We start from the raw sequence: 72,089 nt of genomic DNA on the forward strand, positions 1-72,089 counted from the left end.
TGAAGCTCTTCCCTGGAAAACTGTGATAAAAGACCAGGACTTCTCAGAAGAGAGAAGGCAAGAGGCCCACACACCAAGTTCACAGTGCTGAGGAAGCTCCCTGAGAGTTTTTAGCAAACGTTCTTCTCCAAGTTATGGGCATGGGGGACATCCCAGGCCATCTGCCCTGCTTGTCAGTGCCTGTGAGTTGAGCCAGAGGGTGGAGGTTGAAGAGCAAGAGGGACTGAGCGGGTACCCAAGTGGTTCCTGATTACTGCCTGCTCTGCAGAGGGCACCCCTCCCTACCAGGGAAGAGGGCACCACTGCACTGAGTGAAAAGCCTCAGGGAGGGCCCACCCTGGGGTCAGTGCACCCTCGTAGAGAGTGGGGGAGACGCAGAGCTGCAGGAGAGCAGGCAGAGGGAGACCCAGGGCGTCTTGATGGACAGGCTGGAGAGCCCGGGAGACTCAGCTGGTGCAACTGTGCTCCCAGGAGGTCCAGAAAGGTTATATTCCTAGGAGACAATGGGCAGCCCCTGGGCTGTCTCATGCTCAACCCCCTGCTCCATTCAGCAGGAACAGAACAATTCTGCCATCTTGGATTTCGATTTCAATGACTCCACTAGGGCCATCCAGAAAGGCTTCTCTGAGGCCAATAAAATCTCATGGAATACCTCCGAGACTGAATAACAGCAGGATGAAAGACCCTAACACAGAAGATTGGCCAGTTTTCAAGACATGGCTTTCATATCTCACTACGACGGCAAATAAGGCCAACTCCGCTAATTTTGTTTTTATACCCGTGGCCCTGAGTAGCAAGCTGTGATAATTTAGGGCCAAAAGATTCCAGCATAAAGAAAGAGTCTCATATACTAGGCAAAGTCTCTAATCCAAGAAAAAAAAATGTCAGAATACAAACCGACCTCTTCAAAAGGAATCCATCCCCAGGCCTTGTGGATGGGAGGACTAACACATGAGGTCCTCAGGAAGAGACCGATGAGTCAAGAAACCCAGCCCACATATGAAGCAAGGGGGTCCCCAGACCCCAGTTGTCCTCCAGGAAGAGCAGTCCCCTGCCACGGGAACCCAGAAGCTGCCATGTTGTCTTAGGATAAATTACTCCTTCACCACCTTGGCTTCCTGAGGCCAGGCCTCTGTGTCCTGATGTGACAGCATTTAAGAGAGGGGGAAACACAGCCCGGCTTAGGTCACTCTGTCCCCAGGGAGAACTGGAGCCTTCTGTACAGAGAGGGTAAGATGGGGCAGGGATAGGGTTTCGCTGGATACCAGGGTCTCAATGACATCTGGCCAGGTTCCCTCGGTGGGCCAGGTCCACGCATTCAATTGACCAGATGTGGGAATGATATAAAACAGGACAGGAAGAAATGGCGACCATCTGCCCAGGCTGTTCCGAACAGGGTGTGAGAACAGGGCCCCCCTGTTCTCACACCCCCCGATTTAGAGTCAGTGTTGATGTTCTATGTGTTTGAACCCTGATGCAGTCTGAGAGTGAGATTTCTGGGCAACAGATGCCACTTGCAGAGAAATCATGGAAGGTCAAAAGCATACCAGACCACTAGCTAGGCTTCCATGTCCCTCCCACTGGCCTTCAGAAGAGGAGCCGAAGATCGCAACCTGATTAGCACCTTAAAGAAAGCAGCGACATGGAGCAGTGCCGAGTCCCACTCCAGTGGCCCCGGTGGCCAGAGAAAAGGCTCACACAGCCGAGGACCCTGGTGGATTTTTACCAGTGGAACCAAGCTGTTGCTCCTGTACCCCAGCTCTTCTAGACACTGTGACTGTACTCCATATGAAACCTTGAATATTACTGGTGACTTCTTCTTGGACAACTGAAATCAAGACCTTTACTCAATTCGACTCCAATACATTTTTACAGTGCTGCTGTGATGCCGCTGAATTCTATTATTTCCCACCAATGAATGACAGACATGGGGCAGTTTCCTGTCCCTTTGGGACATCCAGTCCTGCCATGGTGAAGATATCGTGTTGATAGGTCCAAATAAGGAAAAACAGCACCAGCTTTGGAGCAGATAAAGACTCACGTGAACGTCTACGGGTGGCTCGTGATTCCTGACACACTACTCACCCCTGTGTCAAATTCTCAGAAGGAATGGGGTCTAAGTTCAAAGACTGATCCCTGAGGCAATGGAGGAAAATTCATTCCTGTCTTGGTTTAGATCAACAACTAAGTTGAAAAGCCAAGTAGTCTTTGTTTATTAAGTGAAATTATATATTCAAGCAAAAGGGGCACCTGGTCCCTTGGGTAAGTCCTTAGATAAAAGTTTTCTGCTCCCCTGAGCTCTCCCTTGGGAGCCAAAGCCACCTGAGGTCCTCATAGTAAGATGTGCCTGAGAATGCTTGGGTTTGGCCTAATGGTGATTTGTCCAGTGGGCAGTGACCCCCAATGGCCCACTGGACAAGTCACCATTCTGGATAGTAAGAGCCAATACCTGCAACGGGCCAAATTAAAAGCCATTACCTTTGCCCTGGACAGTACTCTTAAGGATTTTATATTCTCACAGATCCATGGGCTGTGGCTAATGGCCTGGCTGTCTATTTGGGTACCCGGGGGATGGCAGACTAGAATGTTAAGACATCTTTCTGCACGACATTGGAGCCATACAATGAGACACTCATGTAACCCATGGGAACATCCCTTACCATCATGGGAAGGACCAATACCAAATGATACTGAATGGGACCACGAGGCTGTCAGAACTGCAGAGCCCAGGCACCCGGCTTCATCCCCTGGATTCAACCTCGGAATGGCCTCTCTCAATCCTGCCATGATAACCTACTGGGCTTTAAAGATGAACCTCCATCTCTAGCCCAAGGACGCTGAAATGGTCTACCTGGCCTGGCAGCCACTGAAACAGGGACATGTAGCTCAAAAAGGTGCCTGATCATACGTGCCAAATAGACTACGTGGTCATCTGCCACCACCTGGTGGCCACAAGTGTCAGGCCATAACAGACACTTATTTCTTGTGTGAATGGCAGGTTCTGGCTACACAATTATAGCACATAAGACTGAAGTGGCCCACGTTTGTCATTGTCCAGACCAGCTGTAATCAAGTGATGAACACCATCATGGCAGGAAGGACTCCACCATGAACCCTGGCCGTGACATTTGATGGAAATCCTCCTGTCACCATCAACATGCTGAATGGACTTTTCAAGGACTCAGCTGATGAAGATTTCTAGACAGACTTCATTATCAGCACATAAAGGACACATCTCCATCAGGGAAGGCGGGCATTAAGTGCAGTTGTTCCCTGCAAGAGAACGGCCCTTTGGAAAGACAGAAAGAGAGAGGGACAGGCTCTCCATATCTGTGATTCACCATGTCAACCTCACCTGCTCCTCTGTTTGTCATGACAGTAACATGGGCACCGGGAAACCCTGACACGTGTTACCTTGGCGTCACACCAATGGGTCGCTTCTCCCACCACCTGGTTTCAGTCAGAAGAGACAATAGAACACAAGGACCCATGCGTCATGGACTCTAGAACGTCCCCAGAGTGGCTCACTCAGGCAACCACGGGCCCTTGCAAGTTCTGTCATCGTGGCCCAATCTCCATGGCCTCTTTTCCATGAGGACACCTGCTGTGAGGTCTCAGCAAAGAGAAATCGTGGCTCTGATTAGACAAGAGATCATCTGGCTGTGGAGGGAGGGCAGCCCCAGCACTGAAAGAGGCTCACCTGGGATGCTGGGGAGTCAGAGAGGAGGCTCTTCCCATCCTGCATCCAGCAGCGCACACTGCACACAATCAGGAGCCCCTCTGGGCAAAGCAAGGTGTCTACGAACCTGACCCTCTGGGGGGCCCACGATTCTTGTCCACTAGTGATGAATCAGAAAAGCTTGTGTGAACATGGTCAGGGCCGAGTTATTCTGACCTCCCCTCCTGTGTGAACACCAGAGCAGCACACCCTCGAACTCTCCTGATACAAGCTCGTGTGCATCTCCGGATGCCCAGCTGGTCAGGAGTTTCACCATACGTGGCTAGTGAGGCCGCAATCTCCTTCTGTCCATGTCCCTGTGGCATAACAAAGTAATATTAAAGAAATCCAAATAAATACATCAGCAAATGCCAACTGGGGGTACTTTGGCCCTGTGGGTATGACTGGATATAGGGGAGAATGAACCATCCCCAGTGGAGAGTACCCTGGGCCCATCTATCACTCCCTGTAATTACTTGCAATGACATCATGTCCCCCTGTTGGGTCCCCATGCAAAGAGGTCCGCACCAGCTGGGAAATGCAGAACTCCCAGGCCCACACAGCACTGTGCGTACTGTTCCCTGTCCTCAGAGTGCAATCCTGGAGACAATGGTCAGCTTCTCGTCCTTAAATTTATCCACCCCAACCGATGAGACGGCACAGCCCTGAAGATCATTCTCCACTCACCGTGGGTAGTTGGCCATATAGATGATAAACCAGCCTTAGGCCAAGTGTGCCTGCTCAAGGAGGCATGTACACTGTCACCAACTCTTCCATAGGTGTAACAGGTCATACACACTGGAACAGATGCTGCCCAGTTTTCTAAATTAGACCTAATAGTCATTCCCTCAGAGACTTGTTCAGATGGTTATCTCCAGGGTCTAGGAATACCTGAAATTCATATTTCTAATTGACCTCACCCCAGCGACCAGATTCCGACGATATTATCTCAATCAAGTGTTGTATGAGGCAAAGTTAATAAATCTCGTTCCAGCCCATCACTGTGACAAGGTGGCATACTTGTGTAAAACTTGAGTTCGGGCAAGAACTTGAGGGACCAAGAAGCAAGTTACTGAGACATCCCTGCACATCCCTGCAGACTGAGCCAATCCCCATGGCTAACCATCCTCAGATCTGAGGCATCTCTGGTCAAGCAAGCATAAAGTAGACCAAGGCACGAGAGCCTGGGGCGAAGGACGGGGACTGGCTTGCTGAGTGCTTCATTGGCACAACCTTCCGTGTGCATAGCACAATCAGCTCCATCATGTCCTCCCATGGAACCAAGAGACAGGAGGATCCGGGGCCCTGTCTTGCTGGGCTGTGAGTATAAGCTGTCTTGCAAGGGTCACCTGAGTCTCGCTGCCCACTTTTTGCAGCAAAGGAACTGTCTCAAGCTGACCTGATTGCTGGAAGCATCATCTCATTTGCCGTCTGGTCACCTCTGCAGGCTTCCTCCCTGATATTGAACACAGGATGAGAACAAGGATTTCCCACGGAGCCCAAACCTGGGTGGCATCTGACTCCAGAGCCAGCATGTCTCAAAGAGAATTTGTGATGAGATTTCGAGAGAGAGGGTGGTGTTGGGGCCCAAAGGCCTTCATCCCTGCAGCAGCGAAGCCTTCATCGGAGGGGAAGAGACATGGGGGGGAGGCATCTGGACGAGGATGGGGTAGAAGAATGGACCAGGCTAAAGGAGTACTTTGTATTCCTCTGATCCTCGGCTGTTTTGCACAAGATGAGCTCTCCAGCGAGACGAGCACTCTCGACGTGGCTGTGGGTCAGACGCGCCCTACCCCTGGGAGCAGAGGCGGGAGGGACACTGAGGCTGAGCTGCTGCCTGGTGACACTTCACTTCAGAAAGCACGCATTGTCTCATTTGCATAGCTCCACACTTGAGATTTGAGCATAAGTTTGTGGAGATGGAAAAGAACAGGCTTTCCCTGTAGTAACAGCTAAAACAGATGGCCAAGGGTCCAATTTGTTTAGAATAAATTACTGCTGCCATAAGTGGAATAATTTACATATACGATTTTTGTAAATCCTTCAACTAAATTGGCTAGTCTTCAATAACATTACTTGGATAATGACTCTCCTTAGAGAATATAATTTATTGGGAACCAGGTAAACTTAAATTTACAAACACAACTGAGTAAAAATTTTAAGTTTGTAGGTGATGATGTAAGAAACACATAAACTATATATAATATGTAGCACTTCACAAACAAAAATCTTGTTTCATTTATCATATTTTCTAATGTTCCAAATATTGTAAGGCACATTATTATTTTATGATCACTTGAAAAGGAAACAATTACTACTAATTAGATTTACCTAATTACAATTCAGAACCCTTCCATACAAAAGCAGTATGGAGATTCCTCAGAAAACTGGGAATGGAACCACCATTTGACCCAGTTATCCCACTCCTCAGTATATGCCTAAAGGAAGTAAAAGAAGCATACCATAGTGAAAATATTTGTAGCAGCTCAATTCACAATAGCTAAGCTATAAAATTCACCTAGATCCCCTTGAACAGATGAATGGATAAAGAAAATGTGGTACATATACACAGTGGAATATTACTCAGCCATAAAGAAGAATGAAATTATGGCATTTGCCAGTAAATTGATGGAATTGGAGACTACCATGCAAAGTGAAATAAGCCAATCAAAAAAAAAAAAAAACAACAAAGGCCAATGTCCTCTCTGATATGTGGATGCTTGTCTCGACCCCTTGCCCGCAAGGAAGACGCAACTCGGGAATCTTCTTTCAGCAGTTTATTCAGGCCCTTGATATTTCTTCTTCTTCCTCTCGGATGCCCCTCCCAGCCTTAATAAAGCATCCCAAGCCCCAATGCAAAGCTGCCGCGTGGAGCTTTCTCACAGGGTGGTGAAAAATCATGTGCCAACTTTCCTAGATAAGGAGTTGTTTGTCACAGACCACAGCGGAGCCAGCGTCATCTTGTAATGGCGACCATAGTCTGCAGAAACGGCAGAAGTGGCTCACCACAGATGCTAACTCATATTAAGGGGGGCTGGGCAGGGGGAGAATAGAAGTTCATTGGATTTGACAAAGTGAAATGAAGGGAGGGAAGGGAATGGGAATAAGAAAGCAGAATGAATTGGACATAACTTCCCCATGTTCATATATGAACACACCACCAATATAATTCCACATCATACACAACACAGAGTGGGAAGCTATACTCCATATATGTGTGATATGTCAAAATATATACTACTGTCACGTAAAACTGAAAAGAACAAATAAAAAATTAAAAAAGAACCCTTCCATACAATAAACAGAGTTCCATCAAAAACCTTCTTTTTGTAAGAGAAGTGCAATTTCTGTCTCCTAATCTACTGACAACTTCTTCAGATTCCGAGGTTCACACTTTTTACACATTCCTAGAATATGCCTTTCTCTCTACAGTCCCCCTCTCCCAGGAAGATCATGCACTCTCTTGCCTTTAAGGACCGCTGATCCCCACTTCTAACCTGCACATCTCTCCTGCACTCCAGAATCACACATTGCTGCTTCCCGGAGATCTCTGGTTGTCTGATAGTATCTCACTCAAAACTGAACTCCCAGCTCCTCTCAAAATCCATTCCATTACCTTCACCACCTGAGCGGAGAAAACTGCATTCCTGCTTGCCCTGGGAATCCCCCAGACACACCTAATGCCCTACACTCTTCATCCAGCCCATCAGGGAACCTGGTTACTCCCCTCTTCTAGACAATATCGCGAATCTTACCACTTCTCCCATCCCCATTGCCCACCTGGGCCTGAGCCACCACCGTCTCTCACCTGGTTACTGCCCTCACCTCCCAGCCTCCTCACGGGTCTCCTTGCTCCGAACCTTGCACACCTGCAGGCCATTCTCAACACTGTCGCCAGGTAGACTGAATCCTATCACAGTCCTGCTCACAGGCTGGCACCAGACCCAGAGTGTCCTCTCGAGGTGTCTGAGGAGACTCCTTATCTGCTTCAGACTTCTAACTGGAGTCAGGTTCTCCGAGAGATGTGCTGGGCCACCCCACTGACACCACCACGCCCTCCCCCACCCCAGCCACTCCCCTTCCCTGCTCTCCCTCACCCCTTGGCACCCATCCCCGGCTGCCCACTGTGTGATCCACGTTTTATCAGGCTTGCTGTTTCTTATCTGTAGAGTGTGAACTCCAGCATCTTGTGCACTTTTTCACTGATGTGGAGAGTGTTTGGGAGAGAGCAGGGATGCACATTGTCGAGGGAAGGAAGGAAGGAAGGGGGGAGCACACACAGGGATGGATTCTGCGCAACGCCAAGCTGCAAGGTATTAGAAGGCAGGAGACGGAGCCACAGGTTGCAGAAGCAGAGAGGTTATGGTGACAGATCCACAGGGACACTAGGAACAATGAGAAGGAAGGCCTGGGACAGACGGAGACACTTGGTGTGGAGTTAGTGTGGCGCACTCCAGGAACCCCTTGGAGACTCGCCAGCGGCCCGTCCCTACACGTGGCCCGAGCTGGTTCCGTGTAGAGCAGGAAGCCCAGAACGGGGCTTTACCTTCATAGGCCAAAAGCTAAGGAAGAGCACATGGCTCCAAGTTTGTCATGTCAAGTCCACAGAGCCACCATTTGAGGTGGTATAAAGCCATCCCAGCCATTTGTTTTTGAAGTTATTCAGAATCATTGCGTGTGGAATGATGGCACTTACCTTTACCTGGGAAATTCTCATGAAATACCTGTATTCGTGTAAGTGTTCTTCATAAAAGGAAAGGAATGGGACCATATGCTCCATGTTCAGGTGACTAGTTTTGGAAGAAGAATATCTCAGATGAGCATATTAGGGGATTTCCCTAATACCAAAGGTAACATTGTGAATTGCAAATGTGATCACTATACGTGACTCAGTATCACAGCAAAGCAAATTGCCTGTGAAAGGTGATTTCATCACCAGCAGAACCATTCCAAAGAAAATAACTCAAACATCTCAGATCCTAATGTAGCTGAAGGTGCTTAAATAACTACATTTGGATGTGTGTGTATATGTGTATGTGTGTGTTGGTGCTGGGTTTTGCAAACAGAAAAATCCAAGAATCCCATGGAAGGTCCCTGTAATGCTTCACCAAAAGCATCAACCAAACAGGTCCTTGAGCTTTCGTGTACTGTGAGGTGGCAGAAGCAGGTGCCAAACCCAGGTCTGGCTTCCTTGCCCTTCCTCCTCGGAGACGTAGCCACTTCCTTTAAGAGGACCTGACTTGGCGACTGTGTTATAGTGTATGTGCATTGAGATTTGTGATATGATTTAAAAGATTTGGGGGAGCACATAAAACGTAATCTATATTGATCAAAACTATTATATTCCGCTAAAATTTATCTTGGGTAAAATGGAAGAAGAGGGCAATACTACTTTTGTGGAATGTCTTTATTTTCAATTTTATGGTCTTTGTTGAATGGATTCTGCATTTGATCATACCGTAATGGCCTCCCTGGAGAACCAACTATCTTGCAAGTGAAATTTAAGGACCTTTTCAAACATAACTCATTCTTGTCCCGTGCTCCAAGCATGTGTTTTTGAAAATGTGTTCTAAGAACTCTATGACTCTCCCCTCCAAACCAAGATTTTGTGGTAAAATAAATTGAGAAACGCTGCATGTGATAATCCCTCCTTTGAAAATGTCTAATTATCTTAGCATATGAAGAGCTCTGTTTATTGAACTAACAAGTATGGAAAATATGGAAATACATCGAACAAATTTTGAAATTTTTCCGAATCTATTAGCTATTAATAATTCTATTGGACCTTTCCTAAAATGAAAATATGGTAAGTAGGAGGATTAATAGAATTATAGAACTGTTAAAGTTGATGACAACGCCAGAGAAGTTTCAGCAAAGGGATGAAACCACAGTGAACTTGAAGCCCCATCAGGAGTACTCAGTGGGGCACATGGCATGCAGCTAACACCTGGGCATGAGGAGCACCTGGGAGCAGTTAAAGCAGACTCTACTGTATGTGTGTCAAGTCTGCAGCATGGTACTTGGAACCTGTCTGCCTACTGGTGGTGAGCTAACACTTAGTATAGGAGTCAAAAAGTTGAAGAGCTCAGTAGCTACAGTGACAGTTACATATTGTGATTCACCTACATTTACTTTGCATTTCAGAAGAATTCAATAGTGTTGTCCTGGGTCTCTAAGGAAGAGCAGCTGGCATCCTGACAGTGCACTTTAATGGGGAAGAAGAAAATGAATGCTTCCGCTTGAGAGAACGGGTGTGGGATAATCATGGCCACCAGAAATCACCAGTCATGGTGAAAGTCTATCAATGTGTGGCTCATCCAGATAATTTCCTCAAACCACATAAGCACAGAGATTCTTGATTCTGCTGTTTCTGGGAAAGCACATTTCCATGATGTGTGTCACATACTGAGGGTCACCTGCCTCGGCTGACCTTGGACACAAAGCTACTTAACTACACAGATGTGCAGCGAAGTATCACTTAGTAAGAACGCAGAGAGGGTGCTCATGCTGAATCGCAGTCTGATGAATGTTCAGACCAAGGCGGCACAAGTTATTAGTGATGATAATATAACAACATGATATCAGCCACTTCTAGCCCATGCCAGAGGTTTGCAGGGATGCACCCCTCCTGCACAAAGCTCCAGTTGGGCCAGCTGGGGAATGTTAGCCCAGCGCTGGGAAGAGCCCTGAGGAGCTCAGACAAAAGGCCACCGTCCCATCCCCACCATTGAGCACTCTGGAATCCTGCGACTTTGTGTCCAGTAAGGTGCTTCTTGCTTTTTGCAGCTCTTTGGGGCGTTCTGTAGACTTTGCGATAGAGGGTCAGCTTTTCTACGGGGCTGAACTGTGGGGCTGCCTGGGGCTGATGGCATGGGGAGAAAGGCGAAGCAGACACTGGGACATCTGTGAGAGAGGTGGAGTCCTGAGGGCGAGCACCAACACTGGGACCTAATTCCACCCGTGAGAGACAGAGTAGAGACCAGGCACGTCTCCCCTGCGGCACCCAGAAGTCCTGGACTCCCCCAGTCACTGGGCCAGAGGCTCCCCATCCTGATTGGTCCTGCAGCTCCCCATCCTGATTGGTCCTGCAGCTCCCCCATCCTGATTGGTCCTGCAGCTCCCTAATCCTGATTGGTCCTGCAGCTCCCCCATCCTGATTGGTCCAGGGAGCTCTTGTTCCTCCTTCCACTATTGCCCTTTATGTCTCTTCGGGGAGGGAAGCTGCTGTTCACCTTGCTCCCAACAATCCACAGCCCCAGTCTAGACCACTGTAGTGTTCCTGTCTCTGCCTCCTACTTTGTTCAGACTCTTTTACAAGCTTTCCATCCCCCTAGAATAAGATCCAGAGTCAGCCCCCCTCAAGGACACTCATCATCTGGCCCTCCCCACCTTGGTCCCGCCAGCCTCCTGGCTCTTCCTGCAGCCAGGTAACCTCTGGGTGCTTGTCCCTGGTCCTCTGGTTGTTCTGATACTGGCTCCAGACGTCCACGGGCTCTTCTGCCCCCGTTCAGTTCTCTGCTTCAAGGCACTTTGTGGAGAAGCCCTCACTGACCACTCCACCCCTCCCCACCACCTCCCTGGTGTACTGGCACTGAGCTTCTTTTCCCTCTTGAAAGCACTTAGCACCACTGCCACATTGCATATTTTATGTGTTCCTCTCTGTGTGTCTGCATGAATTTCACTCCATAGAACAGGGTTTCACTTTGTTTTGTCCACCACTGAATCCACACTTCCTGGCACATAGTAGGCACTAAATGCATATCTGCTAATCCTGAACATGGTCACTCCCTGCATCCTGTAGTGTGGGTCACTTTATGGAGCCCTGGAGCTATAATTTGCAGCTTCATGTGACTGTAGTCTGTGGGTCTTACTTCACTAATTAATTACAGATCCTTTTATGGATATGTGGTAATAATGGTGGTTTTTTTATCATCTAAGATAAGAACTAGTTATGTTGTGATTGAATTGTAACTTTGCATTAGTACTTTATTCCACAGAGATAAATGGATGGTTGTAATTAGGAGTGACTAAGATAAGATTTAATAAGCATCTTGATCTTTCTCAAGAATCTAATTGCTCAGATTAGTCTGTCATCTCTGAAAGCCATAAGTAATACAAACAATTTATGTATCACCCTCAGCAACTTACAACACAGGGATGCACTGGGACTGCTGAAGAGCCTGACACCTCTCATTATCATATTTGCCTGTTATAGATTTATGGGCATGGTGGGTTTTTAAACAAAAGGTCATTGTAATTTTTCCAGTTATCTTTATAAAATTATACCAATTAACTTGTAAAGTTTATTTTTATTATTCCAAAAAAGAAGTTTTAGCAACATCAGTGTGCTCTATGGGAAGAAAAAAAAGAAAGAAAGCTTTCAGATTGTCTACTCATTCTGTCCTGGCTGAGTAACAAGCATAGAGTCCTCTCCTATTTCCTTATTCTGCTCCTCTGGAGAGGTCTATGTGATGCTTGCCAAATTGCCTGAAAGCAGTGTCTCTCACTACTGGGCATGGGTTTCAAGTGACACACATGATGGTAGAGAGGGCCAGATGATTGAAGAGAATACCCCCATGAGCTGTGTGCAGTGCAGAGGAGGCATACAGAACATGCAAAAACTTTGACCACTCAATTAACTCTTCACTCATCTATGAACGCTAACTGTTCATGAGCCAGACATTTGAAGTAAAAGAACATCTAAAAGCTATCTTGTTAGGCCTGGGTATGAGATGTCCCCCAAAAGTTCCTGTTAATGCAGGAATAGTCAGAGATGAAATAATTAGATTATGAGAGCTATGACCTAATCAGTCCATCCTAGCTTGAATGGCTGGGTGGTAACTGCAGGCTGGTGGGGCCTGGTTGGAAGAGGTGGATTGTTCTTCCTAAGGTCACTTTATGTGTGCATTTTCTCTCCCCCCCCCCCCCGCCGCTCTCCCACCTACCCTCCCTCCCTCTCTGAATTTCCCACCACGTCCTTACTGCCCTGAAGGGAGCAGAGTTTCTGTACTGGGCCCTTCCTCCATGATGTTCTGCTTCATCAGACCCAGAGCAATGGAGCCAGCCATCTATGGACTGAGACCTCTGAAACCGTGAGCCCCAAAAAAACTTTTCCTGCTCTAAGTTTTCTTACCAGGTTTGTTGGTCAAGCAACACAAAAGACACAGACTATTAGTTCAATAGATTGGCCTGTGCTGAAAGAAAATTCTCATTTGGAGTGAGCAAACACTTGTAGAAACACTTCTTCTAATGTCCATACAGTCACATGTTTTTGTAAACTGCAAAATTAAGATTAAAAGAGAGTCATTTCTCTCCATCTTATTCTCTTCCATCTCACTCTCAACCAGTTCTTGAAGTGCTGGATTCCCTGTGAGCGTTGCTGGCACCAAAACAACTGGAAGTTGACTTGGGTATATGTTACTTTGGATGGAGTGGAATATATTTAAGTAGTTGTTAGTTATTTAAAGTAATTAGATCATGGCCAGTTGTTATGGTAAAAGTTGGATGGCTTCTAGGAATACATCTATTTCTCACTGTGCCAAGTCTCCCAACACTGAGATACACCAGCCAGGGCCAGAGAGCACATGGATAATATTTATGTGAAACATACGTTATGGATTTCCAATGTGCCTGTCACAGGAGCATGTGAATGATGGAGACTCAGCTAAGTTCAAAATGTACAGAGCCAAATCTCATCTGTGAGAAATGCTTTTCATCACAAATATGTGAAATGATACATAGAAAATATATGTCCAGTCATAATGGAAGCTGTCTTGTTTCAGAGGTAGCACATGCAGTTATAAATGCTCTATATAGTTCTGCTTCTTTTGGATGAGATTTACAAAAAATAAAATTATGCAAACTCTGTGTTGACACAGCACAAGCTCTGTTAGTGACGCTCTATACAAACACATCTGCATGTTAAGTTTCACATCTGAGACTGCAATGCCTCGAGTGTCATCCAAGGCACCCTGCATGGGGGACATCTGCATGTTCCAGGTAGGGAGGCAACTGACATTTGCCACCAGCAGCAATGAGACAGCCTGTTTGGGCAAGTGTTTCAGTGACAACTCTTGGACATATTTGAAATGATCTTGAGTATACTGTGGTCAATTTGTATAACTTTTATATTTCAGATAATTAATTTTATGTAATGTTTCATAAATGACTATCTTCGATCTGAAAAAGAATTTAAGATTTCTCAAATTTGAAATGCTTAGGCATGTTAAAAACTCAAGCAGAAGAGAAAATTGGTAAAGATTTCCCCAAATTTGACAAATTCCCTAAACTTTCATAACTACAAACTATGAAGCTGGAAGAAACTTACCCTAAACAATCAAAAATAATATTAAAGTTTTTTATTAAGCATGATAGACCAAAAAAAAATCTCTATTCCCCCTATAAAAACACTTACAAAATCATTATTATATAAAGGGCCAATCAAAATATGAGCCATAAATTATAGGGAAAAAATACAATAGAGATGTAGATGGTTAATAAAAACACCGTGTTAATGTTCTGTTGGGCAATGGCCGTGTATTTGTCAGCCTCTAGTCATTTGAAGCTTGTTTTTACTCCTTTTTGCATTGTGAATAATCCTTCAGTGTCGCCTTGGTTTGGGTTGAATTCCTGTGTTCTCCTCCTGAGCCTTCTCTCGGTGATGAAGAGCTCAGGCCCACCAAGCGTGCTCAGCCTGGAAGCCCAGCGACAGCGCACAGCAGGCGAGAGGTCGCTGCAGCGATTCCTTCTGAACACTCCTCTGCGCCTCCTCTGCCAAACCCCGAGAATTCCGTGGCCATCAGGAATGCCCGTCCACACGGAGCCCCCGTTTTAGTTGGAGAGAGACCAACAATACAGTAAAGGAGAAGCCGTTCAGAAGGTGAGCTGTTGGTCAGCGCTCGGAGGGAGCTCAGCGGGCGCAGGAGGGGCGCTCCAGGGGGACCTGGGGGTGGGCGCGGGACAGCACCCCGCCAGAGCCCAGGGCTGGGCCGGCGCGCCGGGTGGCCGCTCGGAGCCACAGAGGCGCCCAGGGAGGAGCCGGAGCCGCAGAGGGCGCGGAGGCGGGCCTGCACCTGCTGTAATAGTACATCGTAATACAATAGGGCGAAGCTACCAGGGGGCAGTGCTAATGGGCATCAGGCCGAATGCCCAAGATGTGCAGGCCCTTTACGTGTTTCCAGTTTTCTGTAAGTTTGAAATATTTCATAAGTAAAGAGATGTTTGGGTCTCCCCATGAATTTATTAGAAAATGAGAAAGGTTGAAAACATCGCATCAGCCTCGGATGAAGACCGCAAAGGCCTCAGAGAGGAAGGTCAGCCTCGCAAGTGGGAAACTGAGGCCGAGATAAATGACGTCACATGCTCCGAGTCACCAGCCAGCGCAGGCCAGTGGCAGAGCTGGCCTTCAGAACCTGGAAACGATCATTTCTTAGTTTTCTTAGAAATACGTTTTCTTTCTATCCATTTTTATGATTTCCACATAAACATTCTGAAAATCATCTATTTTCCTATTTCAACTGTAGGATGTAGAATCACCTGCAATACATATGATTACACTATCAGATTTTAATAATCCTATTTTTAAAATTTAAAAAATCACTAAGATTTACAGTTTATAAGCCGTTTATTTCTGTGTAGGATCAATTACATCATATGGTTCTCACACTGTAGGAGTATGAATTTTTGTTGTTAATTACATTGGAGAATGTTGGAAATGAGTTTTCTGTACATACTTAATGTGTTACCCCCACTTCTTTTTGCAGCACTAAGTGAACCCTGTAAATTCAATCTAATTATTCATATCCCAGAGCTATAAGTAAATACACATTTAAAATTAAATACAAGCATGCTCATGCTGAGAGGGAAAAAACTCTAATAAAATAGCACAGATGTACTTAAAACAAATTTCTGAGTTAACTCAAAAGTAATTAAAAACATTGCCAAAAAGGTTCATTGTCATTTAACAAAATTCAGCTTCATCTCTAGAAAATGTAATCAAATTTTACTTTTTCATGAAGGCATGACAAAGTTGAGGATTGATGAAAGCTAATTTTGAGTATGATATAATATTACAGCAAAAAATGTAAAAGCATAAAATATCCATCTTAATAAAATGCTATCATAAGAGCTTAAGCTTCTGTAATGAATAGCATTGCAATATTAATTAATTTTAATGACTTTCAAGTGCATAACAGAAGGTAATGCATTATCAGAAAAATACTTAATTCTACCCTGATATTTGGTCCAGGAACAGCTTCATGACCCAGCACAAAGTAAATTTCCTTAGGAATTTGTGAACAAGAAGCCCCTGAGCCTCCTTGACAAACCAACTCTCTCCATGTTCTCTCCAAATAGGAGGTCAAATATGAGTTACTACATTTTCCCAGCCACTGTTCGATGCCTGTATTAAAAAGTTCATCATCAACTTATGTATTCTAAGATATTGTACATACTAAATAAAAAAAAAAAAACTTAATTGACTCATTCTGCAGCAAAATTCTAAAGTCAAAACTACCTTTATCCCATTAAGGTGAAAATGTACTTATATAAGAGATTAACGAAGCACATTTAAGTTTAAAATACTAACATTTGATTGATACCCTTATCCCAATAATTAAGCTAATTCTCAAGACTTGGAGTGAGATCCTATAAAATCCTTAAGCTAACTTTATCAATGGAAATTAAAATAACATTTACAATGACTCCAAAAGAAAAGATGAAATGTCTCAATCAAGTTATTTTTCCCATTTTCAACAATACATACAATGTATCATTCTAATAGCCAACTTGGCCTAAGTGTTTATAATTCATAAGCACCCTCACATCTCAATGTAGTACTTTTTAGAATTTTATTGTATGAGAGTATTTAACCTGAGCTCTCCCATGCCAGTGAATACTCAGTGTCTGAGGCTGTGTTAACACCAGGCACAATGCTGCTCTACAGATTTCTAAGACTCAGGCACCTTGCATAACCGCCACTGTACACCCACAGAATATCAACTCCTCCTCTCCCTGCTCCTCTTCAAAACCAGTACCAAAATCCACACACGACAAATGAGAAAAGTGTGCCCAGGGGCTTGTATGAGTTTTTAAGTTCTCATAAAAAGTGCCCAGCGGTGCCAGGTCACATGTTCAGTTCTTCTGCTCCAATCATGTGCAGTCTACCACTCCTCACCAACAAATAACACAGGCTCGGTGAGGGCCGTCATCCTGGGAGCAGCTTTGGAATCAGTACCTTTACCTCCATTGATAAAAATTGTTTGGAAACACATCACAAATTATCCCAAAACACCAGATTACATAAGTAACCAGGCTGCAGGTGGCATCTGTAAGACTTCATTACATCTAAAAGGCCCAGAGGTTCCGCGATTGTCTGCAGACACATGATCCAGGCTCATGGTGGAGGTGGTATTAACATCTGGGGATCCAAATTCTGTTCTTTCAAGCATTCTGTTGTCACTTCAGCTGCTCTGGAAGTGGCACATGTGAAATGCCAGATTTGGGCTCAGGAACATAAGAAATTAGAGGAGAGCATATTTTAGTATCTGTCTTCTCTTGTTTCATACACCACTGAACAATGACATTTTAAAGTAGTTCCTGTTAGAGAGTAATGGTTAACTATGGATCTGAGGATGGAGGGCAATCAGAAGAAAGAATAGCACAAAAAGCTCCTGGGAGAAGTGATTGAAGAAGAAAGTTAACCAGATGGGACCATGAAATGCAGGACTCAGCCTCTAGCTGATTCTCCCCCACCCTCAATAAAACAGTGAATTACTGACTCAGACATCTATGGACTGTCTAGTACGAATCATGCTCTATACTTGCTACTAGAGGAAACACACTCATTTATTCTTCTTTTAGAGCACTTTAGTCACTTAAAAAACTAGAGTCCTATATATAAAGGAATTCATGAATAACCCTAGAAATTAAGAATTAGTGACAAATGTCAGCACTCAATACATATCTGTTGTTGTGTCTATATAGGTACTACTGGGTTTTGGTTTGGGTCTTTTTTGTTTGTTTGTTTTGTTTTGTTTTGTTTTTTGGTACCAGGGATTGAACCCAGGGGCACTTAACCACTGAGCCACATCCAGCCCATTTTATTTTTTTATTTTAAGACAGGGTCTCACCAAGTTGCTTAGTGCCTCACTAAGTTGCTAAGGCTGGCTTTGAACTTGTGGTCCTCCTGCCTAAGCCTCCCAAGCTGCTCAGATTACATGTGTACACCACCACACCCAGCTCCACCGCTGTTTAAAATCAGATGTATTGAAATTTTGTTTTATATCTACTTAAAAATAAATGTTGGCTTTTACAAGAAAAAGCAATATCTCTATCGCAACACATATAAAACACACATACAAAAATTTCTTTTGAACTAAAAATTATTATTGGGGGCTCAAATTACTTAATACAATCACCATAATGATTAAGATAAGAGAAGAATTACCAACATGGGGGACAACTGCTTCCAGCCATAGAAGAGTCAGGCCTTGAATTTTACAGAATGAAGGTCTTAGAGAAGGTTTTACAGTTATCTTCTGTGGTAATATGGAAAAGAAGCTATGCATACCTAATTGATTCAAAAACTTAATAAACTACAGATTTTGGTAAATACCGAACAAGAGCATTCTTTGTAATTTTAATAATTTATCAAAAGAATTAATGATAAAAGTAAAGAATAATAAAAGAATGATAAAAGTAAATGTGTAGTCTTGAACCTAAAGTGAGAGACTTTAAACACCATGATAGAGGTTTGATTTTCACTTCTGTAAACAGATAATGGATTTTGACAATACAATGCCACTTTCCTTGAACTTTCTGAAATACATGTAAATATTTTCTTTGGGTGATAGAATATGACAGTACAATACTATCCAAAGGTGAATGGGAAATTTACAATGTTGCAGCCCTGAAATTTCAGTAACTGATGGGTCGTGGTTTTTATGAGCAGTGTTGATTTGTTTTCAGTGCTTTACAGAATACGGTAGGCCGTCCAAGAACAGAACAGAACTTGTTACTCAGAGTGCCCTCTCCCACCTGACCTTCAAACATCTGCACATATGAACTATTATCTTCATTTATATGTGGGAACACAGGACTAGCTAGAGAGCCCATAGTTACCAATTCTGAATGTCCCTAACAGGCAGAATATGATGGAAATGTCTAGATGTCCCCACAGAAAAAAATGATAGAACCTATTACCTTGAAAATGAGACTTCTATTATTCTAAGTTTTCTAGATTTCTGTTTACAAAAGAGATACGTACTTGTTTCCTTCTGCAGATATATCACAGGGCTTCTTAATTCAGTAAAATAAACACTTACATGATAGGGTGCCTTCTTCCAATTTTCTTTTCTCCACAAAGTCTGATTTATTGGGAAGAGCTGTGGCTAGGGCTCTGAAGAACAGGGTGGTAGATATACTTTTCATCTAAAAAATAGAAAGGAGCCTTATTATAGATAGGGTCTACGGTGGACCTTTTCCACACGAGAATCTCCTGTCTTTAACTGAGCACATAACATTTCCATCCTCCCCAGGGGCTCGGTGTGCCGTGGAGCTGGCCAGTGTGATATAAATGAAAGGTGTTCCATGGACTTCCCAAAACTCTTCTTCAAATGCACATAAGGAAGACGATTTCTACCTCTGATACCCATGAATTAGCTAAGCCAATATTTCCAATGAGAAAACCTAAGCAAATGCAAAATTCTGCCTGAAGAACTGGTGAAGCTAAGGAGTCAGTGAGTATTTACAAATTGAGAGGGAAGAGAGAGTGTGCCCCCAGCAAGGAAGGAGCAGCCCCTCCAGCTGCCTTCCTCCAGGGCACATGTTCCCCAAAAATCAGCAGAGAGGCTGAAAACACTGAGCACAGCTCTGCACAGCCTCATGCAGACAGCAGCACAAATAGAGATTCCAGGACCCACGTAGAGAAGGGACTTGGAAAAGAAGCACTTTGAGTAGGAATCCCAAAACTGCATCTTTTAATTAAAGATGCAAATGAAACACCCGACACCAACAGGAGAGGAGTCCAATTCTGTCCACCCTCAATCACTGAAATGAGTTTGTGATGATCAGATTGGCTAGTGTCCCTGAAGATCAACGAGCAAATACAAAATCTTTGAAAAAGAGATAATATCTCACACACAATTTTAAAACCTATGAGGCACATATAAGACAGGCCTATATGATCAAAAATTAAGAGAAATGAGGCAATACAAGACAGATGGTGAGAGATTTAGAAAATAAAGTTACAAGGTAAATATTTTCAATAACTCAGTTGAGTATTTTCAGGAAGATAATTTTTTTAAAAACATCAGGTAAATAAAACTGAAAACGTGTAGAAATGAAAGAGCAATTAGTTGAAATTAAGAATCTAAAGGATGTGCCTAAAAGCAAACTGGACACAAAGAAAAAAAATAGTGAATTTGAAGACTGGTCAGAAAGAAACATCCAGAGTGAAGCATGAATAAATAATAGGATAAAAAAGGAGCATAAAATTAGAAGGTACAGAGAGAAAGAACGTTGTATATGCCATTGAAAACCCAGGGGGTTAAAAGGGAAAGAACGGAGCCAAAACTATTTAAAGAGATGAGATAATTCCTAAAATATTCCCCAAACTGGGAAAAGGCATTAAAGATTGAGATTTCAGAATTCCAAAATATACTAAGCAATAGATAAATAAAAAGCAAAGCACTCACTAATAGACTCAATAGTGTCCTCAAAAAAAAAAAAAAAGAAAAATCCATGTCCACCCAAAACCTCAGATTGTGATTTTGTTTGTAAGTAGGGTCTCTGTAGATGTAATTAACCAAGGACTTCCGAATGAAATCACCCTGGATTTAGGGTCCACCATAGGCCAACATCCAGGATCCCTATAAAGGAGGAGAGGACAGAGACACAGGGAAGAGGGCAATGTGAATGCTGCTGTCACCAACCAAGGCACACCTGGGGTCACAAGAGCTGGCAGATGCTGGGAGGATCCCCCCTTCCCTGGAGCTCCAGGGGGAGACTGGCTCTTCTGATCCCTGGGTTTTGGTTCAATAACCCTAATTTCAGACTTCTGGCCTCCAGAACTGTAAAGGAATATGTTGTCTTTAAGCCATCTGTATTTGTCCTTTTTTATGACAGCCCTAGGAAACTGATACACAGACCAAGAACCTTATACTAAAGTTATAAAAACAGAATCAAAGGGGAAAATTACCTTCAAAGAGCCCATTGTAAAATGCACAGGAAACTTCCCAACAGAAACAAAAAGAATCGAGAGGACAGGGAGCCTCCGTCAGTGGCGGTGCCCCTGGAGCCCTGAACTGAACATGTTGGTACATCCCCCACTGCATGGGCGGTTCCTCCAGAATGTGGTGGCCAGAAACAACACATGGTTATTGTCTTTCAGTTTTGTGAGTAAGGAGCCCTTATATAGCTCAAAGGGCACCTTTGGCTCAAAGTCACTTTGCACTGAGCTACTAGCCAGGGTTAAGGTCTGGTCTGGTCTGAAGGCTCATCCTTGATGAGTGAAGGAAAGCCGTTTCCACATTCTCCCACAAGGTGGTTGGCAGGACTCCATCCCTGACAGCAGGTCCCTGGACGGGATGCCTCACAACACAGCAGCTAGCTTCAGCGGCACAGGTCATTCACAGTCAGGTGTGGACGAGCCTTCAGGTGTAGGCTCTTACATCCAGCAACACCAGCATTCTTCATCATGGCACCGTGGTCTGTAGACCTGGGAGACCAAAGACTAGGTCATCTTCTCCAATACACCACACCTCATCGGTGGGACAGGACTAAGACAACCGCTGTGGACAGTCCTGTTCAAAATGAGGAAACAAAAGCCACAAAGGAGCCACGGATCCACACAATTCTGAAATCCCGATGTTAAATGCTGGAGGTTCCTGAGGAGTTCTCTAGGTCTGAGAGTAATTCCCATGGTTCTAGTTCTGCCCTCCAGACCTATGGTTCCAATCTCTGAATTACCTTCTCTTTCCAACGAAAGGTTGCATAATTACAGCTGAAAAGTTCTCCGTAAACTTTGTGCAAGCCACTGCTGTTTCTACTTATGTAACTCTTAAAAAGATTGTGCTCTCCTGTCAATTTCCTGATACTCACTCCATTAGAAAAAGCTACACCCCCAAATTTATTTGAGATAAATCCCTCTTTATCTTGGCTTTCTACATAGGAAAAATGCTCTTCAGCTTTTAGAAGCATATTATTTGATTAAGAGGATCTATGTGCTGCATCAACAAAATATCTAAGGGACTTTCACCTCACCTCCAGCTTTGTCTCTAAAGCATGCTTTCCTGAGAACACCTTGATGAGATCTTTGTTCTGAAGTCTTGTTATAAACTATAGCCTTGTTTGCTATCTGGATAGGCTGAGAATTTGGGGAGCCATTAAGTCTGACTTCCTGTAGCTTGACAGCTCATCCCTCAATGTATCTGGCTTCTCACATTGTACTCTAAGATCCTTCAAAACTTTGGAACTCTTAGATGTATCATTTATTTCAAGAGGGAAATTTTCTACCTTTCACAAACATTCTGCCTCAACATAACAAGGATCCCCTTTCTCCAGTTGCAATAAGTTATTCCTCATGCACAGTCAATACTCACTGGCAGCATTATGGAAGATCACAGGACTCCTAGTTACACTGTGTTCAGTGCCTTCGACTTTAGCTAATGCTTCTCAAAGTCCAGTAAACTATCCCAAAGCTACTTCCATATTTTTAAAGTAAAGCACCCATTTATACTGTGTGAAAAATGAAAACCTTGAAGAACTGATATGATTTCAATTATGTAGCATTCTTCAAACAATTAGATTACAGAGATGGAAAACAGATTAGTGGTTGCCAGAAACTAGGGATGTAGGGGGAGATGGCTCTAGAGAGGTGACATAAAGGAGCTGGTAGTGAGAGACAGTTGTGTGCTGACTGTCATGATGACTACACATATCTACACATGTGTAAAATCATATCAACCTTCACACACACACACACACACACACACAAGTCCACGTAGAACTGCTGCACCATGGAATGTGCTTTGTGGGTCCTACCATTGCTGACTTCCTGGATTTTATATTGTACTACAGGAATGTCAAATGCTGCCATTGAGGGGAACTGGATCTCCACGTGTATGTTTAGAACTTTTGGCAAACCTATTATTATCCTAAAATAAATCTTTAAAATATTTACCAAAATTGACATAAGAAAACTGGGAAATCTGACCATTTCATTTCTCTTTAACAGATTTCATCAATAACTGAATAAATAAATTGAATCAACATTTGGGAAAATCAATCATTTAAATCATTAGCAGAATAAAAGAAAAAAATAATATAGATCTCAATATATGCAAAAATATATGATACATATATGTCAATATATGATAAAATCAAATGCCATTTCAGAATTTTTAAATGCAGAAAATTATATGGGAGACTTGAATGCACAATATGATTTTATAAGAAATTAGTCTCAATAAATCTACATGTAAACTATTAAAAATGAGTGAGCTTAACAAGGTTGCTGGAAATAAGGTCAATACGCAAAAATAAATTCTATTTTCATGCTTTTGCAACAAATATTTTAAAAACGCGATTTTTAAGTGATACTGTTCACGTAACTCAAAGGACACCACCCACACAGAGAGAAATTCACATGATGCTCTACAAAACCAGGACAAAGGAGACTTTAAAACATTATCAGAGAAATTTTTAAAATTAAAGTAGAAATACTTGAAAAATATAACAATATGGTTGAGGTGACTACTGATTACTTTAGAGTCAATGTAATGTCAACGAAAATACAAGTCACTTTTTCTGTGGAAATTAACAAACTGTGAATTTTATATGGAAAAGCACAAGACCCAAATTAATCAAGACCCTTTTGAAAAAGACATCAAGAAGGATCCACCATACATAAAGACTTTCTCTGAAGTCATAATAATTTAGATCATGTGGTATGGCCACGAGTTTAGGCAAAGGAACAAACAGATCAGAACAGATTTCAAAAACAGACCTCCTATGTGGAGACAAAGCTGGCATTGCAAAGCAGATGTACATCCTCAAAGAGAAACGAAGCAAATCTTCCTCTCTACGTCACACCACACACAAAAGTCACTCCAAGTAGGTTTTAAATTTCAACGTTAAATGCAAAGCAATGAGGCTTCTTGAACATACTACAGTATCCCCTGACCTTGTGGCAAGGAAAGATTGAACAAAATGCAAAAAATTTTAAAAAGCAAAACCTCAAAATAAATAGATCTTAAATTAGATAAGTCAAGCTATACAGTGGGGAAGAATATTTGCAACACATTCAAATGACAATAGAATCATATCTACAATGTATTAAGAGCTCAAAAAAAAAAAAAAGAATTGGAAAAAGAGCCCTACAGAAAAATGGGCAAGAGAATTCATAAACAGGAACTGCAGTACCCAGAAGGCTATAAATATATAAAAAGTGTTCAACCTCATTAGTACTCAGTGAAATGAAAGCAAAACTATAAAAAGAGACCCCTGCACATCCAGGAGAAGGAGTAAAATGAAGAAGAGAATACCAAGCACAGACAAGCACGGGCGCACCCAGACTCCGCTCTGCGGAGGTGACCCTGTATGGGCTCTGCGCTTGCACAGCAGCACCCACAGGTGCCTGGAGGTGAGTGCAGCCACGCTCAGGTACCACCACTCCTAGTAGCCCTGGATCAGAAACACCCCAAAGTCCCCCGTGGAATAGCTCACTCCAGAGGAATCCAACTCCAGCTTCCTATAGCCCCCGGTTGAAATCACACATGGATTTTTAAGAGAAGGTGGGTTCATAACACCAAAGGGCTCCTTTTGTCTAAAATTCAAAAATAGGCACAGAAAGCAGAGCTACCTAGGGAAAAGAAGAGGGGCGACAGGGACCAAGGGGTTAGCCACGCCTACTTCTTGGAAGCTGGGCTGATTCTGGACACAAGCTCTTCTCCAAATAATTCATGGAGCCTGACATTTGGCATGTGCACTTTCCCCGCGGGTACTGTGTGAGAACCCAAGCGGCCTCATCCTGGGTCCTCCGCCCTCCTTCCCTTCTGTCCACCAGCTGCCTCGGCTGCTTGCGGGACCTCAGGCACCTGGGTCCCTTCCCGGCGCTGGAGCACCCACTAAGGCGAGTTCTGGGCAGAGACAGCCAGGAGCACGAGGCCAGCTGTGCGGAGGCTCTGTGCAACCTCACCCTGAGTCCTGGTCTGATGAATGAACCATTCCAGAAACCTCATATCCAAAAAATGAACCAAAAAAGATCCATTTATGCAAAAGTAAATATTGGAGGCAGTGCCAAAAAGCTTTAATTGGAAACTTTCTGCTTTGTTACACCTTACAAATCAGTGTTTCATGGTATTGACTTTTTTTTTCTTGTTCAGCCTCAGCGACTGTTACTTTCTTAAGTCGGAAAGTGACCTTTTCTTTCTTCCCACGTGATTTCCTTCCTCCTGTGTGTTATTACTTGGCAAATGATTTTTCCTGAATAAGCAGATATTTCTTAGCACTTTGCTGGGGCTTTCTCATGACAATGTCAGGGAAACTTAATGTCATGGGGAATATTTTACATGGAAATGGAGAGACGGGGCAGAGGGAAATGTCATGTAAATACGGGATTCACTAGTTTAAAACGCCCTTTTCTTGCAAGGGCTAGCTTGAAATGTTTCACAGAAGATATTTATGGCCACATTATCAAACTGAACAAAGCAGAAGTTGGGAGCCCGGGCTGTGAGTGGGAGGAGCGGTCCAGGGAGCAGACAGCCTCACTAGGAATCCACAGGGCCTTCTCCAGGCTCCTCCCCTCATTCTCACTAACTTGACTTTCCAACTTGAAAACCTTGATAGGCAGGCTCCAACCCAGATATTTGAATTTTTTTCACATCTTCGGTTACTGTTTGAGCTGCTCAGCGCAGGGTTCTCCATCTCTCTCACTCCTCAGCCCTGCCGGCCTTCACCCCTGGTGGGAAGTAGGCCTATTGGTATAAAACTGTGCCCCAGAGGGGTGAGAGAGGATGCTGCAAACGGAAGGTTATGTCCTCCCAATTCCCCTGTTGCCCCGAACTCCCCACATGATGGTATTTGAAGGTGGGGCCCTGAAGGATGATGGGGTTTCGTGGGGTCTGAGTTAGAGCCCCAGGAGGGGTCAGTGTCCTCATAAGAAGAGAAAAGGAACCAGAGCTCACTCTCGGCCATGTGAGGACACTCGAGAAGGCCAGGAAGCAGCCCTCACCAGGAACCGGCGGTGTCCCTGCAGTCACCTGTGGGATGCTGGGCTCCGTCTTGAGACTGGCCACCTGCCCATTGCTTCTGCTCCTTATGAACTGCGTGTGTGTAGGGACAGACTGGCCACGGAGTCAGCAGTGTCCTCGGACAGGGGTCCAAGTGGGGTAAGTCAGAAGAGGATGGGCACATTTTTCAGTTCTCCAGAAAATTAATTCTAATACGTCTGAAAGTGGGTGCTTCATCCTGCTGGGAGCTGAGGATGCAGAGGAGATGTAACACAAGGAGAAAAGCCAACAGGAGCTCCCTGCAACCCCACAGGACTATCACCCACCTACCTGCTCTACTACCAGTGACTGCGTCCTCCTCCCTTCTTCCACCCACCTGCCCCTCTCCCCGCTTGGTTGAACTCCTGGCATCCCGTCTCACCAGCTCTTTCATATTAGACAAATCACTACGCTCTTCTGAGCCTCAGTTGCCCCTTCTGCAAAGCAGGCATGTTGACGCTGTCCTCAGAAATGGTTGTGCAAGTCCAGTATGGGATATGGAGAGTGACCTTCACGGTGCCTGGGGTGTAGAGGGCTCTCGTGAATGTTCCCTTCCCCTTGAAAATTACACAGTGATGACACGTAACAAGGACAATGCACACTGAGCATTTGCTACAAGTCCTGATCTCCCTCTTGTTGAGTGGACCTAAAACAGGAACCTCCCATTCAGGAATTTACTGAACTTCTCATGCCTCTGTGAAGCTGGACGGAGCTCTCGCCTCACAGCAGATTTGTGAAAATAAAACACAGGATAACGCCTCCAAAATGCTAATCTAGTGTCTGAAACAAGGCACATTTCAATACTCTGGAGCCCCTGACAGTCCTTCATTGATCTGAGCTGGTATACCTCAGCCCTGCTTAAGCTAATGCCATCATATGCCACCTCCCAGCTGCTCCAGGACAGCCTGCCTGAGAGCAATCGATGCTTCGACACAGCAAGAGTCTCCACCCTCAATCAAGGAGCCTCTTGCCTTGCCCCAACCTGTGAAAATGGATTTTTGTCATTGACTAAAAAAGAAAAAAAAAATAGTCTCATCCCCACAGTCAAAAGGCCAATGTACCATCATACTTTGCTCCGGCTAGAAGCAGAGTTGTAACAATACACAGCCATGCAGATTTCCAAAGAAGTTAATTCACAATGAGTCATGAGTATTTCTTTCATTTATGAAGTGGGGATAATATCAACATCCACTGGACAGGGTAGATGTGAGGTTTAAATGACAGGATGCACATGAAGCATAGTAGACACTCAACAAAGAAGAGGAACTGTGGTTGTCATTATTATATGAGAAGACAGTGTTTAGTTACCAAGGCAGTAGAGGAAGGAAGAGCCCCAAACACAGGGCACCACAAGGCTGCAGAGAGGATGTGCCCCGGGGGCCATCGGCTGAGCACCTGGTAGATCCACACGAGAGGGACCAGCTGTTCACTTAGTAAGTGTGACAATAGTTCTGTGGTTACTAATGCCCTTATCTTTTGGAAATCATGCTGAAAGCATCAAGAAATGAAGTATCATGATCTAAAATTCACAATTCAGAATCACAGAGATGAAGTAAATACGGTAGCCTGGAGCAGTGGGGCCTCGGGTGGTGGGTGGATGGGTACTCATTGTACTGTTCTTTGTGCTTTCCTGCAGTCTTGAAGATGCTCATCACTAGAGAGTGGCAGGCATACATTCTGAGCCCTCTATGTGCTCTGTAGAACCAGGCGTGGGAAACCATAGACGATGTGCATGACGGAGTACAGACACGTCCACTTCAGGGACCAGGACCCTCCACATGGGCGCCCCAGGAGCTCTTCAGTGTGCCTGGACTGGAGGGACAGGATCTCATGGGAGACTTAGAATGCAGACCAAGCAGAGCTTGCTTCTACTCCAGCTTCACCACATTCTAGGTCAATCTGGACTTAGGTTTGGAGGTGGCTGATGGATTTGGGTGAAGACTTTCGCAAGAGGCTCGATTCTGACTTTGGTCTCTGCCTATGCACAAGGAACTCTTCCTTCTAAGTATTTTCCTCTGAGTCATCATGTATAGCCCGGTGCCCACAGGACACTTGGATGTTAATTTGACAATGGAAAGAATGGATTTAAATCCTTCAAAGAAAGCCATCTTTCTAATTTCAACTTAGTCAATGTGTCCATAAACTTAGTTGAACTTGCCCACCCTTTCCAAACTCCCCAAATGTAAACTTGGGGTTCTGATCCACTCCTTCGTCTATTTGGACTCTTCTGCAGAGGCACCTGTGAATTCCCAACTCAGGGCCCTGGCTCACCTTGTTTCGCCCCTCAGATGTGTGCATCTCTCCTTCCTTCCAATGCCCAGTGACCTACAGCACTGAACAGGGCAGCACCGCAGGTGGCTCAAGGGTGCAGATCAGAGGTGTAGACAAGACGACCTGGGGTTGAAATACCGACTCTTCTGATCAGTTAGGCAACCCTCCTGAGACTCGGTTATATTACCTGCTACCTGGGCAGAAGCACATCTGAGGGTCTGCAGGAATTAAGGAACCTAATGTTGGTCTCCAAGTTCCTGGTGCAGCATCGACTCTACATAAATTAGGAACAGGAGAAAAGGTAACATAGCCACCACACATCTCCCAGAGAGGCTGGGAGCACTGAAAGTTACCTGGCCTGCTCTCCTGCGGCACTTGCAAGCCCGCACTTGTTAGAGGCCGCTGCCTGCACACCTCACCTCTGGTTACAGACATCAGAGTAGCTCGCAGACTTGAACTGCACTCTGGCCAAAAACACTATATAAAGATTAAGTATGTGACAAAAATTTGTAGCAACATCAGCTAATTGCAAAGTTGAGGAGGAGAAAGTAATTAAAGTTAGAGATGAGCCAGCAAGTAATTCCCTTAATTGTAAGCACAGAATGTTCCCCAATCTGTAATCCTCACTTCCCCTGGAAAAAAAGGGGGCAGCAGAATGCCCGAGCCCACGGTTTTTAAGCCAGGTTCCTGCTGGGCTTCTCGGGGTTGATACAGGCTGCCCATGGCGCTGGCCGCCACAAAGTAGATCAAAGCAATGCTGCCTTGGGTATTTTCTCCTTGACTTTTTTTAAAAAATGTGTTTTCTCCTAAAGAGAGTATTTTCTCCAGTAAGCTTGTTTTAAAAGAAAACAGGTCACTGTATACTCCATGGTCAGGTGGTGAGACATGGCCTCTGACCCAAGGCTGCAGGTACATTGCAGAGACACCAGGGGGCAAAACCCGTGATCCTTGCAGACACCCGTGGGTGCCTATATTTGGGAGTCTGTTTGAAAAGGAGATGCAGCTTTAAAAGTCCAGAGAGTAAGTAAGGGAATAAAACTCCTATGATGGAGAGTCTCTGGATGGTCTCTGCGTGTCTGTGGGCCTATTTTTTTGTGGCATTTTATTTGGTTTTCAACCTGAATGTTTCTGGAGGCATCAAATCAAAAAATCAATGTCATTTCAGCAAAGCAGCATGAAGCCCCACACCTTGCCCTCTCTTCCCAGCTGGGCTGCAGGTCTTGCTGGCTGACCTGCATGCTTCTTGTTTCTCATTTAAGAAGTCTCAGGAAGCTCAGTCGAAGCAGCAGCAGCACCTGGGCCGACTTCCTGAGGGCGGGCGGGCTAGTGTGGGCTGCCTGTCTGCACCCTGGCGCTCGCCGTCCACCTACCTCCGAATCCAGCCAGACTCACACTAAGGGTCTTTTTACTCTAAGTCCCAAACCCCAACACCTCAGGATGTGACCTTATCAAGAAGTAGAACCATTGCAGAGTGAAGACGAGGTCCCTCTGGAGGAGGATGGACATCTCATCCAACGAGTGGCTTCTCTACCAAAAGGTGACATGTGGACACAGAGACACGCAGGGTGAGCCATGGGACAATGAAGGCAGAGATCTGGGTGATGCATCTGCAATCCAAACACACCAAAGATAGACAAGAAGCCACCAAATGTAGTGGCAAGACCTAGAACAGATTCCCCCTGGAAAGGAACCTGCCCCGCCAAGGCCTTGATGGTGAACTCCCAGCCTCGGAAGCGTGAGGTAATAGAGTCTGCTATTCTGTGTCACTTCATTCTTGGTGCTTTGTAATGGTGGCCCTAGAAAACTACACACAGCACTCTGTCTTCCTTGTCCTATGACACGGTGGGCTTCCCTTTTGGAGCACATGAGGAGCACACAGAGTTGTGACCCAAGGCCACCCTGGAGGACCAGAGTGGACATTGGTCCACAGGTCATAAGACCCAAATTTCAGTCTCAATGTCACATGACCTTGAGCTCCATATTCTCCTCAGTAAAACAGAATTGGTGACATTGATGCATCAACCTCGCTGGGTCATGAGGAGAATAGAAAGGGACAAGAGAGAACGTGCTTTATGATCCAGTCAGTTCAGCAGGGAACGTGGGGCGTGGTCCTGATCACGTTCTGAGTCTAACTAGGCAAACTGGCCCTGCCCTGACCCAGGGAAAACTGCTCATTTCAACTTATATATTGATTGATTGATTGAACAACTATCCACTTAGGTCTCACAGTGAGCTATTTATGTTTGGATCATACGGAAGAGGCAAATGTCCCCCACTTTGTAGACCTCACATTTGAAGTGGACACACAGCTTCGACCATGTCTCTGAAGATGATGCGTCCTGGCCAGTAAGGCAATAAATGAAGCCCCTGGGCCAGGCCGAAAGCAAGAGGAACACGGGTGAACCTCAGAAACCCAGCCGAGGAGGGGCCTGGGTACAGGTGAAAAGCTCACAGCTGTGGCTGATGTTCCCCTGTGACAAACGAGAACACAGGGGACAGGGGCACTCTTCAGCGTGAGGTCTTAGTTCAATCTCTCTGTTACCTCAGACTCCGAGGGACGGGAAATGCAGCAGCGACAATTCCAGGTCATTATCTAAGTCTGAAGAGACAGGAGAAGGTTGTTTGCACACTGGAAGCAAAACCTCCCTAGCAACCTTGTGCAGACCCCCCTCTGCCCTCCACCCAAAGTCGGAGGAACGAAGATCAGACCTGAATGCAGTTCAACTAGGCTAGTTGCCTGGCGTGAGAAGATGTGGTTGGGCCTCTGGCTGAGGAAAGGTTGGAGCTCAGCTGTGAAGGAGGGAAGGGGGTAGAGATCCCAAGGAGGGGAGGGTGTTGGGAAGGGCCATGGAGAGAGAAGGGACCGGAGGCCAGCGTGGCCACAGAAATGGGGAGCAAGGAAGGCTGTCAGAAGGGATGGAGAGGAAGCCGGATCCTCCGCCAAACTCCTGGGATGCTTCCCTGCTAGGATGGCGACCTCGCCCTGAGCCCTGAGGCCATGTCTTCCTTTTGGAGTGACGTCCACCTAATCATTGAAATTGCAAGACTCTTCCTAAGAAATGCACTGTCTTAGGTGGCACTTGTTTCAAACTAAAATTTACAAAATGCAGGGTAAAGTCTAATGAACACACTGGTTTCCTACAGTGCAAACATCTCTACCTCCACCTCAAAAAAATACACCAGGAGGTGAATATCAGATTTCACCAAACTGCTGAAGGGACACACAGACGTGGAGCTGTACCGGTGCACGCGTGCACACGCAGACCAAACTGGCAACCACATTTGAAGATAAACTTGGCAATATTAAATCTCCAAGAAAAGCAAGTCATTATTTTATGAAGTACCTTCAGACGAATGTGCTTTCAGTTTTTAATACCTTACAAAATAATAATTCAACTTCACACATATTCTAGATATTTCTGTTTCCTTCTAAGAGTAGCAGTGGAGGGAAATTTCAATGGGTGGAAGAAGGAGGATTTCACCTCCTTTTTCATAACAGATGTTTGCTTTCGAGATGGCCGTCATGTCTTGACGTTGGTAACGCTCCCGTCTCCTGACCCTACTCCAGTGTTCTTAGCATTCTGCCGTGGCTGCCTTTCATTCCAGGTCCTTCTCAATATCTTAAAAGCTAAAGACCAAAATCTGTCAACTCAGCCCAATCAGAGCTGACCTGTCTCCTCACTTCTCCTAAAGATGACAAAACAAAGAGGAGGCTAGAGAACCCCAGTCCCTCTGGAGATGGGAGGAGGAAGACCAGGCAGCTCGACAGAAAAGATCAATTCTCAGCAAGCAAGGTCTTCACTGGAAACTTGCTGAGTCTCCACCTCCAAGCAACCGTTGTGACAGACCCACAGCCAGCCAGTCTGGGGACTGTAGAAAGTAGGCATCTGTTACCAGAATCATCTTCTGACTACGCTCTGCAAAACACAGCAAATGAAATTCTCATGCTGTGCCTATGCAGGAGGCTCCAGCTTGCTCGAAGCATCTATATATTACTGATGAAAGAATCATAATGACTTGATAATGACAGACATTAAACACCTGTTGACCAGAAGACCACAGGCATACTGGGAAAAACAAGTGCAATGTGGCTACTTTCCCCTCTTTCCATCACCTTTAACCTGAACACTACCACTTCACTTGGCAGCTTGGGTACCCCAGTTTTTTTTCCACAGTGCAAACTAAAAATAAGATTCGGCAGGCTGGCATTGTGGCTCAGTGGTATCGCACTCGCCTAGAAAGTGCGAGGCCCTGGGTTCGATCCTCAGCACCGCATAAAAACAAATAAAGGTATCGTGTCCAACTACAACTAAAAAAAAAAAAAAAGAGATTCGGCTGCATAAAGTAAGAATGACCTTGACAGAGAGCTTGACCACAATTAAGGCTCATGGATTTAGAGTGAATGTACAGAAGATCCATACTCACAAATGTGAATCAACACAAGATGGTTTAATTGTAGGTGGAAAATGTCAGCAGCAGTTAAAGAATATTGATTTCCAGGGGTAATGACCATGTGGACTCCGGGAAGAGTCAGGAGGAGAAGGGTGCAAAGCTGGATCTGTCCGCCCTCTGCATGTTGCCATGAAGGAGAGCAACGCTCTCGCACCACTTAGTGCTTCCTGTCAGTTAGGAATGAGAACATCCTGTATTCTTGGCTGTGACATGGTCTGTTAAACAATGACAAATAGGTCTCAGCCGTGAACGCACTCCAGTTGTTTTTATTTCATTTACCCTCGACTTGTGGGTAAAGAATTTTTTATAGCAACCTGATTTTAAAAAATACACATGTAAATTAGTATCAGAGAATATTTAAGTTTGCATGAACATTTAAGCCTGTGCAATCCACCCTCTGAGTTTCCAAGAGCAACTGGAAAAGGAGGGAGATGCACTTCCCACAAGGTCAGCACCAGGAACAGAGGAGTCCGCTGGATTCCCAGTGCTCGCGGGTCAGCTTCACTCCTGCAGCTCTGGAGAGAGCAGAAGAAAAGTCAAAGCTGGACAAGCAAGTTCTGAATGTCAGCAGAAGCCACCAAGGTCCTCTTCACCCCCTGGGGCTCCCGTGGTCCTTCTGCCCAGAGCACCTATGCATACAAGTCAGTCCCCCAGGGCCCTGCCTAGAATTCCTGGTTGGCTTCAACTGTGATCTCAGCACTGACCTCAGCTTGGGCCAGGGGCCGCTTGTCTGTGCGGGACCCAGGACGGACAGGTATTTAGATACCAGGTCATAGCCTGCTACCTGGAAACCCTGTTCGCCCTCAGCTCTACTTGAAAAGCATGGCAGTTTTGAGACGGACTTCCCAGTGTGGTTATTTACCGTGTTAACACAGAAGCACACAGAACACTACAGTGCAATTTTGTTTTTATAGTATTTTGATAACTGCTTTTATTGTAATGACATTGCATGAACTGTAATTACATCTGTGAGATGTATTTACATTCATACTGTATAAATATGTATATTTATATAATTGCAAGTTTCATTTTTATTGCACTTACAAATGTAAATAAGATGCGATGTCATTCCATTACAAAGGCACTTCATTGTCATCAGGTTCCCTGGGAACCCGATGTCTTTTGCTATATGTGCTCAAAAACATTCTTCTGGGAAGACATCCTTAGTTCCACCAGCCTGGCAGGCGGGTCCCTTGAGCGGCAGCCTTTGGGAACCCCACCAGGGAGCCTGGCACCTCAGGCTGGGACCTCGCTTCGCTTCCTGCTGCCTTCACCCCACCCAAGCCCCGAGCCACAGCTTCTCCCCGCTGGTGCTGTGTGAGCGGCTAGTTCTTCCACACCTGCAGTTTCCGCCCAGTGTCCGACCCACCGATAACCTTCCCTGCCAGCCGGCCTCCCTCTGTCATCCCCTTGACCAGGAGTGGCTGCATTTTTCTGTAAAGTGCAGATATTTAGGTAAGAAATACTTCAGGCTTCACGGTCGGTTCGTGTTGCCAGTAGCAACCATTCACGAGGTGCAGGCGCGAGCAGACTGCGGCCCCACACTCTGTGTTCAGCCCAACAAGCTCAGGTGGACTGTCCCCCAGCCCTGGGAGAGGGCCCTGCTCTGCACGTGGCTGGTGTCCCTCAGAGCAGTCTCTCTGTCTGAGCCTGTCTCCTCCGTGTCTTCATGTACCCGATGCCCCCCAGCTGCATGGCCCCTTCATGCATCCCAGAACTTGGACTCACATCCTGCCCACCCATGACTCGGCACCCACAACGCTGCCATCTGGGTGTTGAGTGAATGATAAAAATAAGTTGAAGATACTCTGGTTCCAAAAGAGCAGGGTATGATACATTTTTAAAAACACTTTTTTTTTTTGATAATGGATAAAGTACAAGCTTTTCCAGCTGCTAGGGTGGACCATACACCACAAGATCAGGTGGTGTGGCCAACGATTCTCCAGAGAGACTTCCCCCAAAATATCATTGATCAGAATTCAAAATATTCCTTTTGAAGGACACCTGGCCCCTAACGTAAGCCACTGAACTGAGCAGAGGAAGGCACAGGACAGGGCCCACTGTTTTTCCTTTTGTGAGTCTCTCTGATCAGTCTCACTTGGGGCTCACAACCCACCTCCGCGGCCGCTGGTTCCCAGGGGTGTTCTGTGTGTTCCTGAAGGCCTGGGGCATCACACTCGCATCCCCGTGCAAGCACAGCTGCTCCATGTGGCCCCATCTCTCCTAGTCACGACTCTGGTTAGAGGCAGTGACAGGCGCACTCTCCCAACTCATCTTGTAACACTGAGGGCCCCAGCGAAGTGGCAGGATGGTTCCGTACGTCAGGGGGCCCAGAAGGCCACCAAGAAGAACGACGTGTGCCTTTTCCATGCCTGTTGTCTTGTTGAGCACTTCATTACCTCATTTGAACCTTTCCAAACCTCTGACCTAGTCAAGCAGGAGTCATGAAGCCCTCTTGCTAGATAAGAAAACTGAGATTCCATCCGTAATAAATCCCAAATCCGAAGCTAGCCAGGTTCCTTCTCAAGCGGGCCGACAAACTGCCAAAGGCCTGTGGCAACTCACACACTGTCTACCCACACCGGGTCTTTGGGCGGAGCGGGCCTCTCTCCTCTGCTCTTGAAGCAGGAATGATACTTGTGTCTATCTCACAGGGTTGTTGTGAGGATAAAACTAGATGAACTATTTTATGAAGTTTGAATCACATTGCACGTCTTTATTTTCACATGTAAGTTTTTATAGCATTAAAGAGAGCCAGAAAGTTTAAAATCTATGTACTAAATTAAAATGAAGTTTCCCACAACAGGTTTCTTCTTCATTCATCATTCAAGATTCTACCAAATATCATCGTGGCTCTTCATTAAGAGGACACTGTTTCCAAGTTGTGTTGCGTTCATTCAATGCACGGAAACTTGTGTTCTTTAGAAATAAAACATGGATTGGAATATAAATGAGGAAAGAAAGAAAGGAAACTGAAGCCCTGGATAGGTGGTTGGATGAGATCACGTTCTTCGAGGCAAGAGATGACAGGTCTGCCATCCTCACCAGGCCAGGCTGCTGTCCCCGAGTACAGGGCAGGAGGACCCAGGACAGGTGGGGCCCATGGAGAGCATGCTGCTGGTGAGGGCCAGGCACCCTGGGCCCTTTTCTTTAATTATTTCCTATAAGGATCATGGAACATTTGCAAATGGATGGGACAGGGGAACCCTAAAATACCTAGGTAACCAACAGAAATGTATCTGGCATGTTCCCACACCATCTACATATTTAAAAATTAAACAATGCTCTCCTAATGACCCATAAATCAAGGAGGACAGCACGGGGAAATCAGGAGGTATTTCCAATTACTTGAAAATAAAACACAACATATCCAAATTTGGGCAGCATGACCACAGCACAGCTCAGAGGAGAACATTCAGGATTAAATGCTGAGATAACCAAAGAAGAGACGTCTCGAATCAGTGATCTGAGCTCCAGCCTGAAGAAGCTACAAAGAGCAAACTGAACCCACAGAAGGCAGAAGGGGGGATACAATTAGGACAGGAGTAGAATCCATGAGATCGAAAAGCAGAGAAAAAGTCAATGAGATCAAGAGCCAGGTGCTTGGAAAACCCAGTAAGATTAATAAACCTGCAGCCAGACTGATAGGCATGGGGACACAAACGAGTGATACCAGGGACTGAAAGGGGGGTGTTGCTGCAGACCCCATAAGCACTCAAGGGACAGTGAGCCAACAACCATGAGGAATGCTGTAGCCATAAATGTGAGCACACCCATAAAACGGAGCGTTCCTTGACAGACATGATCCATCAAAACTCTCTCTCTCTCTCTCTCTCACACACACACACACACACACACAAATAACCTGAAACACTCTACATCTTCTTTTAAAAATTGAATTCATAGTTTAGAATCTTGTATCAAAGAGAACTCCAGGCCCCCAGGGGGCTTCATAGATTAATTCTTCCAAACCTTTAATAAAGATACAGTAACCTATCTATGTATGTGTTCAGAAAATAGAAAAGGACAAAGTGTTTCCTACCTCATTACCTGAGACCAGAATACCCTGACACGAAAATGAAACAAAGACATTACGAGAAGAACAGGAAACTGCAGACTATGACCTACCATAAAAACCCTTAACCAAATATTAGCAAATTGATTCCAGCAGCAGGCAAAAGAAGAAAAATATACCCTGACCAAGTGATCTGTATTTCAAGAATAAAAAATTGGCTCAATGCTAGAAAAGCAACAGAATTTACCCTGTTCATAGAAGAAACCAGAACAAAACCACGTGATTATCTTAACAAATGTGGGAGAGCACTGACAAATTTCAGCAGCCACTGATAATTCAAAACTCTCAGAAAACTAAGCAGATGGAGGACTTCCTTCCTGAATTACTTCAGTTATGCTTTGTCTCCCTGTTACTTTCTTTTTGAAGCAGTCACAAGTCCACTCAGACTCAAGAGGAAAGAGCACAATGCTATACCCCTTAGGTTAGCCAGGGTGTCAAATTTTAAGCAACTTAAAAAATCACTACAGACCATCTTCTGGCATCGAATTACTGAAATTCTTCCACACACAAAACCACTCGCCTCCCTTCCAAGACCCCATTTCCAGGAACCAGAACTGACATGAGTGACAGCTGAGGCTGCACCACAGGCTCTTGTCTTGGTCACTGTGACTCATGTCCAGAGAGCTCCCAGAAGAGTCCAGCTACCCCAAGGTTGGCATGCCTCAAGGAAGCCCAAGCCACACAGAGAAGTCACATCAGGTCACCTGATGTCCCCAACCCTCAGCACTGTCCTACCTTACAAGATCCATGAGCATAAGGCTGTCCGACGTCACAGCATGCCCAGATGCTTCATGAAGCATCACGACAACTGGAAGAACTGGCAACTGGACACTGCTCCTGCTCTGTCCAGGCTTCCCCCTCCCCAGCCTAAGGAAGTCAACAATCCTCCCTCTGATACAATGTTTGCCTGTCCATATTCAAGATTCTCAAAATTAAAAACCCATATACTCCTTCCATACACACAAAAATCTCAGTCTTCTCTTGTGTTGCCTAAAATTTCTACATAAATATTTACAACTTCCATTTTCAAGATCCACAGAAGGATGCAAAGAGCTAACTCATTTTGAACCTCTCACCTCCCAGATCGTCATTTGTTCCCTTAACACCAAATACCATGTCACTCACAGATCTGTCCCTTCGTGTCGAGCACAATCCTTGGTCCAACAAAAGCATGGATTTCCTGTCCGACTGTGACACATGCATCTCCAGAAACTCCAAGCAATCACTAGAGACCACCATCTGATATTCAATATTATATGCAATGTTTTAATTTGCTGGTTTTCCCCAAAAGTATAATCCAGAATTTTAATTGACTGCTTACAGTAATCACCTATGCTCCAATATATCAAAAATTAAAGAAATAAGGTAGCATAAGTAAACTACAAGTGTAATTATAAGACTTCATTATAAGAAAAGAATCTCTCATTGACCATCTGGCAAATAGAGTTTTCTTTCCTGTAAATTGTCTTTCAGTTCCTCCCAAATCTCTTCTTTATCACGTGAGAGTCCTCAAAGACAGTAGGGACGACCCTGCGTCCGTGGACTCGGCTATAGTGTGGTCATTTCTCCTTTCCTCCCACCATCTTCACCTCTTCTTTCTGTGACAATGTGCTTTCCTTGTTTTCATTCGTGTGAGGCTGAAGACACTATGGGGCTTGGTTGGGTTTTTGTTTTTTGTTTTTGAAGCATAAAAGACACTTCCAGGACAGGACTGTGGGTATTGATGGGAAGCTTGCTCTCAAATTCTGCACCAGCCCAGAGCACGCATTAGTCCTCGACGACCCCAGGACTGTGGTCAAAATGAGCGGACACTGCATACATCACAAGCACATGTCGCATTTCTTTCACAAACAAATAATGATAGGAGAAAAAATTATTACTTAAATCATCTCAAAACTGCCACTTGAAAATCAGATTATCACATGATACTCGATCCCCTGAGACTGGAGAGCAACTTGAGTCTAGATCAGTGAGTGTGCCCCGAACTCGGGTTAGCATGCTCAGGGTCAAAGGCAGCTAGGCGTAGTCTTGATACGTTAACAGGAGGGTTGTTCCTCTTCCACCATTTTTGCATCCTGTCACAGTGTTCTTGGAGGCATTTAGGGGACAGCGAGCTAAAACTCATTGTCAATAAGTCCAAGGACCAAAAGGCATGAGGCCTGCTGCATTTGCCTGTCCCTCCTCCTCCACCTCCAACTGAAGCTTCTCTTCCAGGACCCCCCAGAAATCTTCTCCCTCTGAGGCTGCACCAAGACTGCTCCAAATTGTAACCACTTTCTTAGGTCCTCATGCAGCACACACCATCAAGTGCCTGTTGTGCGCCAGGCACTATCTAGGCATCGGGCTGCAGCAGTGGACAAAACAGACGAAATCAACAGTTTGCAGCAGGTTGGGCACCGGGCCCAGAACGGCTGGAGGTGGCAGCAGGAGAGGTAATCAGATTGCAAGCGAAATTCAAGGTAGTGCTGACAGCATTGACTGACATTTCAGAAATGGAGTATGGAAGAAAAAAGAAGCAAACAACTTGGAGGTCTACATACCTAAAAAGATGGGGATTCCATTTCTGAGATGAGGAAGAAGGTCAGATAGAGGCATTGGGGGCAGATCAGGGACTTAGGAAAGCAACTCTTTCTGTCAACCATCACTTCCCTGAAGGAAAAAGAGTCAGTGCACCTACGAGTTCACTAGGCATTTTGTTAAATGAAGGACCATCTCCCTCATCTCTCCAAATACAGTACACACACACACACAGAGAGAGAGAGAAAGAGAGAGAGAGAGAGAGAGAAAGAGAGAGAGAGAGAGAGAGAGAATAGCAAAAATTCTTCACATTAACTTTTTAGAGAAGGAATTAATTTTTAAAAGAAAAACAGTTCTATCCAGAGCAAGTGCTTGCGTAGGGAAATATTTTTTTTTCATCATCTTAAAGTTCTATTCCAGAAATCACTTTAATGGGTACGATTCTGCTTTCCCCCAATCTGTGTGTCACAGGTTCTCTTCATGCTGTGTGTGATTGGTGAAGGTGTGGGCCTGGGTCACACGTGCACAGGAAGGAACAGCTGTTACTCTAAGGCCGCGTAATTCCACCTGAGAATGACTGTGTTCTTTTTTTTTTAATAATTAATCAGAATGTATTTATTATACTATTACAAATATACTATATTTAATATTAGTATTGCTCTAACCTTTATTTTTTTTAATTAATCCTGCAATTGTTTTTTTTTTTTTTTATTGGTTGTTCAAAACATTACAAAGCTCTTGACATATCATATTTCATACATTTGATTCAGGTGGGTTTTGAACTCCCAATTTTACCCCAAATATAGATTGCAGAATCACGTTGGTTACACATCCACATTTTTACATGATGCCCTATTAGTAACTGTTGTATTCTGCTACCTTTCCTATCCTCTACTATCTTCCCTCCCCTCCCCTCCCATCTTCTCTCTCTACCCCATCTACTGTAATTCATTTCTCTCCTTGTTTATTTTCCCATTCCCCTCACAACCTCTTGTATGTAATTTTGTATAACAATGAGGATCTCCCTCCATTACCATGCAATTTCCCTTTTCTCTCCCTTTCCCTCAACAAAATCATGGAATTTGCAGGGAAATGGATGGCACTAGAGCAGATTATGCTAAGTGAAGCTAGCCAATCCCTAAAAAACAAATACCAAATGTCTTCTTTGATATAATGAGAGCAACTAAGAACAGAGCAGGGAGGAAGAGCAGGAAGAAAAGATTAACATGACCGTGTTCTTAACGAGAGGCGGGAGCCTGGGCCTGATCTCCACTTTGCATATCACGGCACAGCTAGAGGCAAGAGTAGGTGATAGGGTCGTGAGAAGTTTTCTTTGTGAAATAGTAGATCAACTCTATTTCCTCTTATCGACTAGTAAAGGCAGACGGCAATCTGGAAGACGAGACCCCCTCCACTGACATCACACATTCTCCATCAGTCACCTGAAGCTTACGGGGTAATGGCCTGTGAAACAGGGTCTGAGTGTGGGAGCGAATGGGGCACAATCAGTACTGCTTTCCCTATTTCCCTGTCCCCTTCAAGGTAACTTATAAATTCCTCTCCATATGCCAAATTCTCTTTTTCCTCTGAGGGCTCAAATGACAGAAGGAGAAAATGCAGACCACTGCCAGGTTTTATGGGGCCATAACTAACCGTCCAATCAATAGGCGGCTTCACAAGTGACCTGCTTACAGAAACTGCTCCTAGCAGTCCGCTGCTCCTATTATGCAGAACTTCAGCCTCGGCCGGCCCGGAATTCCATGAATTGGATATGAGGCCACGGGCTGCTTTATTTCTAAATTGAGAGTGTGTGGCAGCCAGCACCACCAGAGGCCATCTATAAAGCCTTAGTCCTATCCAGGGCGTACTTTCAAAATGACCTGTTCCGAAAGCTAATGTTCCCTGTAGTACAGAGAACAGAAAATAATGAACCAAAGCCCCCATAAAACATTTTGATAAATACCTGGTCTAATAGGCCACTTCACCAGGATTAGTCTTTTCTGGATCCAGTGTTCCTCCAAAGTTCCTCCCGTGGATGGCAACACACCCCTGAGGACCTCCTCAACCCCGGAGCGTGAAAGGTGGTCCACCAGCAGATGGACCTGCGGCTGACCGTTCTCCCATCTCCAAAGCAGAACGGGTTCGGCCTTCTTTCCACTGGGAGAATTCTAAGAGCATCTACACCCAGTAAGGTCCTTGCCACACCCATCTCTGGTCAAAGCTGCCCTGTTCACCTCAGATTGAAGTCACTTCATAGAGGCTGGGAAAACTTTCTCACACACCGTTATATATTGAGTACAGATTTGCTGACTTGACTGGAATCACCTATTTAAATTCATCAATGAAAGTCCAAAGCCGAATGTTCTCTCTGCTATGTGGATGCTAACACACAATATGCAGGGGAATAGAAGTTCACTGGATCAGACACAAAGGAATGAAGGGAAGGGGGAGGGTGGGAATGGGAAAGACAGGGGAATGACTTGGACTTCACTTTCCTGTGTTCATATATGTATGAACACACCACCAGAGAAACTCCAACCGTGTACAACCACAAGAATGGGAACTTTACCCCATGTATGTGTGATATGTTATAATTCATTCTACCGTCATGCATAACTAAAAGGCAATGTTAAAATACTGAAAGAGGGCTGGGGATGTGGCTCAAGTGGTAGTGCACTTGCCTGGCATGTGCGGGGCGCTGGGTTTGATCCTCAACACCACATAAAAATAAAAAAATAAAGATATTGTGTCCACCTAAAAACTAAAAAATAAATATTAAACTGTTTTAAAAAATACTGAAAGAAATCTGTTTTCTGCATTATTAACCTATGTATACCTAATTGTCTCCTCTCACTAAGAGCAACGATTCCAGAGAGACATTTCCATCCCAGGAGCTGCAGGGTTAGCACTTCACTGCACTTGGATTATGTCAGTGAGTCATATTCTTGTCCCCTAACACCTTAGCCATACCCACATCCAGCCATTTACCAAGAAGGAAGGGACCACAAGTTGCTCACTCTGGACGTGAAGCTCCTAGTGCTTTTAAAGCCATCATTTAAAAATAGGCGTTTATTTAGTAAGCCGTGGGCCCACAGTGTCACAGCCACGGGCTGGTCTCCCAGAAGCCTCCAAGGTGCTTGGTGGGGATTCTGTGGTGTGATGTGATTCTGAGCAAAGCTGGCCCTAAAGTACTTGCCTCCTCCTCATTACCAAAGGAGCTTCAATATTAACTTCTTTACAAGACACTCGGGTGTGCTCTCATGTGCAAAGATATTAATTCTTGTGCATTCAAGTGAATAAAACATTCTGACCAGCAGGTACCCCAAAGACGAGGCTCCTCTAAACTCCATACAAGGAGGCTGCTTGATTTTGTGACCCCCAAAAATCAAGATGGTAAAGGAGTCGCTCCCTTCCAAGACGGTGGCTGAAGAATGAGCACACGATATTGCTTCAGTCGCACCTCACGAGAGCCCAGTACTTTTAAAAAGAAAGAGAAGAAAACTCTAATTCCCTCCTACACAAGCCTTAATCTTCCTGGTGCATGCTGTGACTTCTTCAATTACCGGGGAAAGAAGTAGGTCTCCTAGTAAGGTGATCCCCTGGAGGCGTCTCTTTCTCTTCAGAAACTAATAAGGGCACTTTACCCCTCGAGAAACAGCGAGGCCAGCAGAGCCCGAGTTGCAAGGAGATTTTAAAGCCGTTTAAGTTCTATTCTGAGCATAGACCATTCCTAAGGATGCTGAAGTCACCGGGAGCTCATGAAGACACCTTTCAGCATCCTTTATTTCCTGTCGTGCCACCAGAAAAATGTCCTCAGCCCTGAATGTGCCACAGCTCAAAGGCCCCAGGCTCCATGGACCACCTTGTCCCGAGCAGCGAATGGGCTGAGCTTCTACAAGCAAGAGGCCCCAGAAGATCATGGGGCCACTTCTCTCCTGATCATCACTAAGAGGTCACTGAAGGGCCAGGGCCGCCACTTACAGGTTGAGCTCAACCATCCTGCACATGAGCTTGCTCTGGTGGGAAACCAGGTGAGAGGAATGCTCGCCAGGACCCCAAGTCCAGGCCTCTCCTAGGCTGGTGGCCAGGGATGGCCAGGGATGGCCAGGGGTGGCCAGGATGTTAGGACTGATTAAATTCTCACATAAGGAAAAGGCTTCCTCCTTCTGAAATAAGGGCTTACGAATGCCAGGCGCAAGGAGAGCGGACTGGGCATTGTTCTCCCCTCCGAGAATGAGAGTGGCCGTGTCACCTGCCCACGGTGGCTGCTTAGGTGGCTCTGCTGGGCCACGTGAACACGGCCACAAGCACACTGGCTGGACGGGCATGGCTGTCTTCTCTCCTTCCAGCGTCCCTGTGTGCAGAGCTGCCTTAGACTTGCGTCCCCCTCATCCTGCCAAACCTCTCTCTGCTCCCAATGAAACCCTGCACTGGTCAGGAGCTCCACCACCACTTCCAAGACCTGGAAGCTAAACAAATGGAGGGCGGACATCTTCCCTCGTAAAGGACGCAACCAGGAATCCACACACACCCCTTCTGCTCCTGTCCCACTGCCAGAACTCCAGCTGGGCGGCCTTCTTCTCACTGCATCTTAATACTGGTGCCTTCCCAGCATCACATGGGAAGTCCCATGTCCCAAGACGCCCACAGCCCAGCACCAACACTAAAGTGCAGCTCTGCTGAAGAAAAGAAGCTCTCCTTCTATTTGGATTATCCACAGCCTCTCAGTCCTGGGTCTTATCCCTCTCCCCTTCTCCCTGGTGCCTATTTTTATTCATTTAATTGTTTGCTTATTTATTTTTACTGGAGATTGAACCCAGGACCTTGGTGCATGCTAGGCAAGCACTCTGCCACTGAGCCTCACCCCCAGCTCCCGGTGCCTCTATTTAGCCTGAGCCTGTCTGATGGGAGGACACCTTTCCCTGTTATTTAACAAGGGTGCTGCAGCACTGTGTCTTCCTGGAGCAATATGGAGCTCTGGGGAGAGGACATCCTCCCGTTTCCTTCCTGTACACCCAGAGCTTCACTCCTCACTAGACATGGATAGACAGAGGTGGACAACAGGCACACAAACGTTCTTGTACACACAACACAGGTGACGTACTGCAGCACTGAGCCCCACTTTTCAGGTGACATTAATAAATGATCTTACCTTTTAATGTGCTTTCCTATGTTTTCCAACTTCTCTAAAATAGCTGTTCATTGCTTTGATAATTAGGTATTTCGTAAAACACTTGCTAAATTAAACAGTCATCTGCAGGAGGGAAAAGTGGTCTTCACTTCAACATCTTGGTCCATGATGGTAATTCTCATCCCAGCCAGACAAGCCCTTCTGCTCAGCCCGGATCTCCTGTAAACACCTGTGTTCTCCCGTAGCCCTGCAGGCTCATGAGCACCCTTGCCTGTTCACATGGCTGAAACCCGGGGTGCAACATCTAAGGTTCCCTCAGTCACACACCAACCAATGAGAGTCTGGAACAAACACTTGTAACAGTAGTGCTGACTCCATGCCTAGCACTATCCTAAAAATTTAACATACTTTAATTCATTGAACTCTCCAGGGGAGCCTTGAGGCCTGAGGCTGGAGCCGCAGGGGGGCCACCTGCCTGAGGGCTCATGGCTGGTAAATGACTCCCCACCCTCCCCTCCCAGTGTTGACTTGAATGGCCTTAGGGCTTTCTCTGTTTGGACCCAAGAAAAGACAGGGTTGTTTACTTAAATACAAGAATCCTGGAAGCCTTTCTTTTCTTCCTGCTGCAGGAGAGCTGAGAACTTTAATAAAGCACAGAGCGTCACTAGAAGAACTCCTCCATCAGTGTCATCCAAGAGGCGGGATTCTGCCTGGTGCTTTCATTCCTGCCTGTTACGACCACCACCACCTGCAAGGGCAGGTGGCTGACCCTTCCTGCCACTGCCTAGCTTTCACGGTGACTGTTTTGAATTCCACTCTCTTTACCCACGCACACGGATTTACACACCCCATTGTCCAGACGGTCTCAGTTTTTTTAAAAAAAAATATCCAACCTATTCCAAAGTCGAGTCTAGAAATCTCTTCTCTACCAAGCTAGCCAGGAGATAGAACGCCAGGACCAACTTCTATGGCATCTCACATGATTAATGCTTTCAAATGTGAATTTCACCCAGTTGACCATGATCAAAGTTCTCATTTTTAAATTGGAATCCACTGCTCATTAATGGAAAGATCATTATCAAAGGTCTGCCTTTCAGAAGCTCAAGGGTTAAGAAGAACCTTGGAGGCCCATCATAATGGGGTGGCTCCCACCATTCACAGGTCCCTCCAAACTGACCACAGGGTGAAAGGATTTTTTCCCTACAGTTGAGAACAAATCATGGGCTGACAATGTTTCCCCAAACCAAAGTAAGGAAGAGCAGTTTCCCTGACTTGGTTCAGAGTAGGGAGCCCCCGGCTGTGTCGAGCAAGAGCACAGCACAACCTCAGCCTGGGGACAGTGGAGGATCGGGGACAAAGATCTCATGCACCCCCAGGGATGTAAAATGCCTCCATCCAGACAGCTACCAGCAACTCGCAAGCACCGGGGAGTGTGCAGTTGCTCAAGGTTCTAAGACTTGCTTTTAGTTTTGGACTTGTATTTACCTTTAAGTGGCTTCGAACATTTTGCAACTATCTTAATATTTGAAAGTGTGAAAAGAATCAGGCAGCTGGGATGTCTTGCTAACATCACCTGTCTCTCGGGGGCTCTGACAGGCACTTCATCCAGAGCTTTTTCTTCCTTGCTTTAGAGCCTGTAAGAACCCAGAGCCGTGCAGAAGAGAACCAGTCCCCCACCACTCAGCAGGCAAGGAGCAGAACTAGGTCTCATTCAGGTGGGGCTGTAGAGCAAAGTGCCAGGGACTAGATGGGTGACCAGGGACTCACATTGTCCTGGGGAAGACCCTCTTCCAGGGCCTCCTGCAGCAGCTGCAGATGGCCAGCTCCTCACCCTACACTCACACGTGTGGTTCAAGAGGCTGGGGGGCCTGTTCATAAGGACACTGGTCCCGTTCACAAGGCCCCCCTGGGACTGATTGCCTCCCAGAACCAGTTCCATCCCATAGAGCTAGGATTTCAACATAGGGATTTGGGTAGGGTGAATCATTCAGTTCATAACAAATACCCCCAAATCAGACTGTGCTTTCAGAATCGCACCCAAAACTGCTTTTCTCTTGGACACTCCTAGGTGAGGCCTCCCACCCACCACTGCTGTCCTTCTGGAGGACTCTGTGACATGTGACAGGCATGCTCCCTTGGCTCCTGACCTGTCTGTCATACACCTTCCATGTGGTACTCAAAACTGAACCCTGGAGCTTAGTGGCCGGCTTCCTCCCAGAACAGCTGCTTCTAGCAAAGGCAGTAATTCCAAAACCCAGCTCTGTATTAGTTCCCACCCCACCTCAAGCACGAGGTGCATGCCCCGGGTTGGAACTGGGCACAGTTACCACCTGGGACCTACTGCAGGCTCTCAAGTGCAGTATAAATCCCATGATTTGACTTGAGGCACTTGTGTACTTGTCAGGTCATTGACTCAACAGACGTGCATTCTCTGGAAGGTGCCAGGCATGGTGCCAGATATTGGGGGTGAGGACCAAACAAAACAGGCAATAAACAAAAACAGCCCTGTCTTCAGAGATCCTGCAAACTAAGGAGAGAGAGAGGAGAAGGGAGCCAACACCCAGTTGGAGCGATACTGCAGAAGCCGGGGGGAAGCAGTGAGGACAGAGGCAGGGCCTCCAGGAGAATGGTGCGGAGGCCAGCAGGAAGACGCAGATAAGGAGAGGGAGGGTTCAGGAGATGGTGGCAATCAACAGCAGGCATTCGACCTGCGGTCCTTGCTTCTACCTTGACCTGCCCACCTTCTCCCAGACTCCTCCCACTTCATGTCTTACCTCATGACTATCAGAGGCATGCCCTGGGTGATGAAGACTAGGAAAGAAAGAGCAGTAACACAGCCACCTCAGTGTTATAGCAGAACAATTCACAATAGCCAAGCTATAGAACCAACCTAGGTGCCCTTCCACAGATGAATGGGTAAAGAGAATGTGGTACGTGTACACAGTGGAATATTACTCAACCACTAAGAAGACGACTTTATGACATTGCCAGTAAATGGATGGATCTGGACACTATCAAGCTAAGTGAAATAAGCCAGACCCAAAGAACGAAAGCCCAAATGTTTTCGCTGATATGTGGAAGCTAACTCAAAATAAGGTGGGAGAGGGGAAGAACAGATATTCAGTAGATTAGACAAAGGGGAATGAAGGGAAGGGAGGAAAAATAGGAAAAGTAAAGACAGTGGAATTAATCCAAAATAATATTCCTAAATACATATATGAGTACACCATAGTAAATCCCACCATCATGAACATCCATAAGAATGGGGTCCTAATTAAAATAAGATATATCCCATGCTTGTACAATTATATCAAAATGAATTCTACTGTTATGTATAACTAAAGAAGCAATTAAAAAAAAGAGAAGAGAAAAAGACTTCTTTTCTAAAAAAAAAGAAGAGTAAAGACTCTCTGAACCTACAAATCCTATTGGCATGAGAAGGTGGGAGGACAAGTGTGGGGAAGTAAATGACACCATCCACCCACCCACTCTTCCACTCATCTGCCCACACGTTCAGCTTCCCATGCACCCACCCACCCATCCACTCACCCACTCACCCATCCATCTGCCCATGCATCCATCCACTTGTCCCTCAGCTCCCCTGCTTACACCATGTTGGTTTCTCCCCAGCAATAGCACCCACTGCTATGGTTTGGATCTTGAGGGTCCCATGAAGACCCATGTATCTTGGTCCCGGTTGCCATTATTGGGAGGTGGTAGAAACTTTAACAAGTGGGGCCTTTGGGGAGCTCTTTGGTCCCTGGGAGCATGCTCCTAAAGGGGAGTGTGGAACCTGGTCTCTTCATTTCTCTCTCTCCCTCCCTTCCTGGCCCTGAGGTGAGTGCTCTGCTGCACCCCACGCTCCTACATGATTTGCCGCCTCACCGCAGGCCTCAAAGCAACAGGGCTATGAGACCCCTGAAAAATCATGAGCCAAAATAAACCTTTTTTCTTTATATGTTGATAATCTGATGCATTTATTATATTCATGGAAAACTGACTTACACAGAATATTGGTACTGAAAAGAGGGGTCTTTGCCGTTGGGATATACCTGACCATGTGGAGAAATCTTGGAAACTGGTATACAGAGGGATTTGGAAAAGTTTGGAGGAGCAAGCTAAAACCCCTCGAATGCTGTACATAGGGCTTAATGGGCGACTCCAGGGTTAGGCTGAGGGCATTTCAGATGGAAATGAGATTCTACTGGAATTGGACCCAAGGCAATCCTTGTTACACCATGGCAAAGAATGTGGCTGCATTTCTCCGTGTGCGTGACTCTTTGTGGGAAGCTGAATTTAAAGTTGATGGACTAGTTTACCTGGCAGAGGAAATTTGCAGGCTGCAAAGCCCTCAGGCTGCAGCACGGTGTTGCCGGCTGCCCTTAGCCAGCCGTAGGGTGAGAATCTGTGCAAACTAAGAGGAGCAGAGAAGAAAGGTTTGGAAAACTTACAGCTTGCCCAGAAAAGGAGTACACGTAAAGGTGATGCCAGGCAGTTTTGGTTATTTCACGCCAATAAAAAGAAACCAAGTGCTTTACCCTGGGACCACAGGAAAGGTGCCTAGAGGAATCTCAGGAATCCGCAAGGCTGCAGCCATCCAGGCTCAAAGGTGTAGGAAGGGAATTTTGTTTCAGAGACTTTTATTTAAGGAAAGAGCCCAGGAGTGCCCTGCATGCCCCAAAGCACTAGGGGCTTGCCTTCCCATGTTTAGCGTATCTCCATTGGTGGAGAAGGTGATCCTGTCCTTTCCTAGGTTAAACTGGCTTTGAGGGGCAAACCGTGAGCTCTAGAGTCACACTTTGCAACCTTGAAATTTCCAGTTTAACCTAGGCGTGTTTCTATGGCAATGGTTTCCATGTTCCAACCAATTTCTGAACAGCCATTTGAAAGGCATAAGACCCACGAAGTATTTTGCATCTTTAGTCTTCTTTAAGTTCATTGATTCCATGAACATGTGTTGAGAGCCTGGTAGGTGCTAGGTAATGTGCCAGCGATTAAGAGAGAAATGAAAGACTGAAAACCCAAAGCCACTATGGAAGGCTCACTCGGTCAGGGAGGTGAAGGGCGTGCTGAGCGTGAGGGAACAGCACTCCACTCCGGAGCAGGAAGGAGACACGATGACTTCTGCTCTGTGGCCAGAAGGCCTAGCAGAGTGAGGGTCATGAAGACCCTGGGATCAGTCACAGGAGAGATGGGGAGGGGGTTGCCGGCTGCAGGCACAGCATTAGTGAAGCCCACAGGCACCCATGAGCCGAGCACTTGGGACACAGAGAATGGCCCTGGGTCAACAGCAGGAGTGGGGCTGGAGGAAATGTGGCCAAACAAAGACAGCTTTCAGCCTCGTTGAGGATTCCAGACTTTACCCAAGTCTGATGGCCGTTGAGAGCCATAGGAGAATTTAAGCAGGGAAGAAACGTGATCAGATTGGTGTTGGAGAACGACGACTCTCTCAAGCAGGGTGAAGAATGGATGGGAGAGGGAAGAAGCTGGCGTGAGAGCCAAGATAAATCAGGGCATCTGCAGTCTCCGCCACCTTCCTGCATAGACCTGAAATGTGTCTTGAATGGGTTCTTCAAATCTCCACGCAAGGATAACGGCCTAGTGAAAATCATAGCATCTGTGTCCACCAATTTAAACTCCATTATTATAACCATCCAGGGCAAAGCACGTTACTATTTCAAACAAAGAGGTTGCCACTGAGACACAGGCAGGTCTCTGAGTCACTGAGGGGACACGTTCAAGGTTGTATAACAGCATTCGATCTCAATGATGGTGTTTCCTTCTGGCTTAGGAACCGCATTCCTCGCACTCGGAAAGCGCCCCTCGGTGCCGATGCTCCCCACGACTCTGATAGCTTGTGGGGAATGTACTTCTGGTTGCTGACATATTACTCCAGCCGCTCTTTTCCTTTTCTCTTGTTTTTAAGCAGTCGACATTCATCACTTTGCAGCGTCGTGTCTTGTCTTTCCGCCTTAGTTTACCGTGGGTCTGCCGTCATTCCCAGGCAACGCTCTCGTGAGCTGGCCTCTAGTTTGCAGGTAGTTGGCATCTGCCACATGCCTCTGTGTCCCCACGCCACTGCCTCGGAGAAACTCCCCAGGAGTAGCCAGGGTCCTCCAGGAGGGAGTGGAACTCTAGGGTATATGAGAGACATGAGGAGGTTTATTAGGAGAACTGGTTCACAGGCAGTGGAGGCTGGGAAGGCCCATCCCATGCCGTCTGCAAGCTGCACACACTGGGAGCCCAAGGGCCGGAGACCCGAGCGTTGGATGGTGTAAGTCCCAGCAACCAAAATCCCAAACCAGGAGCTACACTTGCTGAGATAGAAGAAGTTGAAAGTTCCAACTCAAACAGGAAAGTGAGTTCACCCCCTTCTACCTCTGTCCCCTGCTGGGTCCCCAGGGACTAGGTGATGCCCAGTCACCTTGCAGAGGTGGATCTTCCCAACTCAGGATGATTCAAATGCTCTTCCCACATAGGGACACCCTTTCAGACAGACTTTACCAGTTATCTGGGGTCCCTCAGCCAAGTCGCACTGACACAAGCAACCGTCACACGCTTTTACCCTACTCTTTCTCCTGGTGACGTAAGGTCATCTGATGGCCACCTTCCCCCAGCCCTCTACACAAGGGTGGGACATGACCCAGACCTGGCCCATGGGCTTACCATCTCCCCCGACTCCACCTTATGGTCCAAGCCGGGCCCGTCAGACCCATCCCTGGGATTCCTAGAGACAGAGGAGCCAAGCTCCCTTCTCTGGCCTACAAGCTTTAACGCCACACATGGCTGGTGACTCTAGGTGCTTCTGGGAACATGGTTCTAAGGGTGCAGAGTTGAGAGGGAGGTGAGGCAAGGCTCCGTGGCATTGCTTGAGCCCTCATTCATGAGTGACTACTGCAGGGACTCCTCCGCTCGCCTCTGGCAAGTCCGAGCTGGGCTTCCAGCACCTGCCACAGGTGAGTTGCAACCAGCAGACGGTGGCTTTCCTGATCCCTAGAGGCCCCAAAAGAGTGGCCAGGTCAAGGGAGAACTCACACAATTCCTCCGAATCTTATGAGTCATTCTCCCTTCCCCCACTCGCCCCCAAGTTGCACGGTTCCACTACCCGCCCTCCTGAATCGCCATCACCGTCCCGTCCTCCTCCACTGAAACTCTTCTTGTGGGCCAAGTGCAGTAGTTGGTTTTGTTAGACCCTAGCTTGGGACCAGATAATCTGCACAAGGAAACGGAGAGACCCAGATGTTTTGCAGGAGATGGTAATTCTAAAACCTCACAGAGGTAGCTGAATCCTCTCCTACGATACTCACGGGAACCACGTTCCCACCTCGCGGTGTTCCAGGACACCTGAACACCAAGCCGACGCCTGGTTACTACATCGTAATGCAAGTGGAGTCAGTATAACTGTGTAGTCTGCGGGGAACGTCAGGAAGCGAGAGCTGTCCTGGAGGTCCGTGTCCAGGAACAGTGTTGCTAAGGAGGTGTTCAGTTCTGAGCACTAAGAAGATCAGTGTGGGCGAGGGGCTGGGAAATCACTGTAAATAGAGAAACGCACTGAGCAAAGACCCCTGTGCTGAGTGTGGCAAGCCGTGCAGCACAGCCCGTCGGGGCGAGACTCCAGAAGGCCAGGAGGGGGTGAAGAGAGTCCTGAAAGCCAGGAAGGTACGGGTAATCCTTCAGCAGGTGTCCTCTGAAAGGTCTCGGAGCAGAGGGGTGGGATCAGATCTCTCTTCCCCAGCGGAGCTTGAAGCTTGCCAGGAGCGTCCACGAACCTGCTGGAAGGAAAGATGCAGAGTGCCAACCGCTGGACCAACCCGGTGGAGTCAGAAGGGACCACACAGTCCCGAGGCACCAGGTTGCACCAGCCCTTTAGGAAGTCAGTTCTTTGGCCAGGTGGGAGTTAGCACACGGGAAACAAGGAGAGGTGGCAGACCTGACGCTTCCTCCCTCCAGCTGCCTCCTCCTCAGCTGGACAGCCCTGCAATGCATGGCCACAGTACCCAGGACCCCACACCTCCAGGGACCAAGACCTCCAAGGATGTGACGTGACCCTGTGGCCTGCTCTCACCTGTATTTTCATCATAGATTTTAGACAGAAAATATTCCTTCAGAACATGGTGCTGAGAATCCCTCGCTTTCTAAAGACGAGCAACAGTGTTCTAAGACTATTTCAGAATTCTAGCTCCAAGGGGTTGGAAAACAGCCTGTGTTCCTCACGAGGCTTCTCAGGGACACACCTACAGACCATTGTTTAATTGTGTATTCATTTAAATCAGTCGACTATGCATTTTGACATAAAAACGTGAACGTACTCACAAAAAAATCTGTAGGTGGCTCCAGACGCTCTCCTGGGGAGGGAGCTGTGCGCCAACCCACACTATGACATAAAAAAGCCTTAATTTAATATTAGTAATTGTAGTGTTGCATCCCGAATCCAAAGAATCGATTTTAATCTCTGTATTGGATATAAAATCATTTAACATGATTTGACAATGCTCTGCCTCAGCAGCTAATTAATTTTGTTACCACCCACCGATCAATAATCACAGACCAACACTAGCTGATGAGGACATAGGCCTCCCCACCCTCCATGTGCTCAGAGCCGAAATCTCCCAAAAGCCTTGTCTGACCATGATGCCTGGTCAGTGAGAGCCAGTGGGGCTGGATGGCACCCCCTGGAGGCCTCTGCGCAGACCCATTTGCTGGGCCAGCTACCTTCATCCCCTTCCTCTCCCACCACCGACCCCGTGTGTCCATTGGGCAAGACCACGCTGGCACGGTCAGCTTCCTGCATTCCTGTGAGGACAACTCAGGGAGCACGAGGAGAAGTGCTGCAGACACTCAGGCAGGTGGGCCGCAGCCTGCTCTTGCACCATCCTGAAACTAATCCAAGTGGAGGGTTTGCAGAGCACAGGGAAGTGTGAGGACACACAGCAGGACTGCCAGGGGGCGCTTGGCCCAGGAGGCAGTGAGCCTGCGAGCTGGCAGGAGAGGGGGCCGAGACCCAGCAGAATTCCGCGTGGGAGTGCACCGCCCCAGAGTTAGGCATCTGTAGCCCTTGCTGGTCCCCAAGCAGTCACACGAGGGTCCACAAAGCTGCAAGGACAGAGACACCAGGGGCCATGCAGATAGGACCAGGAGCCACAGTTTCTTTGCAGAACAAGGAAGTGCGGGCTCACTCGGCCTTCCAAACCACAGCCTCAGCCTCTGAACCGAGACAGAGTTAGCAACGCGTGCACAGCTAAGATGGTCCTGCAGGACACAGGCCTCAGAGACCGGTCTCAGTCCAGCTCAGGGCCCTTTCTGAGTTGGAGTCTCACACCTTCATCTCCCCAGAGAACAATAAATTCCTCCACAGCAGGAACACTATTCTGTTCATATCTGACCTTTCCCCCCAACACAGCACTGTGACCTCCGACCCAGCACACAACACAGGATTTTTGTGTTTTAATAATACACATTTTTATTGTCTCAAAAAATAAAAACTGCAACTACGATTTTTATTTTTTGAGGTAGGGCAAGTAAAGGAGAGAAAATACATCTCCGTATAGAAGAATAATTGTAAACCATCATGAGTTTTCCAGTTCAGTCTATGAACTATTGATCCTGGAACATGGCTATAATGCTCTTGTAACACATTGGAAACACCCACAAGTCAGCCAAACTGAAGGAGAAGTTACCATTGGAAGAGTTTATCTGCAACGCCAATAATCAGGTAAATCATACCAAATTAGAAAATGACTTGGATGAAGGATGACTTTTCTGAAGACTCGGAAGGGGGCTTACATACCTTAAAGGAGGACTTGACTATATCTAATAGCACTTAAAATTATATGACTTTGTGTGTGCTTACAGCACTATGTGCTTTAAAACCTATTGGCCAGGATTATGGGCATGTTTCACTCAAACCCAGAATAAAGAAAGAGAAAGAAAGAAGTTTCAGAAATGAAAGGACAGGACTAGAAGAGGATTTAGGGAGGAAGCGGATAAAAGATGTATGAGAAATAGAGTATGCAGAGTTAGAACTGTGCTTGGAGCTCTGAGACCCAGGGGTAACTGTGCAGATCCTAGAGAGAGGAACAGGTGGCTAGGGACCTTCCCACCAACAGGTGCAGACAGGCCTTAGGACCCAGCAGGGGGAGCTGGCTGCTCATTGGAGGGCCATGGGAAGGGTGTGCACTGTCTTAGGAAGGACTGGGGAGGAACACGTTCAAGCCACATTTCAGGAATGCTGATGCTTTTGTGTGTTTTTGTTAGTTTGGCTGCCCAGAAATTATGTAGGAAGAAGTCTTGTTCCACCTTCTGCCTTCCCGGTCCCCCTAGGCTAAACCTCTTGGAACTTCAGAGTAAGCACATGACCCAGGCTTGGCCAATCAGATCACCCTGTTATCAGAGGTGTAACCACCAGCTAAGAAACCAGACACAGCCCTGCCTACTCTTGGGAGGCATCTCTGGGACTTTCCTGGAAAATCTAAAAACTGCCTTCTCTTTCTGTAGCAGTTAATTTTGGTCTGATGCAAATTCACACTGGTTGTAGCCATCTCACAAACCACACGGGAAAACACGCCTAAAAATAAAGGGAACCCACAGGAAATGTGACTTGAGAGGGGCAGAAAACACGGCCCCACAGTGCTCCTCTGGATCTAGGAGCACCTGCCTACAGCTGTACCCCCGTTTCCCCAGCAGGCACAGCAGCGAACTCCCTTCCACCTTCATATCGTATGAACTGGGATTCTTCTGACTACAATAAAATTGTCCTGCTGATAGAAGGACATCCTGAGCATGGAAGTCCATGGTTAAAAGAATGCCTATAAGACAAATGAAGTCCATAATGAGATAGTTACATGGCTCCCCAGCCACCAAGCTACGCAGCCAGCCCACTGGTCTCTGCCGAGAAGCAGCAGAGGAGTAATAAAGTGGCAGAGTGGCAGTCCTGAGGAGCTGAGGCACGGGCTGCCATGCAGAGCCTTCCATACCATCCAGGGTCTGAGGTGCAGCAAGTCAGACCCAGGTGAGCTGAGCCTGGGCAAGCTGAGCCGCCCCTCTGCAGCAGCCAGGCCTGAACACAGGGGGAATGCCTGCAGCAGGAGCACACTGCACAGCCAGCACTGCAGCTCCAGACACCCCACTGAGCATGCGTAATCCAATGACATCACCCTCCAAGAAAGTGGAAGTAAGGCAAATCTGAATGGGACTCGGAGCTAACCTAGAGTGTTATTTCCAAATCCTTATGAGCAAAAGTTTGGGTCAATAGCAGTGACCCAAGTGATATATAAACCCCTAGACAGGAACACTTGTGGGAGAAAACCTGCTATCAGGTTCCCTCTTGCACTATAAGACTTCTGTTCCTGTTTCTCTTCTGCAGTAAATCCTACTCTTACACTTGTGCATTCTGGTCAGTGGACTTCATTCTTTGAATTCACAAGACAAGAACTCTGAAAGAAGAAGAAATTAACAGTGAGCTGCGGGGTTCCCCTGCAACACTGGAGGGCATGGCCCACCATTAAATGCTGCAGCACTTCTCCACTGCAGAGGCCTGCAGCTTGCACAGAGAAAGGAAAATGTTCTGGGTTCTAAGAAAGTGTGATGCTAATCTAGACTGTCAGCTTGGTTGGATTAAGAGATAGCCTAAGATTAAAAGACTTCTGGGTGTGTCGGGGCTGGGGATTCCAGAAGTCATCGGCCTGTGGGACAGCAAACTGAGGATGAGACCCACTCTGAATGTGGTGGCACCGTCCCACAGCTCAGGGGCCAGACAGAACAAAAAGCAGGAGAGGAAGCCCTGCAGACGCAAGCTCAATTCTTCTAGAACAGGTACCCTGATCACTGCTGCCATCGCCCAGGAACATGGGAGGACGGCTTCTGCACTCTTCCAACATGGATTTGATGCTATTCTCCAGGGAGTTTGCAGACCTTCAGTCTCTGACTGGGGCTGCATTATTGGTCCCTTTGGTTCTGAACCTCCAGCCTCTTGGACTGAGCACCTATGGGTTCCTCCAGGTCCTTAGCCTGCAGACAGCCATGGTGGGACAACCCAGCTTCCGATCCTGTAAGCCAGTTCCCCCTTTCTTTAAATACATATATGTGGATGAATGGATGAGTAGATAGATAGATAGGAGATAAATCGGTCAATCCCATTGGTTCTGTTCCTCTAGACAGCCCTCACACAGATTTTGGACCCTGATTAAAACAGGAAGAAGGTAAAAAAAAAAATTACTTTAAAACTCTTCTGCATTTGGTTAAAGGAACTGCTCAGTGGTGGATTCCTTGGACATGGCACAGCAGCAGAGCAAGAAGAATGTTGAAGAACCAATGCCAAGACCCGGGGTTCCCTGAGGCTCGAGCGGGGTCCCGGCCACTGGCTCACCTCACCTCCAAGATACCAGACAGCTACTATGTGCTTCAGCAGCATCTTCCTTGCTGTCCTGAGGCCAGTAACTCAACCAAGCTCCAAGGTCTGCAGCCCTTTCCTCTCAGCTCTACAGTCCACACAACAACCTGCCCTTCTCTGTCATGATGCAAATGCAAGACTAGCATAACTAGCCACTCCCAGTTTCAACGTCAGAAAAACTGAATGGCTTCAAGCAGAGGGTGGTCCCTAGTCCTCTTTCCACAACACACCATGGACACACACGCACTCTTTTGCTCCAAACAGCAATGTCACTCTGCCAGGATAAATCAGGATTCCAACACTGAACGACACTGTTGGGGTTGTGGCTCAGTGGTAGAGCACTTGTTGGAAGTGAGGATCTGTCTCTTGTGTTACAAATTCACACCTTGACACATATGGAAGTTTATTATTCTGTTTCTACTGAAGAAGCTGAATTTAAACATTGCTATCCTAGGGATTATTAAAAAAAACACTTTAATACTTTAATAAAACTGGTTTTTTTTACTCTATACCCTAAGTTTATCCCCAAGCTACATAAAATGATTCCTGGACTCAAGTTGTTACATAAAACTGTACATGGAGAAATAGGAAAAAAATGTCTTACATTTAGTTTTCTGATACCAAAAATGTTAGCAGAGAACCCATTTAGGAAAAATTCTCTGAGTGGGTAAGTTGGTAAATATTTTTACATGGTAAGCATATCAAGTCTATTAGTTCTTAAAGAAGTATTTTTCATTCTTGAGAGGACTCTAAACCTCCAGGAAAACTTGGCAGACTGGACACATGCATTAACATGGTGTCCTGAAATCCCACTAGCTGTCGTGCACCAATTCACTGACTTAGGAGAGCAGGGGAGGAGACTGCAGGGATGGCATGCAGGAAGCTGAAGCCTTCCTCACCCGATGCCCCGGGACTCATTAGTGGAGCTGGCCAGAGCCTACAGCATAAGCAAAGGGAGAGGAAATCAGGAGCAGCAGCTGAAAGTCTTCTAACAGGACAGCGAGACCCTGTGGAGGTTTGTTCCACACAGAGAACACTGGAGTAGCCTTGCCCTGGCAGAGCAAGAGGGGTCTGGTGTCCATGCTGGAAGAGTGGGTCCCCCAAGGCCTGCACGTGGAACCCTAGAATGCCCCCCTTGGGTCCCCACAGTGCAGGCAGCCAGGTTTCAGTCCTGAGGCAGGATACTAGAGGGTCTCTCCCCCAAGAAACGAGGAGTTTAAGAAAAGGGACACACAGATACAAGCGGCTAGGGATGCTCACCCAGGCACCCCAGAGAGCAGGCTTCTCAGAGCCTGGTCGGCTGGAGTCCCTCACTCTCCAGTAGCAGACTGCAATGACCCTCTCCTCCACCACACTTGTGTCAGTGTCCACCTCTCCAAGTTCTCTCTGACGAGGCCTGCACAGGTGCTGCTATTACTTCACCCTTCTGAAACTTAAGTGGAGCAACTGTCAGTGAAAGGTGAAAGGTACTGGGCTCCATCCAGCAGATAACGCCCTGAATAAAGGTGTGTTTGCCTGGCCTGTAAAAGTGGTTCCAGTCCTAAGTTGAAAATGTTAGAACTCTTATCATCTAAGTGAACTCAGTCATGAGGCCCTAATTACTTGACCTCCCTCCAAAAGAGTCTCTCATAGCTCTGCTCCGAGGTGATCGTCTTGCCTGACCCTGATGGGGGCAAGCTGGGGCACAGAGAGGGGACAATACAATGGCCCAGAGGAGAGGCTTTCTGAAGAGTGTGGTTCTGGTTTCTGGTCCCCAACTATGTGATCACGGGTAAGCAATTTGCTTTCTCCAAACCTAGTTATTAAAAATGAAGATTTTAAAACCTATCTCAGAGATTGGGGTTGTGGCTCCGTGGTAGAGCACTTGCCTAGCAGGTGTGAGGCCCCGGGTTTGATCCTCAGCACCGCATATGAATAAACAAATAAAGTGAAAAATCCATTGGGAACTAAATAAATAAATAAAACTGATCTCAGGAGATGTTTGTAAAATTATGGAAGAGAAGCCATGTGTTAAGCTCTGCATGGTGCCCCGGAAACAGCAATCACTTCTACAGAAGACATCCATTCATCATCATCATCTAGTGGAATTACCTGATGACACATCCACATTTTTGCATAAGATGAAATAAGGTAGTTAAGATCAGAGATTTCACTGAATTGGAAGAGTCAAAAAGATTTTTGTAGCAACGGTCATCAAGATGATCCAAATATAGTTCGTATACTCGCCACACGGCTGTGACTCAATTCCATTTAAGCAATGGTTTTTCTTAGGTTTTTTCTAAGTGATTTATGACTAAGTGATTTTTGCAAGCGTTTGGCTAGAACTGAAGTTAACCACAATGGAATGCCTAAATGCAGTGCCTGCCGGGCAGTCTCCCTGGGGCCAATGACTCCACCAAGTCCCAGGGAACAGCCCTGAATGGTGAGTACAGCGGCTTGTCAATCCACTGACTTCTGCTTTTTGAGAATAGTCCTTCCTCCATTCCAGACTGTCTGGTGGGGTTGTTCATGACCAACCCACCCCTCACATTGGCGGGCATGAGAGGCAGCATGGTCCAGGTCTTCATCTCCCTGGCACAGATGCACATGTGATTTCAGAAGGGCTGGTTGGTTCTCTCCTGGGATCGGCTGTGGGGACTCTGGGATGAAGAGTGGCTTTCTCTTCCCTTTGGAACGGGTTGTGGCCCCCAGAGGTCAGTAGTGGTCTTTCCTACACTGCAGTCAGGTCATGCCTGAGAGTAAGCCAACATCTGAAGGAAAGCAGAGCCAAGATAAGGATGGAGAGAGACGGAGAACCTAGGTACTGTTTGACCCCGGGGCCAAGTCACACCTGAGAATCCTCACATACCCTGAGTTTCATGAGCAAAGATATCACCCTTTCTTAAGCTACTTCAATTTCTGTCACCTTTACCATGTTCTCATTGATTCAACTGTTTTCCAGAATATTCATCACCTGTCCATGACCAGCATTCTGCCTATCGGTATGATTAGCCCAAGTACCATTTTGACCAAAATGTTTAGAAGATTCACACAAAGATTGGGCCAGAATCTCTCATCAGTGATTTGCAGTTTGAGTTTTTTTGTTTGTTGTTTTGTTTTTCCCTCAAGTTAGGGTCATCCTGATGGTGGCATCGTATTTTGTCGCCTTATGTATGCACTTTTTAATTGAGCCTAATAGACAGCACTACTGAAGTACATAAATGTGAAACAGCAATAGCAAATTTTAAAATTCCGAGTGGATTGTCATTTCACAATCACTCAAACATGAACAAAAGGAGCATTGCATTTTCAATGTTTTCCAATTCATTTCAGAAAATGTGTAACAAATGCATTCAGATGCCAGGAGGGCTCCTTTCCACTCCTTGAAGTTTGGGACTCGAAGAGTCATTCCCTGTGGATCTCACAACCCTTGCAGTGAGGGGAACAAGGACCCTCGGAAAACAAGTACAAAAACTGAACTGGACTTTGATTCAGTGCCGCTGAAGCTGAAAGGACACTGACAGCTGAAGCACGAGACTGACGGCACTGACCCCCTCGGCTGTCTCTGCAGCCACTCGTCTGCCTTGTGAAAACCTTTCCTTGGCTTGGGGTAAAATGTAAATGAACAATAACAGAGCTTATGAAATAGGAAATAAAGCTCTCTGCCTCGACCCACTCGGGCCCCATGTGGCAGTGTTAACAAGGGATGAATATCAGCTTCACTGAGAGCTGGTGATTGCCATTCAGTCATGGGATGTTGGTGACATGTAACACAAGAATGCAGGCCACAAGCCTCCTCTGACTCAACAAAAGAGTTCTGGAAATGAGAGAAAACTCAATTCTCCCAGCAGGACCTATGGAATGATAGTTAAAATTGTATGTTAAAAACACAGAGGTGATTTTGTAATTAGTCAGCTTTGCAGTGTCACTTAGGATAGTTTCCTGTGACAACAATGTGTGTCTCACTTGGGAACAGAATGTGGGTTCTAGTCCAATCAATCTTTAGCAAGAAACCCACAGAATAAGGTGGGTCTCTAATGCACTTGGAGGTAGAGGAAAGCATAGTTTAGGTGATGTCCATGCCCACCATAAAGGTGGCCCAAGCTGGGACTTCAATAGCTTAAGGGAGATATCTAAGTCCTGCAGACAGTTAAGCCATCAATCGAGTTAGAGAAGCTTCATGAAGTGATGGCAGCAGGAAAACAATTTGCAGAAACATCTGCTGAAGGAAGAGGTTCCAGCTCATTGGAACTACACTGACTGAATGCTTAAATGAATCCCAGAAAAACAGAAATCTGTGCCTTATTATGTACGAAAGGAGAAAACATGCACACGGCCTCTGCTGCCCACCATCAGCCAGCTGAGTTATCTCTCCTCACACATCCCATGTAAAACAAAGCACATGCCACCAACCCAGCGTATGTATGTATGTATGATGCATTCCCCTCCCGAGGACCCCTACCCAGTACAGTGACATGAACATATGCATCTCTTTCCATAACATGTATCAGCAGGTCCAGACAGAATAGCATGCAAACTTTAAGGTATGCTACCAAATGTCGAGGTGGGGGTTGGGTCATGGCTCAGCGGTAGAGCGCTTGCCTAGCATGTGCGAAGCCCTGGGTTCTATCCTCAGAACCACATAAAAATAAATGAATAATTTTTTTTTAAATCCTAAGATTAAAAAAAAATGTCAAGGTGATACATGACTAATGTGTCATAGCATCATAAATATCCAAGTCTGCTGCACTGTCACCCTTTTTACTGAATTGTGCTACCCATAATGGAAAGTTCCTAATTGATCATAAAATCGTTCTACCCATGTGCCCACTGACTGATTGCAGCAGGTAATTGGGAGAGACTTGAGTCTCTCACCATAGATACGTTGTCTTTGCACCAGTTAGTACCAAAAGAAATTCAGTTTCTTCACTTCACACATCAAAGACATTATCTGGTGATTTATTTCAAGAAAATAAAGATGAAAGCAAAGAGGATGACTTACCAAATTAAAATGCACTTTTATCTTAATTGTGGGTGCACCTGATGTTTCTGAGGAGCATAGACCATATTGGAACCTATAATTTTCTAGCCACGCCTGCAGTGGGGAAAAAAAATGTTTTTCCTGTTGCTGGGCTCCTTTATCAGCTGAGCTTTGGGCTCCTTTATCAGCTGAACTTGCCTATTTTTTTCTTCCATCAGTAGCTCTTATTTGTCTAGTAAGTCACATGACAGAAATAGTCTGATGCCTTTCCTAAAATGCTTCTTGGTGCTTATTTGTGTTCTCAACATTTGCATAGATACCCAGAGCACGTGATGCCTTCCCTGAGTCAAGGGCATCACTTGTGTATCTGGAGAGACACTAGATTTTGGCAGAGGTTACACAGACAGCCTAACAGATCACTGTTCCTCTTACAGAGACATAGTATTATGCTAATCACACAGAGAACCATCCTCCTCCTCAACCATCTCCCTCTCCCAGAACTGGATACAAGCAGAAAGGAAAAGAGAAAGATTCTGACAGCTAAGTTCAGAAATACTTTAGGAATCAAGTCTCTGATGTACAATTAGGCCCTTATGCCTCTTTTCAATCACATTAAGATTACCCAATTGTATATTCTTTGCCTATTTATATAATATCTTTATTAATGCATATATGTAAAGATGGATTTGTTTCTGTTTGGAGTGTTGCTTATTATCTTAAGCACCAGCTGTTGCTTTTAGAATCCATGTCAGGGCCCAAACTACTAAAAATGAAAGAGGAAGCATCTGCCTGGTGTGCCTAGAGAGTTCGAGAAGGCCTGCATAGCTCAAACTGAAGCCCTGCCTGGCTCAGGGCTGCAACCTTGGCCCAGGGCACTGACTTGGAGTCAAAATCACAAGGGTGAAATCTTGGGTTAGTTATTTGACCCTCCCTGAGTCATGACACTTTTAACCAACTTTCTGCCTCGTTAGATTGGAAACAATAAATTTTGGGGAGTTTCCAAACTCTTATAGGAGAATGTAAGTGGAGATTGTTTATGTGAGAACAGCCTTTTCTCAGGGACGAAAATGCATGAATGGACATATGTGGGGGCTTTGTTTTGGTTAAATCTGGGCAATTTTATACAATAGGGAAGCAGGGAAGGATGAAAGGAAGACAGGGAACAAAATTTGATATGTTCACTAACCTTACACACCCAAGACCCACCCAGATCAAGCAAGAACCCTGTTACATAATCGTACTGCTCTCTCTCAAAGGTGGAGAATTTTGTCAGAACACCTGCAGAATTGGCAAGGCCAGAACCTCAGTCTCGAAAGGTCGGCAGGACATGCCAGGGCAAAGTAGAAATTGAGCCCATCTATTTCTTTGGGGTAAATACTATGTGTATCTGTTTCCATGTGAAAGACTCTTGCTACCATTACTCCACATCAGCAAGTGAGACCAATGAGTCAAGGTGATCACACACTAAACTTAGGATAATTTCATTTACACTCACAATCTGGCAAGGTGCAGGGAAATCAAACGCCAACTCTACATAAAGTTTCAATCTCACACGAGGAGAACTTGACAAATTCTCCCTGTCCTCCCTTGAGAGTCTGCCTTTGTCCCTGGGGGCCAGCTGTCTCCGAGCATCTAACACAGGGAACTTATTCTTTCCAGAGCCCCTGGAAGTGTTCGGCACAAACCAGAGTTGGTGAGCATGGTCTGGGGCATACCCTGCATGTCTGCTCTCTGGTTCTGCCACCATGTGGGGCTGTGAGCCAAAGGCATTCCTAGTAACTCCAACGGTCCTATTATGGCTGAAAACCTGAATTATCCAAGTCCCCTGGAACGTTTTTATATTTACAGATATGTATAATGTGTTTAAAATGTGTCACACACATTCAATAAACAACTATTTTATCATAAACTGGCAGTTGAATTTCTAAGTTGAAACCACAGTTGTATCTTTGGTTTTTGTTTCATGTTTTTTAGATTTATTGATATCTTTTGTGATATCACTTGTTAAATGTTTTTATTGGTGCATGATAATCATGCATAATAATGGGATTCATTGTGACATATTCATTCACTGGACCATTTTTATTCCCCAGTACCTCCCCCTCCCACTTTCTGATTCTCTCCTTCTACCTTAACAATATCCCTTATATTTATATGAGGTTCCCCCAACCCCCACTTTTATTTTTTTTTCTCTCTAGCTTCCACAAATGAGAGAGAATGTATGACCCTTGACTTTCTGAGTGTGGCTTATTTCACATGCCATATGTCCTCAAGTTTCATCCATTTTCCTACAAACAACATAATTCCATTCTCTATAGATGAATACAATTCCATTGTGGATATATATATATATATATATATATATATATATATATATGGACATATATGTGTATGTATGTATATACGTATCACATTTTCTTTATTTATTTGTTGATGGACACATAGGCTGGGTTCATAGTTTGGCTGTTGTAACTTGTGCTACTGTAAACACAGACCTGCAATTATCTCGTACATAGTACGCTGACTTTAATTCTTTGGGGTAAATACAATGGAGTGGTACAGCTGCATCATACCATAGCTCCACTCCCAGTGGAATCTCTATACTGATCTCCATGTGGTCATACTAATTTGCAATCCCACCAAGGGTGAACAAGTGTTCAGTTTCACTCACGTGCTTGCCAACATTTATTGCTATTTGTATTCTTGATTATTGCCAATCCCACTGGAGTGAGATAAAATCTCAGCATGGTTGTGATTTGATTTGTCCCTGATTGCTAAAGATGCTGAACACATTTGGCCATTTGTCTCTCTCCTTTGGAGAAATGTCAGTTTCTCCAAAGCCCATCAGCCCATTTATTGATTGTGCTATTTTGGGCTTTCTTGGTGTTAAGTTTTTTGAGTTCTTTTTATATTCTAGACATTAATCCTCTGTCAGAAGAATAACTGGCAAAGATTTTCTCCCCTTTTGTAGTCTCCATCTACATGCTATTAATCATTTTCATTGCTGTGCAGAAGCTTTCTAATCTGCTGCCATTCCATTTATTAATTCTTAGGTTTGTTCCCTGAGATTTAGGGGTTCTGTTAAGGAAGTTGTTGTCTGTGCCTAAATGTTAGAGTATTTCCTGTAATGTTCTCTTCTGGAGATGGCAAAGTTTTGGGTCTAATTCCCAAGTTTTTGATCCATTTTGAGTTGACTTGGGTGAAACTTTTGTGTGGGGTGAGAGATAACAATCTAGTTCCTTTCTTTTACATAAGGACACACAGTTTTCCCAGCACCATTTTTTTTAAAGGCTATCTTTTCTCCAACATATGTGTTTGACACCATTATCAAGAATCAGAGGACTGTATTTGTGTGGGTTTTCTTTGTCTTCTCTTCCTTTTGCCTCCGTATCTGTTTTTATGCCAATACAATGCTGTTTTCATTACCATAGCTCTGTGACATAATTTGAAATCTGGTACTGTGATGCCCCAGCTTTGCTCTTTTTGCTCAGGATTTCTTTGGCTATTCTGGGCCTTTTGTTCTTTCACGTATCTTAGAACTGTTTTTTTCTAGTTTGGTGAAGAATAGTATTGGTATTTTGATGGGGATTGCATTGAATCTGCAGATCACTTTTTGGTAAAATGGCAAAATTTAACAATAATAATTCGTCTTATCCATGAACAAGAGAAGTCTCTCCACCTCTGGTGTTTTTTTTTGTTTGTTTGTTTGTTTGTTTGTTTTTTCTTTTTTCAAGTGTTCTATAATTTTTGCTGCAGAGGTCTTCCAAATCTCTAGATTTATTCCTAGATATTTTACTTGTACGCTATTGCAAATGGAAAGGTTTTCTTGATATCTTTTCTAGCAAATTTCAGTATTATTGTACAGAAAAGGTACTGATTTTTGTATGTTGATTTGCAACTTTGCTGAATTTGTTTATCAGTTCTGTAAGTTTTCTGGTGGAGATTTTAGGACCCTAAGTAGAGGATCGTAACATCTCCAGTGATAATTTGGCTTCTTTTCCCCTATTTATATTCTTTTTATTTCCCTAGTTACCCTGGCAAAAATCTCTAATGCTATATTAAATAGAGGCAGTGAAAGTGGAGTTGTCTTGTTCCTGATTTTAAGGAAAATGCTCTCGTTATTTTCCCCATTCACTCTGATATTGGCTTTGGGTTACTCACAAATAGCCTTTAACATTGAGATGAGTTTCTTTTATTTGTAATTTCCTCGAGATCTCTATCATGAATGGTGCCGAATTTTGTCAATGGCTTTTTCTGCTTCTTCATGATTTTTGTCCTTGGTCCTATTTATGTGCTGTATCATGTTTATTTATTTGAATATGTTGAACTATTCTTGCATCCCCGTAGAGAAACCAACCCGATCATGTGTAAAATCTTTGAAATGTGCTATTGAATTAAATCTGCTAATATTTTATTAAGGATGTTTACATCTACACTCACCATGATATTAATCTATAGGTTTTTTTTCCTTTGATATAGCCTTATCTGGCTTTTATCAGGAAGATCCTGGTTTTGTGGAGTAAATATTAAAGTATTTTCTCACTTTCTAGTTCATAGAATAATTTGAGGAGCACCAGCAGTATTTCTTCTTTGGTAGATTTAGCTGTGAATCTAACTGGTCCTGGGCTCTTCTTTGTTGGAAGGCCATAACTACTTCAACCTCATTGCTTCTTATTAGTTAATTTAGGTTTTCTATATCCTCTTAGTTCAATTTTGGTAGGTCATATATGTCTGGAAACCTGTCCATTTATTCTTGATTTTTCAATTTATTGGAAGATAAATTTTCAAAATAGTCCCTAATGTTCCCCTAGATTTCAATGGTAGCTGTTGTAATAGCTCCTTTTTTGCCTCTAATTTTATTGTTGTGTTTGATACTGGGCGTTGAACCCAGAGGCACTCAGCCACTGAGCCATATCCCCAGCCATTTTTATGTTTTATTTAGAGACAGGGTCTCACTGAGTTGCTTAGAGCCTCACTAGATTGCTGAGGCTGGCTTTGAACTCGTAATTCTCCTGCCTCCGTCTCCCTAGCTGCTGGGTTACAGGCGTGCACTGCCACACCTGCCTCTTTCTTTTGGTGAGTTTGGCTAAGGGTTTATCAATCTTGTTTACATTTTCAAAAGCTGACTCTTATTACATTGATCCTTTGTGTTTCTCATTCTCTCTTTCATTGCTCTGGGCTCTGCTCTTTATTATTTATTGACTTATACTGGCTTTGGCATTAGTTTTTTGAGATGCAGCATCAGTTTATTTATTTTGGATCTTTCTGACTTTTTTTAATGTAGACACTCATAGCTGTAAACTTTTCTCTTAGAACCACATCTGTAAGGTACTAGATATTTTGGTGTGCTGTACTTCTATACCTGTTTGATTCTGAAAATTTTTTAATGTCTCCCCTGATTTTTCAATGGCCCACTGATCATTCAAAAGTGTATTGTTCAATTATATGATTTCTGTATTTTTTCTTACTGTTCATTTCTAATTTTATTCCATTGTGATCTGATAAGATGCAAGGAATCAAGTCAACTTTTTATATTTGCTAAGACTTGCGTTGCGGCCTACAATGTCTATTTTGTAGAAAGTTTCATAAGTGGATGAAAAGTATATTCAGTTATTGTTGGATAAAATATTCTGTAGATGTCTGATAAGTCCATTTGACCTACGTTTTAAGTCTGTATTTTCTTTGTTTATTTTAGATCTGGATGACCTATCTATATGACAAGAAAGGCACATTAAAATCACACAATATCATTGTATTGATATCTAGCTGAGTATTTTTAAATGTAATTTATGCCACAATGTTTGGGGCATAAATATGTACTATCATTGCCTCTTCTAGTTGGATTTCTCCTCTTACCAGTATGTCATGACCTTCTTTGTCTTTTCTAATTAATTTTGTCTTAAAGTAGGCATTGTCAGAAGAAAGTAACTACGCCTGCTTTCAGCTTTCATTTTCCTGGGTTTATCTTTTTGCATACTTTCACTTATATCCTGTGGATGTCTGCCTACAAGGTGTGTTTCTTGAAGGCAACATATAATTGGGTCTTGTTTGTTAATCCAAACTGCTAGTCTTTTTTTTTTAATTGGAGAGTTGAGACTATTTAAACTCAGTGTTATTATACAGAGATGCTTATTTTTTCCTGCAGTTTTGATTTATTTCTAATATTTGATCTGATCCTAATTTTCACGTACTTATTTACTCTTCTATTGATATTTATATTGGGGGGACTTCCCTTGGTTGTTTTTATCTTCTTCTATGTGTGGAATTTCTTTAAAAATCTTGTTCAATACTGGTTTAGTAGTAACAACTTGCTGTAGTTTATGCTTATATTGGGAAGTTTTTATTTCTTCCTCAATTCTGAAGGATACCTTTGCTGAATAGAGAGACCTTGGTTAGCAGTTATCCTCTTTCAGGGTTTGAAGTGTGTCATCCAAGTTGCCCTGAACTTCAGGGTTTCTTCTGAGAGATCTCTTATTGTTGTAGTTGGGTTTATCTCTCTAGGTGACCTGGTGTTTCTCTACTGCAGCTTTTAAAGTTCTTTTTTTTTTTTTCCTGATGTGGATTTTTGGCATCTAAACTATAATGTGTCCTGGGGAGGTGATTTTCTGGTCTTGTTTCTTTGATGTTCTAAATGCCTATAGTATCTTGGCTTTGTCATCCCAAAAGTTTGGACATTTTTCTGATATTATTTCACTAAATAGATCATCAATGCCATTAGCCTGTATTTCTCCTGCTTCCTCAATATCTCTGAGGCTTAACTTAGGTCTCTTGATGTTTCCCAGAGTTCGTGGATAGTCTCATCATATTTTGTCTAATAACTCTTTAATGCTCTGATGTGTCCACCTTGTCTTCAAGCTCTGGAGCTCTGTCTTCTATTGGATCTAATCTACTAAAGAGACTCTCAACTGAGCCACCAGCTTGACCAACTGTGCCTTTCATTTCAAAAATAACTGATTGAGTGTTTTTCAGGATTTCTACCTCTTTATTGAAATGCTCTTTCAATTGTATTGTCTTCCACCAGTTCTGCTTTGAGAAGAGTAACCACCAGTAACGGTGGTAAATTAAGAGCAAACTGTGTATCGACATATGATAATTTACTGCTAATTATCTCTACAAGTCTACTAACCAATGATAAAAGTGGTGGTAAATAATATAGAATAGGCTGAAAAGCTAAAATTGATGATAGTATATTTAATGCTAAATTATATTCAGAGATGGGGAAAAACAAAAAAATAAAGGGAACTAGTGGGTGAGGAAAGGGAGACAGATGAAAACATGAGGAGAGAAAGAGAGAGACAAGGGAAAGGAATAGAGACGGGAAAGAAGAAAAAAGGTGTGCAGAAAAGAGTCCAAATAATTGAAGGGATACATGAAATTAGTTGGAACCATGAAAAAATAAGGAGAGAAGAGACAACAAAACACTTTACACAAAACAACAAATGAAAATTCAGTTTTCCCCTTGGTGAGATCTTTAAAGTGGGGACACTTCTCTTGCATGCTCTTGTAGCTCTAAAAACAGGTGTCATCCCCCCCCTTCTAGTTTTCAGTGCTTTGGGCAGGAGGCACCCATCAGAGCAGGGCAGCTGGAGTGGGGGTTAGCCGCCAGCGCCTGATGTGCAGGGCAGTGGCTGGGACCCAGCGGGACACGGGTTGGCAGCAGGAAGCTGGGGCACAGAGCAGCCAGGACTCAGGAGTGTGAGGCTGCAGCCTGGGCACAGGGGCAGATGCCAGCAGCAGAGGGGTGCCACCACTCTCCAGGCACGTCCCTGGGAGAGGCGTTCAGTGGGCACAGGTACGTGTTGCTCTTGAGGTGCCACACTCTGGAAGGTCGCACACTCTGCTCCACCACAGCCCGCTCCTGATGCAGCCTTCTGCTCTCAGCAATCCTGATACACAGGTGAGTGGCGACCTGCTTCAAAGGCATTCCCTATGATATGATTAACTGGTATCTCTGGGTGGGAGGAAGCTGCAGAGATGTAATTGCTTCCCAAGCTGTAAGCTTAGACATGGTCTGTGCAAAATGGCTGCCTGCCACTGTTCCCCACCAGCAAGTTGAGAAGAACAGAGCACTTGTTTACCAGGTGGCTGTGCGGCTCCTGCCCCAGCTGAATTCAACCTGACTTTCCCTTCCACCACCATTTCCAAACTGAGCTTGTCAGATTTGCTTCTCCTTCTTTCTCTTTGACACCCTCCCTTCCCCACCCCACTCCACCCCACCGCAGACTTGCCCTTATGCTGTTTTCTATTCTGGTAACCAGAATTTCCAAGTCCTCTAAGCTGACCTTCCAGTGTCGTGAGCTGCCCACCTCTCCTGTCAGCTCATCTCTTGCTGCTTTGATTGCCAACTGGGGAGCTGAGATCTGCAGCCTTCCTCTTCTCTGCCACCTTGGGTCCCCACCCAGGCAATTTTGACAGGAGGGAGGGTTATAACAGAGAACTAGGGAGAGAAGATAGCTGCTCTCCTGGGACTTATGGCCACATCTCCAAAACCACTCTGATAAACAAATGCATTCTAACAGTGGGGTTCAACCAGTTTGGTCTCAGTGTTCCAGTTACGCTAATCCATCACTCTGAGCACTGACATTTTGTGTTCGCAACACTTTTCACCAAGACAAAAAAAAAGGCCATCTTGGTACCCCTCACATCGAAGTGCCTTCCCTTTCCATGGCTATCCACAGGGATTTGTAATGATTCTCATAATTTTCTCCAAAAGTGTTTTTTTGGGTAATTTGGTTGACAGGGTTTGTAAACTAAATTGGCATGATCTGTGCACTATCAAAGCCCCGAACACCATAACCAGAGGAATTCCTGGGAAAAAAAAAAATTGGCAAACTGAGTACATAGAAAGACGAGAGAACCAGCTGGGCCCCGTTTAGCCCTTGCCGTTTCTAAGTTGTTGTTTTTCATTGCCTTGGCTTCCCCTGCCTGACTTTACAAGTTAATGCGGGTTTTGAGGATGGCTTTCCACGCAGGGCTGTGAGATAACACCTGAAGCACAGACTAATGGGAAATTAGATTACGTATTTACTATAAGGAAAAATCTGTTCGGCTGCTGCTCAATATCGCATTCATCAGCAGCAGTTTTACTTCCAGAAGGAAATTCTTTGAGACAGTCACAATTTCACGCCACACAAGAGCATCCTTCCTGTTATTTGTCAGGACGGCATGTGGTCAACAGCCCCAGCCTTGCTGGGGTGAAACAACACCATCTGGCCATGGAACATCACACCAATAAGATAAGGTCTTGCTCATGTGTTTAAAAATAAGACCAGCCGGATCTGTAAAGCAGAAAGTAGATATAAAGTGAAACATTCAGGAACAAAAATGCATCCAAACCACAGGACACGCAGACATATTCAAAACCAGTCACTCTGAAGCCACCCTTTACAATCCATTCTACTACCATAACCATCACCTTGCCTTCAAGTAAATTCTGAGAGTAGGACAGAAAGTCCCCAGAACACTAAAGTCAGCTCATGGGTAGGACTGCTCAGCGACCACACTAGGTTAATTGAGGGATTTGGTGGTACATATTTGTACGTGCACATAATGATATAACCAGGGTTTCCCCTGTCCCTTTCCTCTGTTGCGTTTTCTTCCATTTTCATGAGATGCCTTTTCCTTTCCTTTGTCCTCTCTAGCGTCCACGTATGAAAGAAAATGCGTGACCTTTGACCTTCTGAGTTTGGCTTATTTCACTTAACATAATGGTCTCAAGTTCCATCCATTGTCCTGCAGATGCCATAATTTCATTCCTCTTTATGGCTAAAAAAAAAAAAAAAAAAAACAACTCCATGGTGGCCAGGCACAGTGGCACATGCCTGTTATCCTAGTGGATCCTGGAGCTGAGGCAGGAGGATTGTGAGTTCAAAGCCAGCCTCAGCGAAGGCAAGGAGCAAAGCAGCTCAGTGAGACCCTGCCTTAAATAAAATACAAAATAGAGCTAGGCATGTGGTTCAGTGGTCAAGTGCCCTTTAGTCCAATCCCCAGTACATCCTCCCCACAGAAACACCCATTGTGTACATATACCACGTTTTCTTTATCCATCGATGGACACCTGGACTGGTTCCATCGTTTGGGTGTTGTAAATTGTGCTGCTATCAATGTGGGCGTGCATGTATCACTGTAGTAAGATGACTGTGATTCTTTAGGATACATTCCAAGGAGTGCTTTGGCTGGGCCACAGGGTGCTTCCAGGCCTACTCTTGTGTAGAACCTCCATACTGGCTGCCGTAGTGGTTGTACTAATTTACAATCCCACCAACCGTGGGAGAGGGTTCCTTTTTCTCCACATCCTCTCCAGCCTTGA

The 72,089-nt window shown here is 45.2% G+C and overlaps 1 long non-coding RNA gene across 1 annotated transcript; it reads right to left on the bottom strand.

Moving 5' to 3' along the window:
• Positions 1-15,345: 15,345 nt before the first annotated feature.
• LOC124103937 (uncharacterized) lies at positions 15,346-44,624 on the bottom strand. Its single transcript, XR_006855329.1, has 3 exons — positions 44,454-44,624; positions 19,042-19,147; positions 15,346-17,221 (listed from the first exon to the last, which is right to left on the bottom strand). It is a non-coding gene; the product is annotated as an uncharacterized LOC124103937 (long non-coding RNA).
• Between the last annotated feature and the right edge of the window lie 27,465 nt (positions 44,625-72,089).

The sequence above is a fragment of the Marmota monax genome, unplaced genomic scaffold (genome assembly GCF_021218885.2).
Source record: "Marmota monax isolate L192 unplaced genomic scaffold, Marmota_monax_Labrador192_F-V1.1 WCK01_AAM20220418_F8-fsc00310, whole genome shotgun sequence".
In the NCBI taxonomy this organism is placed as follows: Eukaryota; Metazoa; Chordata; class Mammalia; order Rodentia; family Sciuridae; genus Marmota; species Marmota monax.